General features: G+C 36.2%; 1 protein-coding gene across 1 annotated transcript; it reads left to right on the top strand.

Moving 5' to 3' along the window:
- Positions 1 to 17,794: 17,794 nt before the first annotated feature.
- On the top strand, positions 17,795 to 43,367 carry LOC122399878 (uncharacterized protein C1orf112-like). Its single transcript, XM_043400935.1, has 12 exons — positions 17,795 to 17,896; positions 17,979 to 18,125; positions 18,513 to 18,733; positions 21,628 to 21,785; positions 26,273 to 26,466; positions 29,581 to 29,729; positions 29,829 to 29,955; positions 30,604 to 30,772; positions 32,779 to 33,010; positions 38,798 to 39,125; positions 39,220 to 39,420; positions 42,744 to 43,367. The coding sequence occupies exons 1-12, from the start codon at positions 17,795 to 17,797 to the stop codon at positions 43,365 to 43,367; spliced, it is 2,652 nt and encodes an 883-aa protein (XP_043256870.1).
- The last annotated feature ends 27,125 nt before the right edge of the window (positions 43,368 to 70,492 follow it).

Genomic DNA, 70,492 nt, shown 5'->3' with positions numbered 1-70,492 from the left:
CTCCGCTCTGTTCCGTTCCGCACAATTTTATTGTTGCTGTCGTACAACGACGTAACTCGTGGTGCGGGTTACGCTCGACTCTCTGGTACGATCATCGCCACCGTACCAAGAGGCCTTCGAAAACAAAAGACGGTCAGAGGCGACGACAACGGCTTTTCGGCTCGCGCGGCTCTGGTCGTCTCGTGTGCAACCATACATTGTAGCGGCTTCGAACGACTAAGGCGTATGTGGTGCCTTGGCCGCCACACTACCCCCCTGCCAGTAATTGGCACAATTACGAAAAATTGAACGACTACATTACCACTACCATTTACTCTATTATATAAAATGCGTTATCCTACCTAAGATTTACATTACAGTATTTGAACAGAGTTGATAAAAAAGGAATTTACATGGAGTTTAATATATAATACGTAATGCCTAAAAATACATGAAAGTACATAAAAGTGATGGATACAAATAAATGGTATATGATACTTATTATAATAATGCGCAAGCCTTAAGTACTACCGCGTAATTTGATATCGCTCGGGAAAACGTACGCGTCTACCTGAACGCGTAACACGTTGCTGTATAACCGGCGCATTGTCAGGTACGTTTGTTTGTGTGACCGGCTGATTTTCTATGCTCACGGGATCCGGTCTGTTTTCTGCTAGCATATAAGCAGGCTTTAGCCTTTCAATTGATATATTTATTTCCTTACCTCTAATGTTTATTGCAAATGTTTTTTCGCCTCGGCGCACTACGGCGTATGGACCTTCATAAGCGGGTTGTAAAATGGTTTTGGGTGAATCTGTTCGGATGAAAACATGTGTTGAACTGCTAAGATCTTTGAAAACGAATGTACGATTAACGGAATGGCGTGAAGCATTAGAGGGGCTCAATTTAGAAAAATGGTTGCGTAGTCTATTAGTAAAATCGGAAGCATTTTCTGTGCCTTCCGCTGAATGCGAAGACAAGAACTCTCCCGGTAATCTTAATGGCTCGCCATAAACTAATTCCGCTGAGGTAGCGCCGAGGTCTTCTTTCCAGGCGGAACGAATACCGAGTAGAACCGTCGGAAGTATTTCTGTCCACTTGTCGGATCCGTGGCACCTTATAGCCGACTTGAGCTGTCGGTGAAAACGCTCTACCATCCCATTGGCCGCTGGGTGATACGCCGTTGTGCGAAGGCGTGTGGATCCAATTAAATTGTTCAGCGCAAAAAATAATTTGGATTCGAACTGCCTACCCTGATCGGTGGTAATCCGTACGGGAGCACCAAACCGCGCTACCCAACCGTCATAAAAGGTTCGAGCTACGGTTTGGGCCTCCTGATCGACCATGGGGAAGGCTTCCGGCCACCGCGTGTATCTGTCTACACAGGTCAGACAATACCTGAAACCTTCGGACACCGGTAAAATTACTATGTCTAAATGAATATGTTCGAATCGCGCAGAAGGTTTAACAAATGTAGCCAATGGTGCAGTCACATGACGGGAAATTTTTGATCTTTGGCACGGTATACAGCAACGTGTCCACGTGCGAACATCTCTTTTAATCGACGGCCAAACATAACGTTGCGTTATGAGCTTGATCGTCGCGTTAATACCTGGATGTGATAATACATGTAACATATTAAAAACTGCACGTCGGAAAGGAGGGGTGACATAAGGTCTTACATTCTTAGTCGAAATATCGCAAAAAATTTTGGAAGACGTGCCAGGCAACGAGACTTTGCGTAATTGCAGGCTAGATTCGCTATTCAACAACCGCTGCAACTCCTCATCCTGGGCTTGCGATTTTGCCAATTCTTCGAAATTAATCGAGTGGTTAACCGTTTCCACTCTGGACAGTGCATCGGCAACGACGTTGTCTTTACCGGAAATATGTTGAATATCTGTAGAGAATTGCGCAATGTAATCTAGGTATCGGAATTGTCGAGGAGAGCATTTATTTAATTTCTGTTTGAAAGCGAAAGTTATGGGTTTATGGTCTGTAAAAATCGTGAAATGTCTGCCTTCGAGCATATGTTTGAAATGTTTTATTGCTAAATAGATAGAAAGTAGTTCCCGGTCGTAAGCTGAATACTTCTTTTCGGCAGATCCTAATTTCTTAGAAAAGAATGCTAATGGTTGTCGATCGTTGCCGACGCACTGATGTAAAACAGCTCCTACGGTGTAATCAGAAGCATCGCAGGTAACCGACAACGGAGCGTTGACCGCAGGATGAGAAAGCAGGGTTGCGTTTGCTAAACTATTTTTAGTATTTTCGAAAGCCTGACGCGCTTCCGAAGTCCAGGCTATCGGGGTCTTGCCCTTTAAATTGCCGGCTAGAAGATCGTTCAAGGGTGCTTGAAAGCGAGCGGCATCCAGGATAAAACGGCGGTAAAAATTAAGCATTCCCAAGTACTGCCTCAAATCCTTCGCGTTTTTCGGAAGGGGAAATGACTTTATGGCTTGTACCTTGCCGGGCAAAGGTTGAGTGCCGCTTTCATTTACCCGATAGCCTAGAAATTTAACTTCTTCCTTTCCGAACGTGCATTTATTCGGATTAACAACAATGCCGTAATCTTTTAATCGTTTAAATAATAATTCTAAATGGCGCAGGTGATCGGCTTGGGATTCTGAGGCGACCAAAATGTCGTCTATATACGCGTAACAAAAATCGAAACCGCGTAAAATTCCGTCGATAAAGCGCTGAAATGTTTGCGCGGCATTTCGTAACCCGAACGACATGTACGGGAATTCAAAAAGCCCGAACGGCGTTGTAATGGCCGTTTTTCCGACGTCTTCCGACGCAACCGGAATCTGATTATAAGCTCGGACGAGATCTATTGTGGAAAATACCTTTTTGCCACTCAGTTGTTGCGCAAAATCCTCAATGTGACGCACGGGGTATCGGTCGGGAATTGTCCGTGCGTTTAACGCTCTGTAGTCACCGCAAGGCCTCCAAGCTTCTTCGCCCTTCTTCGGAACCATATGAAGGGGTGATGACCACGCGCTCTTCGAAGGACAAACGATGCCCATCTTCACCATCGCGTCGAACTCCTTCTGGGCAGCCCTGAGCCGGTCCGGTGGAAGCCGCCGCGGCTTGCTGGAAACGGGTGGTCCAGGGGTTGTCTCGATGTAATGCACCGTTTGGTGCGTAGTCCTCATCGGGGTGCCGCTAGGCCGTGTAAGTTCCGGCATCTGCATCAGAAGCTGGTGGTAAACGGTAGTCCCTGCTACTGTCTTCACCGACGGCGTCTCATCCTCGGCTCGTGTTCCGCGGACCGTTAACGACGTTGTCCGATCGACGAGGCGACAATTGCGGATGTCCACCATAAGATCGAAGTGATCGAGAAAGTCTACCCCGATTATGGGTTTTGTAACATCCGCAACCACGAATCGCCACACGAAATCCCGTCGTAGGCCGAGGTGCAGGTTTAACGACACTGTCCCGTAGGTGTTAATTACACTCCCATTCGCCGCCGCCAGCTGGTACTCCGATCTTTCTCGCAATCCGCCTAGCAGGCGGCGCGGAAAAACGCACAAATCGGTCCCAGTATCCACTAAAAATTCCGTCTTCGAGCTGTTGTCTAAGATGAAGAGGCGGCGTGATGCTGGATTTGTGTCGCTGGTCGCCATCAACGACTCCCTAGGTCGTTTCCCTGATCCGTGGCGTTCCAATTGCACGGTGCAACGCATCTCTGCGCGGCCAAACCGAACCGCCAATGGTACCAGCATTTCCCTTGATGGTCCATTTGTTCTCCCGCGGGCCGCTCTCGCGATCGCGATAGAGATCGTCTGCGGTAGTGCGAGTTTGGATGATTTCGGTGGGTCCACCTGCCACGGGAAGATTGCCCCTGGTCCACCAAGGATTCACGGATGGCAGAAATTTCCTGCCTCAAGGAAAGAGCCAATTGAGACATCTTAATGTTTAACATGGCCTCGATGCTCGGGCCCGGCGGGGGTATTTGGCAGGATGCAGATACGCCCGTAGTCGCGGCCTCCGTGACTTGTACCCGCGGTGTCATCGTATCCGCGACAGCGTCTGCCAACTCTGCCACCTTATCCAGCGGGGTGTCCCGCTGCGTGGCTAAAATCACCTGCATATTAGCAGGTAGCCGGCCCATCCAAAGCGTCCGCAATACACCGTCCGAAAAAGCCGTACCGGCCAATCCGCGCAGGTGACGAAGAAATTGGGACGGTTTTCTGTCCCCGATTTCCTCGTGTTCCAATAACCGCCGCGTTTTCTGTTCCTGCGACGCACTAAGCCGGCGAATAAACTCATTTTTGAGCGTCGTGTACGGACCCGTGGCCGGGGGATTCATGATAATGTCTCTTACTTCCGCGGCGTGTCGCGTACTTAACGCGCCGAGAATGTACCCGAATTTCGTGGTCTCCGACGTTACATTGGATACCTCAAAACTTCTCTCTACCATTGAAAACCACATCTCCGGGTCTCCAGGACAAAACTCGGGTATTCGTACAGCGACGCGATCAACCGCCAACGGCACACTCCCGGATGTCCCTGCGTTAACGTTAGGGTCAGTCATTTTACCAGTCTTGGTCACAAAAAAAAATAGTTTCACCGCACACACACACCGCGCTTACTATTTGTCAGACCGTGTCCTTTTCTTATGTCCTTAACGCTATACACTTATTTATCTACACTAACTAATATTGTCCGTACACAAAAAATGTCCAAATTTTCTTAAAAAAAAACTTCTACTTGCGCGGCGAGATCACGTCGGGGTCACCAATGTGGGATCGGGAAGCTAATGACTCCGCTCTGTTCCGTTCCGCACAATTTTATTGTTGCTGTCGTACAACGATGTGACTCGTGGCGCGGGTTACGCTCGACTCTCTGGTACGATCATCGCCACCGTACCAAGAGGCCTTCGAAAACAAAAGACGGTCAGAGGCGACGACAACGGCTTTTTTCGGCTCGCGCGGCTCTGGTCGTCTCGTGTGCAACCATACATTGTAGCGGCTTCGAACGACTAAGGCGTATGTGGTGCCTTGGCCGCCACAAAATAATTCTCATATTAAATCTCGTATTAATAATTCTCGTACAATGATTAAATTAGTTTCATTAGAATTAACAATTGAGGCATTCGATGGGGGAAAAAGCAGGAGACTACGAAGCATGAAAATGTCGAAAATCCAAACAGAATTGTGTTTGTATAATTTTATTAACATCATTCAATACAATATATTCATAATTATTTGTTGTGTGCCCATTGAAAGCAACAAATTTTATTGGATTTTTTGTTCGTAATTAGTCTACATAAAACTAATAATGATTTTGTAATCTATTAAAAAAGATTATTAGAATCATTAAATAGTAGTAAATATGTCCCAAGAGAATCCATATAAGATCGCCATACTGTTTTCCATATTCATTCTTTATGTATCGTTTTAATAAATAACGAATGCAAAATTAAAATTAAACAATGTGAAACTACTTAAATTGTATAAAAGATTTTCAAATAAATATGTGTTTTCTTAAGTAATTATTCAATGTAGTAGAAGAATAATTTTCTTTTATTGGGAGGGATTTTTGTTTATGACTGATATTTTATTTTCTAACGTTCTCACATATTAAACATTTCCCTAGCAACAAGTAATTCACTACATGAAACTATCATATTTTGAAAAAACTGATTCTTTCTATACTCCTTTTATTATATTGTAGATAAAAATTTTAATTGAGTAGATAAAGTATGACTGATATAGCATCTTTTACAATAGCTCGATACAGTATCAATAAAACAATTAAATACTTCACCTTTAATCTTCCGTAATCCCCGCCTTTTTATCTATAAGTTAATAATTGCAGATATAGATATAACATGATTGAAAGAGAATATTGCTGTTTACTCTGATTTAATCTACGAATAGAGTACGATGACTAAAATATTTTTTGTTCAGTTTAGTGATTACCATAAATTTGCAAAATTTATGGGAAATTTTAATTCTCGAAGAACTAGAAAATGTACTTAATATGCAAAAATATAAAAAATATTTAAAGATACGAATTATTGTATTTAGGGGTTGAAACAGCCCTCTACAAAGCTCCAATTTCATTAATTCTTGTAATAAAAATATGAATTTTGTTGATTTGGGGCGAGGGCAAAGCAATGACCACACTTGAACTGGTTATAAAACTATGTATACGTTTACTATTGAATATATTGTGGATAACATTTATTGTGGGAGGAATTTGATAGTCAAATTAAAATGAGCCTCTTTCTGTTTAACAAATTAACGTATATATATTTTTCACAATGTTCTCTCCACGTGTGCATCACACTCTCTCGATACATGGGACTCCGCGCGTTCCTCTCTCGCGCCCCAGCGTTGCCAACATCCACACACATTCATTCCCCACTCACTCACCAGGCATACCACACAATAAAAATAACCCCACATTTATAACATCGCGTGTGAACTTAACATGCGGTTACGCGGACGGGCCGAGAGAGCACCAAGCAGCGCGCGCAGGCCACAAGGGCCCCAACGGATGGAACGTGCCAGAAAGTTCTACAAGCGCGTGCGCACTTTGAATAGACCTTCCAACTTTACATAAAGATCCGCAGTCTAATGATAAATATATGGGATTTGCAATTAGGACATTCGACTATTTAAATATTTTTCGGATATTATTTGAATATTTTCAATATCCATCAATTATTTAGATGTTTGTAATTGAAAAGCGATTTTTACTCGTCATTCATCGTCAGTTTCTGCTCAGCAAGTTTGAGATTCTGGTATTATTGGTTTCCCAAATTGGTAAAAGAGTAAATCTTTTTATCTTTTCTCTCATTTGAAATTATGCAAATTATATTTGTTGGTTTTTCTCTTCTAAAAGAGAAAGTTTTCTTTATGTAACAAAAACCATCGACGCGTATGTTGCGTTTAGAGATACGAGTCAAGAGGGTGCAGCTGTGTCCCTTCCTTGACTTGTTTAGACAAAGTATAGGACCGATTGGGTCTGAGGGTACGGGACGAATTCTTCGTCACTGACCTTTCTCATTCTGTATGTTTCATTCAATGCGTAAAGACGTGCCTTCCAAGTGTTTCAAATAAAGCTTAGTAAAAGTTATATCGTTTAAATTATTTTATTTATTCCACCACCTATTTCCAATAATATTTGCTTCTATTGAAAGCTTCGCATAATTCTTATTTGGTCGAAGAAGGATTATAAAGTTTATTGTATGTTGTATCAGAAATTTTAATGGGGGATTTTAGAGGCCAAAATAAAACGAAAATCAAGAATACCAATTTGTTGATGGAGGCTTCATTAAAAAGTTATTAACAATTAAATTCAAAAATTTCAAATCGTTCTGGAAAAATTATTTTCGGTTGTGGGGGTCAATTACAATCATTTTTGGTCATTACACATACTCCCGAAATCCTACTCACTTTCTAGAAAAAAATTCGAGAAGGTGTGAAATTTTTCGACGGAAAAAGAAAATTTCAAAATTTTGGAAAAATTATTTTCGATTTCGGGGGCCAATTACAATCATTTTTGGTGAATACACATACTTCCGAAATCCCACTTTATAGAAAAAAATTCGAGAATGTGTGAAATTTTTCGACGGAAGAAAAAATTACAAATCGTTTTGGAAAAATTATTTTCGGTTGTAGGGGTCAATTACAATCATTTTTGGTGAATATACATACCTCCGAAATCCTACCCACTTTCTAGAAAAAAATTCGAGAATATGCGACGAAAAAAAAAATTTCAAATCGTTTTGGAAAAATTATTTTCGGTTGCGGGGGTCAATTACAATCATTTTTGGTGAATAGATATACCCCCGAAATCTAGCGCATTTTCGAGAAAAAAAATTCAGTACAGGTGAAACTTTAAATGTTAATAACTATTTAATGATGCTTCCATCAACAAATTGGTATTCTTGATTTTCGTCTTATTTTGGCCTCTAGAATCGCCCATTAAAATTTTTCCCAAGTATGACCGAACACTCTGTATATTTTTGTAACATTTGGCCAATTTTTTATAAAGAAAATTGTAAAGCCTAAATGTTAATAACTATTAAGATTGATACTTGTAAAGATATATTATATGTTAAAATGAAATGGTATTTGTTATTATGCATTAGATTCCTTTTTTCGATATAAATACAATTCTGAATCGAAGATTTATTTTTCTAAGTTTTGGACATATGTTTTAGTAAATATGAGAAATATTCGTCAAATTATAAATATTTACAAAAATATTAAAATGCACAATTTGAATAACACAGATACTATAATATTTATAATAATATTAAAATGCACAATTTGAATAACACGGATACTATAATATTTATAATAATATTAAAATGCACAATTTGAATAACACAGATACTATAATATAGATATTATAATAATATTTAGAGTTATATTTCTAATAATATTTCTAATAATATTAAAATAAACAATTTGGATAATACAGATACTGATGATGTTATCGTTGTGGTGAATGTAATAGATGATTCTTAGAAGATAATCAATAATCTGCATATCAATTTGTACATAAAAGTATACGAATTCATCACAACCAAGAAATGAAAACACATTAGTTTTTCTTTATCAAATTAGAAGTGTCTCATAATTTTTTTGAATCAAAAATTAAAAAAAAAATGTTGAATTCAACACGAAATTCGAATTGGAAGAAGATGTGAAGACTCTTTTAATAAGAAATTTTTTTTTAATACGTTGTAAAACACGTAAAATAGCCAATTGTTAATATTTAATTTGGAAACAATTTGTACATATTTCAAATTGTTTACAATTGTGAGATAAAAACGCATTACTTTTTCGCTACCAGCTTAGAAACGTTGTATAATTTTTTTGTATCAAAAATTTGAAAAAATGTTGAATTGAACATGAAATTCAATTTAGAAGAAGATTTGAAGGCTCCATTAATAAGAAATTTTTTTTACTACGATGTAAAACATATGGAATAATCAAATTATAAAATTTCACTTCGAAGCAATTTAGACATATTTCAAAAATATTAATAAATATATGTGAAATATTTCGATAAAAAAATTTATATAGTTCCCTGCCAAAAGTATTTTTTTTTTTGAACGAATTTCTGTTTATGACTGATATTTAATTTTCCACCTTTCTTCAGTGATAATCGTTCTTACATATTAAACATTTTTGTAACAACAAGTAATTCTTACTTTTAGTATTTTTTAGAAATTTTTTACTAAGTTTTAAAACACGTGGAATAACCAAATATTCGAAACAATTTAGACACATTTCATAAATATCAATAAATATGAGATATTTCGACGAAACAAAAATTTGCATTATGGTATTTTTTCGAATTTAAAAAAAAAATTTTTTTAAATTTAGAGTGATTTCTGTTTATGATTGATATTTAATTTTCTAACGTATTTTATTTATCATCGTTCTTACATATTACACATTTTTCCAACAACAAGTAATTCAGGCTTTTAGTATTTTTTAGAAATTTTTTACTAAGTCTTAAAACACGTGGAATAACCAAATAATAAAATTTGACTTTGAAACAATTCAGACACATTTCGTAAATATCAATAAATTTGAGATATTTCGACGAAACAAAAATTTGCATAGTTTTTTGCCAAAAGTTTTTTTTTTATTGAGAATGATTTCTGTTTATGATTGATATTTAATTTTCCAAAGTTTTTCACTTGTAATCATTCTTACATATTAAACATTTTTGTAACAACGAGTAATTCATACCTTTAGTATTTTTTAGAATTTTTTTTCCAAAATTTTTTTTTTTTTTAAAGAATTTCTGTTTATGACTGATATTTAATTTCCCACCTTTCTTCAGTGATAATCGTTCTTACATATTAAACATTTTTGTAACAACAAGTAATTCTTACTTTTAGTATTTTTTAGAAATTTTTTACTAAGTCTTAAAACACGTGGAATAACCAAATAATAAAATTTGACTTTGAAACAATTCAGACACATTTCGTAAATATCAATAAATATGAGATATTTCGACGAAACAAAAATTTGTAGTTTTTTGCCAAAAGTTTTTTTTTATTGAGAGTAATTTCTATTTATAATTGATATTTAATTTTCTAAAGTTTTTCACTTGTAATCATTCTTACATATTAAACATTTTTGTAACAACGAGTAATTCATACCTTTAGTATTTTTTACAATTTTTTTTCCAAAAGTTTTTTTTTATTGACAGTGATTTCTGTTTATGATTGATATTTAATTTTCCAAAGTTTTTCACTTGTAATCATTCTTACATATTAAACATTTTTGTAACAACAAGTAATTCATACCTTTAGTATTTTTTAGAATTTTTTTTCACAAATTTTTTTTTTATTGAGAGTGATTTCTCTTTATAATTGATATTTAGTTTTCCAAAGTTTTTCACGTGTAATTGTTCTTACATATTACACATTTTTCCAACAATAAGTAATTCATACTTTTAGTATTTTTCGAATTTTGTACACTACGATGCAAAACACGTAGAAAAACCAAGTATAAAACAATAAATTCGAAACAATGTACACATTTCATTAATATCAATAAATACAACATATTTTGACGAAAAAAGAATTTGTATAGTTTCTTGTCAAAAAAATTTTTTTTTTATGATTTTCTATTTATAACTGATATTTAATTCTCTAATTTTCTTCAGTGGTATTCGTTTTTACATATCAAACGTTTTTGTAACAAGTAAGTCATACATTTAGTATTTTTTCGAATTTTTGTTATTATGTCACAAAACACGTATAAAAACCAAGTATAAAACATTAAATTTCACTTCGAAACTATTTAAACACATTTCATAAATATCAATAAATACAACATATTTCGAAGAAAAAAGAATTTGTATATTTTCTTGCCAAAATATTTTTTTTTTGAAGATTTTCTATTTATAACTGATATTTAATTCTCTAATTTTCTTCAGTGGTAATCGTTTTTACATATCAAACGTTTTTGTAACAAGTAAGTCATACTTTTAGTATTTTTTCGAATTTTCTTTACTATGTTGCAAAACACGTATAAAACAATAAATTCGAAACAATGTAGAGACAATTCATTAATATCAATAAATACAACATATTTCGACGAAAAAAAAAATTTGTATGTCATTGCCAAAGAATTACCAAGTACCTAAAAAAATGTGTTTTGAAGTAGAATATTCCCTCGAACATCCCCGTAACCGATCGAGGGTAAAAATCTTTGGTTTTATCGTTTTCATCGGTGTCATTACGAGTCGAATTCGCCTGGCAGTCACCCGGTATTATTGATCAAAACTTTGCCTATCATCTGACAGTTTGTTGTCCGGTGTTACCATGGTATCGGCGATCATTCGAATCAGCTTTTCCCGTTCGTCTCTTTCTTGCTCGTTCCTTCGTCCGCGAAGTCACTCTCTGGCCAGCCGGGTGGGGATTTACCCGAGAAACTTTCGCCCCGGGAACTCGGCCACGTCGAATCCCCGAAAATTAAGAGAGCCCGCCAATTAGCGCTCCGTTGCCTTAATTGTCCCTCTTATCAGCGACTTCGACGTACAGGGATGGCCAAACCGATGGAAAACTTATCCATCAGACTCGCGAGTTTGTTTATTTTATTTTTTATTAAATGTTTATGCATTTGTGAGAAATTTTGAAAAACAACAGAATGCACTTGATATACAGGATGTTCGGCCATCCCTGGTAGATTCTAGAGGCCAAAATAAGACGAAAATTAGAATATCAATTTCTTGACTGAGGCTAAAAGTTTATAAAAAATTAAATTAACAAATTTCAAATCGTTCTGAAAAAATTATTTTTGGCTGCGGAGGTCAATTACAATCATTTTTTATTAATACACGTACCCCCGAAATCCTACCCACTTTCGAGAAAAAAATTCCGGTAGGTGCTGATATTTTTTGGCGAGAAAAACCTTTTTCAAATCGTTCTAAAAAAAATATTTTTGGTCGTAAGGGTCGATTACAATTATTTTTGGTCATTACACATACGCCCGAATTCCTACGCATATTCGAGAAAAAAAATTCCTTACCGAAAGTCTGAAGTGAGGCCAGAAATGCTTCCCTGAAAATGCGAATGTTTAATGTTTCAAAATGCAAAACAACGTGTATTTTGGTGAAGAATATCTGGAAATTCTAAAAATATTCGAAAAGTTATTCTCTGACCCCACAAAATGAGAAAAACCCCCATAAAATTGGTCCAATTTTCAAATAGCCATAACTCCTACAATAGTTAATATATTTCATTGAAATTTTGGGAGGAACTAGAGCTCATGGATACCTGCAAAAAAGTATTAAACAACTTTTCTGTACAGCGCCAACCAAATTTATTAAAAATGAAAAAGGAATTTTTAAGAAAAATCGTAGGTGCCTAAATTCGACGAAAAAAAAAATTTGAAAGCGTTCTGGAAAAATTATTTTTGGTTGCGGAGGTCAATTACAATCATTTTTGGTGAATACACGCACCCCCGAAATCCTACCCACTTTCGAGAAAAAAATTCCGGTAGGTGCTGATATTTTTTGGCGAGAAAAATCTTTTTCAAATCGTTCTAAAAAAAATATTTTTGGTCGTAAGGGTCGATTACAATTATTTTTGGTCATTACACATACGCCCGAATTCCTACGCATATTCGAGAAAAAAAATTCCTTACCGAAAGTCTGAAGTGAGGCCAGAAATGTTTCCCTGAAAATGCGAATGTTTAATGTTTCAAAATGCAAAACAACGTGTATTTTGGTGAAGAATATCTGGAAATTCTAAAAATATTCGAAAAGTTATTCTCTGACCCCACAAAATGAGAAAAACCCCCATAAAATTGGTCCAATTTTCAAATAGCCATAACTCCTACAACAGTTAATATATTTCATTGAAATTTTGGGAGGAACTAGAGCTCATGGATACCTGCAAAAAAGTATTAAACAACTTTTCTGTACAGCGCCAACCAAATTTATTAAAAATGAAAAAGTAATTGTTAAGAAAAATCGTAGGTGTCTAAATTCAACGACAAAAAAAAATTTCAAATTGTTCTGGAAAAATTGTTTTCAGTTGCGGGGGTCAAGTACAATCATTTTTGGTGAGTAGACATACCTCCGAAATCCTACCCACTTTCTAGAAAAAAATTCGAGAATATGCGACGAAAAAAAAAATTTCAAATCGTTTTGGAAAAATTATTTTCGGTTGCGGGGGTCAATTACAATCATTTTTGGTGAATAGATATACCCCCAAAATCTAGCGGATTTTCGAGAAAAAAAATTCAGTACGGGCGGAACTTTAAACGTTAATAACTTTTTAACGAAGTGTCTATAAACAAATTGGTATTCTTGATTTTCGTCTTAATTTGTTCTCTAGAATCCCCCATAAAAATTTTTTCCAAATGTGACCGAACACCATGTATAAAAATATAAGAAATACGTAAAAATCGAATTATTGTATTTAGGAGTTGAAACTACCCTCTAGAGAGCTCCACATTTCATTCACTTTATTATAAAAATATAAATTTGCATAAAGATCCGCAATCTTTTAGTAACGATGGTTTACTTTGTTATTTTTTTTTTAATTTTAAGCATTTATGGAAAGTTTTGAAAAACTGCAGAATGCACTTAATTTTTAAAAATATAAGAAACACGTAAGAATCGAATTATTGTATTTAGGGATTGAAACTACCCTCTAGAGAGCTCCACATTTAATTCACTTCATTAATAAAAATATAAATTTGCATAAAAATCTGCAGTTTTTTAATAACGATGGTTTATTTTGTTATTTTTTTTAAATTTTTACGCATTTATGGAAAATTTTAAAAAATTCCAGAATGCACTTAATATTTAAAAATATAAGAAAAACGTAAGAATCGTATCATTGTATTTAGGGGTTGAAACTACCCTCTAGAGAGCTCCACATTTCATTCACTTTATTAATAAAAATATAAATTTGCATAAAAATTCACAGTCTATTAATAACAATGGAAATTGATTTCTTTTACATGAACTTGATTTTTAATTATCATTCTGTCTTAATGCATATTATTAACGCGTTTATTTGATTAATTTATCCTGCCAAATTCGAAACAAGATCGAAACATTTGCAATATGTAACCGAAATGTTAAAACCGCCAGCAAGTACTAATAAACATAGAAACGAGTAAAATAATATTCTTAATTGAAAACATATTAATATCTAAAAAATTGTTCTCTTGATCTATTTAATTTTAGAAATTGTCGAAACAACCGAAACATTTGTCTTATAAAATTCTCGCTATATTAAAAATTATTTATTTTATTTTCACGTATTCCTGAATGAAATTACTATTGAGGCATACATAGTATACATTGGTTTAGTTGCAAAGATTGTTTTTCGAGTTTCATAATTTGATCGAATAGTTTGCCCATCCCTGCCCCGGTTTCTGGAGGAACGACTGTCTGCTGTGCTCGATCGAGGCAGGAAAGTTTGACTCGCGAGGCTTGCCAAGAAATTTTCGAGGCCCCATTCCGCGATCGGGCCGATTGATAGACGGTCGATTTGCCTGTGACACGAGAAACGGGATTAGAAATTACATTACGAACCGTTTAATACTGATATCCACGATTTCGCTCTTATTGCAGTTAATGAAGTCCAAATAAAAAGAATAAATAGGAAACTTTTGGAAGGGAAGCCAAAGGGAGGAAGGTCAAAAGTAGGTGTATAGGTACCCATGGGCTCTGGTTCAGAAAAAAATTTCAATGAGATACCTTTACTATTGTAGAAGTTATGGACGTTTGAATATTGGGCTATTTTTTTAAGATTTTTTTCACTTTACGATGTTAAGGAACAACTTTTCGAATATTTCTAGAATTTAGGCATATTTTTCACCAAAATATGCGTCGTTTGCATTTCGAAACATTAAAATTTATGAATCCGTTCAGAAGTTATGATGTTTTAAAGATACGCAACATTTCTAACCTCACATTATTTTTTCGGAAAAGCATTTTCTCCTCGAAAGTGCGTAGGATTTTAGGGGTATGTGTATTCACCAAAAATAATTGTAATTGACCCCCGCAATCAAAAATAATTTTTTCAAAATGATCTGAAATTTTTTAATTTCGCCAAAAAATTTTAGTACCCTCTGTCAATTTTTCTTAAAAATTAGTTTTTGATTTTTAGTAATTTTATTTCGTGCCCTACAGAAAAACTGTCTAATACTTTTTTGTATGTATCCATGAACTCTACTTTAGAAATAAGTTTCAATGAGATACGTTCACTATTGTAGGAGTTATGGCCGTTTGAAAATTGCACCATATTTATGGGGGTTTTCCCATTTTGCAGGATCAAGGAACAACTTTTCGAATATTTTTAGAATTTCTACCTAATCTTCCCCAAAATACGCGTTGTTTGCCGTTTGAAACATTAAAATCCTCGAATCCGTTCAGAAGTTATGACGTTTCAAAGATACGCACGAAATTTTGGAGTGACATTTCTGGCCTGAAATTATGTTTTCGGTAAGGAATTTTTTTCTTGAAAATGGTTAGGATTTCGAGGGTATGTGTATTCACCAAAAATAATTGTAATTGACCCCTGCAATCAAAAATAATTTTTCCAACATGATTTGAAACTTTTCTATTTCGCTGAAAAATTTCAGCACCCTGTCGATTTTTCTTAAAAATTCGTTTTTTATTTTTAATTTTGTTCGACGCTGCACGGAAATGACGTTCAATACTTTTCTGTAGGTATTCATAAGCTCTACTTACAAACTGAATTTAAATTTCATTTTCATGGAGTTTTACGCACTTTACGAGGTTAAGGAACAGCGTTTCAAACATTCTTAGAATTTCGAAATATTCTTCACCAAAGTACGCGTTGTTTGCATTTCGAAACATTAAAATCTATGAATCCGTTCAGAAGTTATGATGTTTTAAACTTACGCATGGAATTTTAGGGCAACATTTCTAACCTCACATTATAGTTTTTCGGAAAAGAATTTTTTTATCGAAAGTGCGTAGGATCTCGGGGATATGTGTATTCACCAAAAATAATTGTAATGGACTTCCACAACTAAAAATAATTTTTCCAGAATAAATTTGAAACTTTTCAATTTCGCCGAAAAATTTCAGCACCTGATTTTTTAATAATTTGTTTTTCATTTTCAATAAATTTGTTGGACGTCCTACGGAAATTTTGTCTAATACTTATTCGTAGGTATCCATGAGCTCTATTTCAGAAATAATTTTCTATAAACTCCATTCACTATTGTAGGGGTTATGACCGTTTGAAAAGTGAACAATTTTTATGGGCCTTTTTTTCATTTTACGGTGTTAAGGAATAACTTTTCGAATATTTCTAGAATTTCTGCATATTTTTCACCAAAATATGCGTCGTTTGCATTTCGAAGCATTAAAATCTATGAATCCGTTCAGAAGTTATGATGTTTTAAACTTACGCATGGAATTTTAGGGCAACATTTCTAACCTCACATTATATTTTCGGAAAAGAATTTTTTTATCGAAAGTGCGTAGGATCTCGGGGATATGTGTATTCACCAAAAATAATTGTAATGGACTTCCACAACTAAAAATAATTTTTCCAGAATAAATTTGAAACTTTTCAATTTCGCCGAAAAATTTCAGCACCTGATTTTTTAATAATTTGTTTTTCATTTTCAATAAATTTGTTGGACGTCCTACGGAAATTTTGTCTAATACTTATTCGTAGGTATCCATGAGCTCTATTTCAGAAATAATTTTCTATAAACTCCATTCACTATTGTAGGGGTTATGACCGTTTGAAAAGTGAACAATTTTTATGGGCCTTTTTTTCATTTTACGGTGTTAAGGAACAACTTTTCGAATAATTCTAAAATTTCTGCATATTTTTCACCAAAATATGCGTCGTTTGCATTTCGAAACATTAAAATCCATGAATCCGTTCAGAAGTTATGATGTTTTAAACTTACGCATGGAATTTTAGGGCAACATTTCTAACCTCACATTATAGTTTTTCGGAAAAGAATTTTTTTATCGAAAGTGCGTAGGATCTCGGGGATATGTGTATTCACCAAAAATAATTGTAATGGACTTCCACAACTAAAAATAATTTTTCCAGAATAAATTTGAAACTTTTCAATTTCGCCGAAAAATTTCAGCACCTGATTTTTTAATAATTTGTTTTTCATTTTCAATAAATTTGTTGGACGTCCTACGGAAATTTTGTCTAATACTTATTCGTAGGTATCCATGAGCTCTATTTCAGAAATAATTTTCTATAAACTCCATTCACTATTGTAGGGGTTATGACCGTTTGAAAAGTGAACAATTTTTATGGGCCTTTTTTTCATTTTACGGTGTTAAGGAATAACTTTTCGAATATTTCTAGAATTTCTGCATATTTTTCACCAAAATATGCGTCGTTTGCATTTCGAAACATTAAAATCCATGAATCCGTTCAGAAGTTATGATGTTTTAAACTTACGCATGGAATTTTAGGGCAACATTTCTAACCTCACATTATATTTTCGGAAAAGAATTTTTTTATCGAAAGTGCGTAGGATCTCGAGGGTATGTGTATTCACCAAAAATAATTATAATTGACCGCCGCAACTAAAAATAAATTTTTCAGAATGATTTGAAATTTTTCAATATCGCCGAATAATTTTCTGGTCCATATGGAACCTTAAACGTTAATAACCTTTTAACAAAGCCTCAATCAACAAATTGGTATCCTGAATTTTCGTCTTATTTTAGCCTCTAGAATCTCCCATTCAAATTTTTTCCAGGGATGGCCGAACATCCTGTATATGCTTCCGTAAAACATTGTCGAAATGGGGCATTAAAAATCGAAAATTGAATTGTGTGGTTACAGGAGATGGAGAAAGACGATTCGTTTACATCGTTGCTCAACGATTCTTCTTCCGATGGCGCTGAAGTCCTCGAAGATTGCTCCGATGATTACTTATTTACATTAAAAATATCCTTTACGATACTTACTGATTATGTTGCAACGATATAATATTGATATTAAATAATTTCCTTAATGCTACGATGCTCACAATGCCTTGGACAATTTGGTCGAAAAGTTCGAAGCAGAATACTTCCAGCAGACTCTGCAAAACTGTTTGTCCGCTTTTCCAGTCAACTTATTGGACGAGAAAGTTTTCAGCGAAATTCTTCCCGTCGCGCATCGCTATTTAATCGAGGTATAATATGAAATGTAACGTGCCTTTGAAGGTCAGTATTAACACGTTCATAGTCCACGTGAATGCAACTTGAATGTCCAGAGAGACGAGAAGCTTTCAATGGCAATAAACATTCTGTCTTTTTTTTCTAATCATTTTATCGCCACTTCAGCGTACATTACAGGCAACGTACAGTATTGGACAAAAGTAGTATTGCTTAACAGAAAGAATTAAAGTTTTATAATTCACAATGAGCGAAGATTAGAGTGACGTATGTTATTTTATACGTGATTCAACAAGCTGTGAACGTATTAATCCGAAGTCTCACGGAAATGCAACTATGTCAAAGATAAACGTTATCGTCTTTAAGTAAATATTTTATTTTTTTATTTCATACACGTTCGTAAGGTCATGAATCGAATTAGCAAAATAATAAGCACGAGCGTTGAACGAGATACTTTGGAAAATGTGAAACGACAATTGTTTGTTTGCCATGAATTGTTGAATGTATGGGAGAAATCTGTAGACCGAGTATCCAAACTTCACAAAACGTCTGCCGTTAGTCTTAAATCTCTGTCAGAAAACGTACCTATCACGATTAAATTGGTATTCGAACACTGCAGAGGAAGGTAAAGTATATCGAATACTTATCACGTTTTTTGTTAATCGTTTCCGAAGAGTGTAACACCGAGTAAATGAGCAAAATGAAATTACTAATACGTTGACTGCCACGCCAGTTTTTCATGTCTAAAGATGTGTTCAACATATATTAAAATCATAGTGTGAAACAATATTAGATAAGTGTACCGGCTATTTTACAGCATTTATAATTAAAGTAGGGTTATTTATAATTTTCCTTTACAAATATTAGATTTCTTACATTGTAAACAATATTGCAACACGTTGTATATTTAAAGGACCGGTTGGTCACCAAGAATGTTCGATTCGGAATCGATTTTCTGGAAAATCGATTATTCTAATACTAGATTCGATTTTTTTTAATCGATCTTTTTCATACGATTTCCGATTTCTTTGAATTGATCATTTTAATACGATTTTCGATTTCTTTGAATTGAACATTTTTATATGATTATCAATTTTTTTGAATCGACCATTTTGATACGATTTTCGGTTTTTTTTGAATCGATCATTTTAATACGATTTTCGGTTATTTTGAATCGAACATTTTAATACGATTATCGATTTCTTTGAATCGATCATTTTAATACGATTTTCGGTTATTTTGAATTGAACATTTTAATACGATTACCGATTTTTTTCAATCGATCATTATCATACGATGTTCGGTTATTTTGAATCGAACATTTTAATACGATTTACGATTTCTTTGAATTGATCATTTTAATACGGTTTTCGATTTTTTTGAATCGATCATTTTAATATGATTTTTAGTTCTTTTAAATCAATCACTTTTATACGATTTTCGATTTTTTTGAATCGATCGTTTTAATACAATTTTCGATTTTTTAAGTCGATTCTTGGATATCCGATTTTGGTGCGAATCAATTTTTTTTTATGGGCGAAATTGCAGTTTTTTTCATTTTATTTACGGTATGATGTATGAGACTTTTCTTTTTGCCCTTAAATCTACATTATAAAAACTTTCAAACAACAAATAAGAAAAGAAAAATTAATATTAACTTTAAAATAAATATTACAGATTATTCACACAATTTCTAGTTTGAGGACCATTTCTTAAATTACAAATTTTTATATTAGTTGTTGAAGACTGTTTCGTTTATCAGATTACAAAAATTTAATGATCACGTGATTACATTAAGGTCATTTCATGACAAATTGATCAATTTTTCTCTCAATGTTCGGGATTTTGTTTAAAATTGAATATGATGTAGATCGTATGATGTTAGAGGTAGTTTAAGTCATCATTTCGCTGGTTTCGAATTTGTTTAAAAAGTACAAACCTCTAAAATTAACGACTTTTGTAAAAATCGGTTCTACTTAGTAATTTTTATCTCGCAAACTATTTATCATATTGAAATGTTTTTTTTTCAGTATTATTAGGAAAGGATAGCTCTTTCGAAATAAATTTTGTTCCAAATAAAAAATCAATTTTGCAATATCGGATATTATAAATAAATTTTTGTTTTATTGATTTATCATTGTGGACAAAATTTATTTAGAAAAGCCAATCCCTTCCAAATAAAACTGAAAAAAATACATTTTAACACGATAAATAGTTTTCGAGATAAAAATTCCCATTTACGATCCATTTTTACAAAAATCGTAAACTTCAGAAGCCTGTATTTTTTAAACAAATTCGAAACCAGCAAAATGATGACTTAAACTGCCCTTAATATCGTAGAGTCTACATAATATTCAATTTTAAACAAAATCCCAGACATCCAGGGAAAAAAGTGATCGATTTGACGTGGAATGAACCATTATTAGTTTGCTTTAATAATTTTGTAAACAATTTGCATTCCTAGTGTCTCGCAAAGCAAAGAGTACTGTTTGAAAATGTTTCATCCGCATTGGTGCTGGTGGCAAATGCAAACTTTGTTAATTATTAATTGTTTTATTTCTCATATCTTAAATATAAATTATAAATATGCAAATTTGATTTAAAAATTTCGAAGTTTGTATATAACACAATCACCCATTAATATTTCGATAGTAATTGTTAGTATACTGAAGTGGTTCCTTGAACGATTTCGTAAATCGATTTTCGATAGATCGATTCTTCCGTGTTCGATTTCACGCTGCATCGATTCTAGTCGCTTCGATTTAGAATTGATTCAAGAATCGATTCTTATTGCAAGAATCGAACATCCTTAGTTACCAGTGACCACCAAGGCAGCCAACGTATTAATCACATTTCTTATGTGAAAATGAAGAAAGGATAAATTATACTGTATGGTAAATGGTCTCACATAAATGATAATAGAACATTCTAGATATTACTTTTTACCTACATTATTAACATAATATGAAAAGATAGTGAAATTTATGGTGTACGAATAACATATTTATTTTTTTAAATTTCTTAAGAAACAAGAATGTTCAAATATTCAAAGTACCCAATCTTATTACATTATTTTGCATAATAAAAAAAAACACACTAATTATTGTTTTCAACGCAGTTAAAATATTTATTTTCACATAAACTCGGTAACATTTATTTACAAAATTAAAATAAACGTTCATGATTTTTCGAAAACACATTCATTAAGATCACTAGGTTAATCACAGAATAAAACTTATCAGTTTTATTCGTTTAGTATCCAAAATGATGGTTACATCATTACTAATGTAAATAAATGTAAAATATACAATATAATAAAAATAAAAAAAAAAAATTAATGCTTTTATCAAACTGTTAATGAGTGAGTTAAGGAAATAAATCGTGTAAAATTCGGTGCACTTATTTTAAATGATTCCAATTACATGCAGTATGATTTTGCAAAAGAATTTTTCTTATAATTCGACGACGAATCGACGTATTTCCACGTGACAGACAGACAGAGAAGAATTTTCTTTGCAGCACAAAGTTATACAGTACTTTGTTCGAGGGCGTATCGGAAAATTTAACAAATCTCTTTCGCAAGGCGAAAACGATCTTGAGCCTATTCCTGGCCACTTTGGAGAGTGTAATCGTTTTCGACACGGATACGGAATTGGAAATGGAACTGTTGGTAAAAGGTGAGCGATCCTATTACGTCTTAACGATTCTTTAATCCAAGCCATTTTTATCCCTATCGAGAATGTCGGATACAAAGATATCGTTGTCTCAACAATTCTTCATTCGTGTCCTCAAGAAGGCTACTTTCGATTTTACATCTGCTGGGTTTCGATGTATTCATCTGTTCAGATGCCTATTTTTATATATTAAAATAAATTTCGCAAAAACTCTCAAATTTCTATGACTTATTTCACACTTATTCAACACAACATGAAAGCAATTCTATCAAATTGCAAAGTTACTGGTGATTCCCCTCATTGTATGGTGAAAAGCTAACAATGTTCCCAACTGTCCAAGTTTTAGTTTGAGGTTAGTTTCTATTGCTTCTGGAACTTTGATTTTTTAAGGCATAATGTAGATAAATTTTGCTTTCGTTTTTAATCAGTTTGATTAAGTTTGAACAGAGCTTAATAAAAATAACTTTAGTTTCTGTTAAAATTTGCAGATGATCTGCAATTCTTTATACGTCTCCTCAAGAAGTCCAATTTCGATTTTACATCTGCTGGGTTTCGATGTATTCATCTGTCCAGATGCCCATTTTTATATATTAAAATAAATTTCGCAAAAACTCTCAAATTTCTATGACTTTTTTCACACTTATTCAACACAACATGAAAGCAATTCTATCAAATTGCAAAGTTACTGGTGATTCCCCTCATTGTATGGTGAAAAGCTAACAATGTTCCCAACTGTCCAAGTTTTAGTTTGAGGTTAGTTTCTATTGCTTCTGGAACTTTGATTTTTTAAGGCATAATGTAGATAAATTTTGCTTTCGTTTTTAATCAGTTTGATTAAGTTTGAACAGAGCTTAATAAAAATAACTTTAGTTTCTGTTAAAATTTGCAGATGATCTGCAATTCTTTATACGTCTCCTCAAGAAGTCCAATTTCGATTTTACATCTGCTGGGTTTCGATGTATTCATCTGTCCAGATGCCCATTTTTATATATTAAAATAAATTTCGCAAAAACTCTCAAATTTCTATGACTTTTTTCACACTTATTCAACATAAAATGAAAGCAATTCTATCAAATTGCAAAGTTACTGGTGATTCCCCTCATTCTATGGTGAAAGCTAACAATGTTTCCAACTGTCCAAGTTTTAGTTTGAGGTTAGTTTCCATTACTTCTGGAACTTTGATTTTTTAAGGCTTTATGTAGATCAATTTTGCTTTCGTTTTTTATCAGTTTGATCAAGTTTGAACGGAGCTTAATAAAAATAACTTTAGTTTCTGTTAAAATTTGCAGAGGATCTGCAATCCTTTATATGTCTCCTCAAGAAGTCTAATTTCGATTTTACATCTGCTGGGTTTCGATGTATTCATCTGTTCAGATGCCCAGTTTTATATATTAAAATAAATTTCGCAAAAACTCTCAAATTTCTATGACTTTTTTCACACTTATTCAACATAAAATGAAAGCAATTCTATCAAATTGCAAAGTTACTGGTGATTCCCCTCATTCTATGGTGAAAAGCTAACAATGTTCCCAACTGTCCAAGTTTTAGTTTGAGGTTAGTTTCCATTACTTCTGGAACTTTGATTTTTTAAGGCTTTATGTAGATCAATTTTGCTTTCGTTTTTTATCAGTTTGATCAAGTTTGAACGGAGCTTAATAAAAATAACTTTAGTTTCTGTTAAAATTTGCAGAGGATCTGCAATCCTTTATATGTCTCCTCAAGAAGTCTAATTTCGATTTTACATCTGCTGGGTTTCGATGTATTCATCTGTTCAGATGCCCAGTTTTATATATTAAAATAAATTTCGCAAAAACTCTCAAATTTCTATGACTTTTTTCACACTTATTCAACATAAAATGAAAGCAATTCTATCAAATTGCAAAGTTACTGGTGATTCCCCTCATTCTATGGTGAAAAGCTAACAATGTTCCCAACTGTCCGAGTTTTAGTTTGAGGTTAGTTTCCATTACTTCTGGAACTTTGATTTATTAAGGCTTAATGTAGATAAATTTTGCTTTCGTTTTTTATCAGTTTGATTAAGTTTGAACAGAGCTTAATAAAAATAACTTTAGTTTCTGTTAAAATTTGCAGATGATCTGCAATTCTTTATTAGTCTCCTCAAGAAGTCTAATTTCGATTTTACATCTGCTGGGTTTCGATGTATTCATCTGTTCAGAAGCCCATTTTTATATATTAAAATAAATTTCGCAAAAACTCTCAAATTTCTATGACTTTTTTCACACTTATTCAACATAAAATGAAAGCAATTCTATCAAATTGCAAAGTTACTGGTGATTCCCCTCATTCTATGGTGAAAAGCTAACAATGTTCCCAACTGTCCAAGTTTTAGTTTGAGGTTAGTTTCCATTACTTCTGGAACTTTGATTTTTTAAGGCTTTATGTAGATCAATTTTGCTTTCGTTTTTTATCAGTTTGATCAAGTTTGAACGGAGCTTAATAAAAATAACTTTAGTTTCTGTTAAAATTTGCAGAGGATCTGCAATCCTTTATATGTCTCCTCAAGAAGTCTAATTTCGATTTTACATCTGCTGGGTTTCGATGTATTCATCTGTTCAGATGCCCAGTTTTATATATTAAAATAAATTTCGCAAAAACTCTCAAATTTCTATGACTTTTTTCACACTTATTCAACATAAAATGAAAGCAATTCTATCAAATTGCAAAGTTACTGGTGATTCCCCTCATTCTATGGTGAAAAGCTAACAATGTTCCCAACTGTCCGAGTTTTAGTTTGAGGTTAGTTTCCATTACTTCTGGAACTTTGATTTATTAAGGCTTAATGTAGATAAATTTTGCTTTCGTTTTTTATCAGTTTGATTAAGTTTGAACAGAGCTTAATAAAAATAACTTTAGTTTCTGTTAAAATTTGCAGATGATCTGCAATTCTTTATTAGTCTCCTCAAGAAGTCTAATTTCGATTTTACATCTGCTGGGTTTCGATGTATTCATCTGTTCAGAAGCCCATTTTTATATATTAAAATAAATTTCGCAAAAACTCTCAAATTTCTATGACTTTTTTCACACTTATTCAACATAAAATGAAAGCAATTCTATCAAATTGCAAAGTTACTGGTGATTCCCCTCATTCTATGGTGAAAAGCTAACAATGTTCCCAACTGTCCAAGTTTTAGTTTGAGGTTAGTTTCCATTACTTCTGGAACTTTGATTTATTAAGGCTTAATCTAGATAAATTTTGCTTTCGTTTTTAATCCGTTTGATTAAGTTTGAACAGAGCTTAATAAAAATAACTTTAGTTTCTGTTAAAATTTGCAGATGATCTGCAATTCTTTATTAGTCTCCTCAAGAAGTCTAATTTCGATTTTACATCTGCTGGGTTTCGATGTATTCATCTGTTCAGAAGCCCATTTTTATATATTAAAATAAATTTCGCAAAAACTCTCAAATTTCTATGACTTTTTTCACACTTATTCAACATAAAATGAAAGCAATTCTATCAAATTGCAAAGTTACTGGTGATTCCCCTCATTCTATGGTGAAAAGCTAACAATGTTCCCAACTGTCCAAGTTTTAGTTTGAGGTTAGTTTCCATTACTTCTGGAACTTTGATTTATTAAGGCTTAATCTAGATAAATTTTGCTTTCGTTTTTAATCCGTTTGATTAAGTTTGAACAGAGCTTAATAAAAATAACTTTAGTTTCTGTTAAAATTTGCAGATGATCTGCAATTCTTTATACGTCTCCTCAAGATGATCAATTTCGATTTTACATTTGATGGGATTCGATTTATTTTCCACAGTATTTCGTTTTCTAAAGTGTATAATTGTATCGTACACTGTAGAATGACTTCGTTTGACTATGTTGACAATATTTCTTACCGATGATCCATCTTTAAAATGACTTATAATTAGCTCCTGACTTTCTAAAGATGTCTGTTCAGATGCCTATTTTTATATATTAAAATAAATTTCGCAAAAACTCTCAAATTTCTATGACTTATTTCACACTTATTCAACATAAAATGAAAGCAATTCTATCAAATTGCAAAGTTACTGGTGATTCCCCTCATTCTATGGTGAAAAGCTAACAATGTTCCCAACTGTCCGAGTTTTAGTTTGAGGTTAGTTTCCATTACTTCTGGTACTTTGATTTTGTAAGGCTTACTGTAGATAAATTTTGCTTTTGTTTTTAATAAATTTGATTAACCTTGAACAGAACATAAGGAAAATAAATTCATGTTCTGCTAATGTTTTATAATCTGTAAGTCTACTTTCATATACATAAATGGCCAGTAGAATTTTTTCTGCAATTTTTAGATACACTCGACAATAGTATCACTTCGTTGACCTAAACGAATAATTAAATAACTAGTGTATCATTATTTTTGTTCCTATAAATAAGTATTTTTTATTTATATTCCTTTTGTTCTTACACAGTAACAATGAAATTAAAGTACCCCCGGTGTGTGTATAATTTTTATTGTGTTAATCTCATGTTCTCCGTTGAATACAGTGATTGATGGAATTGGATCATTGGTTACCATCGCGCACGAACTGGATTTGAAGACGTTCGTAGAAACGTCGAAAATGTTCGGTAAATTGTCGATAATGCATCAGCATAATATAATACGAGTTAAATCGATCTGCGTCACTCTGCATTTTGACGAAATGATTAAAAATGTATCTTGGATGATTTCGTTGCTTCAGGTATGTTCTGGAAACAGGTCACTGTACAGGGTGTTCACTAGTACCCTAGTTACTTTTGATCAAAAAATTTTTCTCAGATTTTTGATCGTACAACCCCTTCAATTTATTCCATTTTGGGAAAAAATTAAGTAGATTGTGTTATGGTATTTATTGTTTAATATGAATGTAATCATAACCTTCCACATCCACCACTTATTGTAGCCATCACAGTCACAAGATACGCAGCAACGGCTGCCTCTGACACACGTGTTCTCCGCGTTCCCGTCTCGTATCCGACCGACGCGCTGTCCTCTCTATATCCGCTCACACCCATGCTCCATCCGCCTATACCTTATTCATCATAGCTCTCACGATCACTCTTAGGCTACATCCACTCTTAACACTTTACCGACCGGTAACGGTTGATAAATCGGCTATCGGTCGGTAAGCGTTGGCCGGTAAAACAGTTGATTGATAGGCCCTCAGCCGGTAAGCGTTGGTGGGTAAAACAGTCGATTAATAGGCTATCGGTCGGTAATGTGTTAACAATTGGGTAACAGAAAGACGTGCTACAACGATTTCGTTTATGTAAAAAAAATTAAATTCCATTAAAGAGGGGAAAATACCGATTTTATCACGTCATTTGTCTACTACACGTCAATTTAGACTAAAATCTACATAATTATAATCTCTTGTTGCAAAAAAAAGTTATTTATCAAAAATTTTTTAAATTTGTTTAAACAATGAATGGAACATTTAGTGTTGTATGTGATTTCTTATAAAAATAATACAGTCTCGGAGAACATAAAAATAAAATATATCAATATTTTTTTTCATGTTTAATTTAGTTGTTAGGGTGACTTATCCTTATTGACAATCGCTTGTATTATCTTAAATTTCGATTAAAATTAAAAGAAAAGAGGTACAAGACACTAGGAATAACTTTGCAAATATTCATATTTATTACAAATTTTGACTTAGTATAACACATACTTTCATATGACCCCAAAAAAATATATTCATTTAAAAAGTGTAAGGTCAGCTTCATTTGTCACAAAATAATGTAAATATGCAAAATTGAAATACACTGTCCAATTGATCACAAAAAACTATAAAACTTTCTCCTTTCTCATTTTTTTTATAATCACAATAATTTTCGTAAAAATTGCTGGCTAGAAAACACCCTGTACAGTGACTAAACAAAGCAATTGCATGTTACTGTTAGCAAATAAAATTCTTTTGTTGTAAGACTTCTTTTAAACGATAAAAAAAAAATATATATATATATATGACATTAAAGAGAAAAATTATTTCTACTGTTTATTTATGGGTATTTCTGATCAAATCAGAGATTGATTTTGCCTATTTCTTACATTAAAAAAAAATTAGTGATTATGACTGTAATCAATAAATAATCTTTATTTGTATAATGGGATCTTCAATGTCATAGAATGTAAAAGCTAAAAATAATTAAAGTATACAAACGTAGATGTACAATTCGTAATAAGAAGAAATGAATAACGTAGAAATGTTGAAAGAATTATTGTTGAAGAAAAGAAGTTAAATTAACACCAATAAATATCAAAATAAATTCAATTATTAATCATTTTTTATTTAATTTTAAACTTGTAAAAATTGGATATCAATAAATAAATTTTGCAATAATAGAAAACTCTGCTCCTATAGATAAAGCATAATGAAAATGAGCTACTACATAGTATGTAGGTGTTACAGTGAAACACCGAAATCTGGAGAATGTCGACTTTCACCGGTGAATGTCAACATTCACATAGTCGCTTAGTGTATGACCGAAATATTTGCTAAACACCCTCATTTCTGACTTACACCGGTAAATGTTGACATTCACCATGCACTAATGGTGAGTGTTGAACATGTTGGAGATTTATATTTTCTTCTCCGTAATTCAGTCGCTATAAAACGTCACAAGGGTGACGTAACTTTTTCGCCTCTCTTTCTGAAAGGATCTAACCTAGACCTAACCCAGACCTAACCCAGACCTAACCCAGACTTATTCCAGACCTAACCCAGACCTAACCCAGACCTAACCCAGACCTAACCCAGACCTAACTCAGATCTAATCCAGACCTAACCCAGACCTAACTCAAATCTAATCCAGACCTAACCCAGACCTAACCCAGACCTAACTCAGATCTAATCCAGACCTAACCCAGACCTAACCGAAATCTAATCCAGACCTAACCCAGACCTAACCCAAATCTAGGGTCTGGGTCAGGTCTGGGTTAGGTCTGGATTAGATTTCGGTTAGGTCTGGGTTAGGTCTGGATTAGATTTCGGTTAGGTCTGGATTAGATTTGAGTTAGGTCTGGGTTAGGTCTGGATTAGATCTGAGTTAGGTCTGGGTTAGGTCTGGGTTAGGTCTGGGTTAGGTCTGGGTTAGGTCTGGGTTAGGTCTGGAATAAGTCTGAATTAAGTCTGGGTTAGGTCTGGATTAGGTCTGGGTTAGGTCTGGGTTAGGTCTGGGTTAGGTCTGGGTTAGAAAAAGATCACGATTTACTGCAGTATCCATTTAGTATAAATTAGGGTATCGGAAAAAAAATTAAGAAAACGTTGCTCGCGTTATCAAAGCTTGCATAAGACTGACAAAGCTGATTGACTCCGAGCAGAACAAAGGATTTGGCAGGAGAGAGCCAGTCGCTTGTTTTTTGACTCTTCTGTTTTGGACCTCCACCAGAGCATATCTGTGATTGTCGACACACACCGGAGAGGGTCCGAATGTACAACAATGTAATGAAATATTCGATCTTTCACCGACGTATTTGGTATCTGTTGACATTCACCGGTGAAAGTTGACATTCTCCAATTTCGGTCATTCACGGTAACATAGGTACTCATGTAAATCATGTGTGAAAAAATAGTCATTATGTACTGCAATTTTTGGCTCCTCTATGGAGTACATTTTATTATTATACAATTATTTGTACAAGAACCTCCAAAGTTTACATAGTTTAAAAAAAAATAAAAATTAGAAAATATACTAGACTATATTCACCAGAAACGTAACTAAATTAGTTTCTAATAGAATATATTTCAGAGAGGACTCAAAAGGTTGGAAAATAAATTAATATTACAATCATCGTAATATAATTATTCTAGGAGTCCCATGATAGAAGCGTCGACGAGAAAAAGATAAGAGTTATCGGTCATTCGTTGAAAATTTTGGACAGATTATTCATTGCCTATTGTTCCTGCATAAACACAGAAACCCTCTCGTCTGTGATTGAACTTCTCTTGCAAATGCACAGGTATTCAATAATATAAATTTCTCTTGTTCGGTTATATCTATATTGTATGCATTCTCTTTTCCATTGATTTACAATTCTCACAGTGTTCTCTGTAATTAGGTGTTCCCCTTCCTGTTTACAAAAATTGCAGATCGACGATAAAGCAGTCGAATTAATAAACATTCACATTTCGAAAGGAACCGAACCATTCCTCAATACTGTCTTCAAAATCTTTGCTTTCAAGCAGGTTTGTATTCTATTTGACCCTTTCGGTGCCCACGAGTACTTACAAACACTCGCAAGAAATATTACTCGATCGATAATCTTTCGAAAATGTAAGAAATACACTTTACCGACTGGTAACTATTGAACATTAACATATACGCGTTTTCTCATAACTGTAGGAACGTAAAATGAAACTTTGTGGAAGTGCTTACTATATTGTTCGTTTCCTGTTATTATAGGGCAATTAAATCTAATAACATTTTTTATTTTCGTGGTAACCGATTAATAGGACACCAGTCGGTAAACGTTGGACGAGTCGGTAACAGTTGGCGGGTAAAAACTGATACCAGTGGTTCCAGTCGGTAAAGTTGAACCACTGTTATCAAAATATCGACAGATGATTAACAAAAATAGCTTGCATCATTACATCAGAGATGTTTTGATCAAACTGAAACTCAATGTCTCGAATCGTTCCTGTGTCACAATGACGCAAGTGAAATCGAATTTGACGATTTCATTTATTAATTCACTAGTAAAGAATCTGTTTGAAAAATTTAATGGTTCTTATTTTTCCATATAAAATTTCGAACTCGTGCAACGAAAGGGTTAATTTATTTACAAATATACATTTTCCAACGAGAATTCAGCGTTCGTTCCTGGCAAATTTTAGGCGTTCTTCGATTATGAAGACAGGTGTGCAAACGTCGATAAATTGGGCTATCATTTGTTGACAGTCAGTATTTTGAGAAAATTGATCGGCACACCGTTCGAACAACACTGTATATGGACCCTAGGCGCAGAGTCGATTATCGATGTCGCGTTAACAAACATTAACTATAGTAAGTATTTTATGTATCGAGTCGTGTAAATCTTTTAATCTTTTTATTATTAATAGAACACAACAACAAAGTTATATATATGATACAGGAGGGATCAAATATACATATATGTATACGAATTAAATTACAAAAATATTATTATAACAGAGACATAATAGAGACAATGAAAATGTTATATTATTCTGTTGGCAACACTGCCAAGAATCTGGCAACGCCTGGGGAGAGTAGATCCCAGCAGTATGATATATGGCAGTTAGCATCCAACTGTTTTAGGTTATGTCTTGTCGGTTGTAAATTGAATGATTAATTGTGTTTTGAGTTTAAATATACCTTTATATTCATATTATAAAAGTGCGTATTTTGTGGCTATCTCATCCAGAAAACACAACATATTCAAATCGAGATCAAATAATTGGGTTGATACAACGCTTCCAAAATAAAGCAGAAACAATGTCGGTGGTTTCATGATACGTTAGTAACAAAATTCCACGATCACTTGGATCTTTGAGTGCGTTATTGTGTACCATGGTATCCCTTGAGACGGTTCTTTTCTGTTCCTATAAAGACTTAACCCCTAAATATAGTAAATTCGTATTTCACGTTAAAAATATTTCTTATAATAGGTTTTGTATATCAAGTGCATTCTGTAATTTTCTGAAAATTAAAATTTCCCATAAATGGGTAAGGCATTCTAGTTGAGAAGCGTATATGTAGGAATATGTAGGAGATTCGAGAGCGTAGCCCTCTGATGGCGAATACGGGAGATGTCGTCACAGATTCAATTTAAAAATGGTAGAATATTTAACGACAGATTTTATAAATTAGAATGTCAATTACCAGAATTACAAGTTCATGAAATTCATTTAGTAACAAAATTCCACGATCACTTCAATCTTTGAGTGCGTTATTGTGTGTCGTGGTATCCCTTGAGACGGTTCTTTTCTGTTCCTATAAAGACTTAACCCCTAAATATAGTAAATTCGTATTTCACGTTAAAAATATTTCTTATAATAGGTTTTGTATATCAAGTGCATTCTGTAATTTTCTGAAAATTAAAATTTCCCATAAATGGGTAAGGCATTCTAGTTGAGAAGCGTATATGTAGGAATATGTAGGAGATTCGAGAGCGTAGCCCTCTGATGGCGAATACGGGAGATGTCGTCACAGATTCAATTTAAAAATGGTAGAATATTTAACGACAGATTTTATAAATTAGAATGTCGATTACCAGAATTACAAGTTCATGATTTTATTTTTAAAAATTAGGGTAGCTATTTGAAATTTGCAAAAGAAAGTTTAGAAACTCATGAGTTTGTCGTCGGAGATTTGTTAGAAAATTATAATTACTCCATTTTAAATTTACGTTACGGCGACTTCGACAGCAAGAATTAAATTAATATTCACTAATAACTTTACACAAAATTTCAAACTTATTTAAGGTTTCGTTAGATGTCCTTTAAAGCGTCGAGGCAGGTTTCCAATTATTATTTTTTTCAATAATTTGCATATATGTTGTCCCATTCTTCTTTTAATCTTTATCTTAAGTATACTTTTGACAATATCGAAGTTTTTTTAATTCTCCATTCCTGTTCATTTCACAGATTCTCCATAGGATCTAGATCTAGGGACTAATTTTTTTTTAGGTTGGTATTCTTGCACAATTCGTACTTTATGTTTGAGATCATTGCCTTGGGGTAATATTTGAATGTAAGTTTGAATTCTGATTTTTGTTGCACTTTTTAATAAATTATATTTCAGAATATTCAAATACGTATTACAACAATTTTGGTATTAATTAAGGACTGATAATTACGATTAGGTCTCTGCTTAAAACAAATGTTGGGAATTGTAATGAAGTAAGGGTGGCTGAAGAATCAGTATATAACTTTGTTGTTGTAGGCTGAATGACCCAAAAGTAAACAAATTTAGTGAGAGTCAAAATCGACGTTGATTAGAAAGATTGATAGATATTTTAGGAAGACTGATTATTTCGTGTGTTTAAAAAGTACAAGAAGAAATTTGCACGGGTGAAACAAGATTGCCAGGGGCACACGACGTCGGTGAGAAACCGCGAGAAGCCATGTTGTACGAAGCCACCTTGGTACCAATTTGTGCTCTGATCAGTGAAACACCTCCGGATGGATTCTATGCAGTGGAATTGATCCTGCTGAAGCATTTGTTAAGCGGACGACTTTGGAGTTCCTTGCTCAGCTCGGACATTTGGTGCTTTATAAGCCGGTTTGTACATTACGTTGGATTTACACTATTCGTCTACGGTTCGTTGAAACGTTCTGCGATGGAGTTTTACATTAACCCCTTAACGCTCATATTTTTCGGGTCAACCAACAATGATCAGTTTTCTTTATTGGATTTGTTTCTAAAAATACGATATTTGTTAATTACAATGTTGTATCTACCGTATAATTTGAAGGATAACAAATATTATCATCCCTCAGTGTGGCCAGATCTGGCATAATTGAGTGCATCGAAATCGACAACAGTGACGACGAACTTCCTTAGCGTCTACGTGTACGTGAGCTCGGCGCTTGCGCACAACTTCGGGAAATCGATAAAGAACGTTAGTGTGAGCCTTTCCTTCTTGCTCTTGTAAATGACAAAACAACTGAAATACGACCTCGCGATAAGTGGCATACGATTCCAAGCCTCGACTGTCCCAGCATTTTTACTTTCCGACCTATGTAAGGTATAAGGAAATTTATAAAGTATCATAATGGAAAAAAAATTTCGAAATTTTTTTTTAGCGGAAATACACGTTTTAGGACCCCCTCATCATATTGTGACTACTACAAAAAAACATATTTTTTTTTGTTCCTATGCTATTGACATGATTGCATCTAAACGGCTGAACGAATTTCAATGAAACTTAACATTTAAGTTTTATGTTCTCGTTTCAAGGTCTCATTAGATTTTGAGCGTGATCAGCTCCCATATAATGATGATTATACGTTTTTAGTTTTATAATTATTTCGATACATATACATCATTTGTAACAAATTTTTAAAGCGATTTATATAAATCTTAAGAAGGATTAAGATCAAATATACTTTTCTCCTATCTTTTCTAGAAAGGAAAAATTAAACGAAATCTTATGCATTGCATACCTACCTAAACCACATAAAAAACGTATTCCACAAATATTTTAGAATAATGTTGTTCAAAGCAGTCTTACTCGTAAAGGGTTAATTAAGGGTTAATTAAAATGAAAAACCACTCTTAGCCAGTACCGTGCACGCTACAGAAATAGATTACTACTGACTTTTCCCACTATGTTTTTTAATAACCGTATCAAATTGTTACACACAATCAAATGTTATATATTTGACTTAACTTTACATAACAAAATAATTGTAACGATAGGTAAAAGAATAACGTGCACGCTACCGTTCAATGGAAACCACGGGAAGGTGGTGGTCACTTCCATCAGGAGGGAAATGTAAAAAATTGTTATTTCTTTGTAACATTATCACATGCCGTATATTAAAATGTTTTTATTAATGTAATGAAATTACAATATAATGAAAAACTAACTCGTGAATGCATTAATTTTTATTAATATACACACGAGCCATAAAAATGGAAAAATGATATAATTGTTTACATTTCCAAAGGATGGGATGTCGGGATAGGACGTTTGCGATTAAGCTGGCACGTTATGTCGTGCATTGTTGCTCTTACGGTACCGTGACGTAAGTGTAACAAGGCGCGACATTCTACGTCATAGCCACACTATCTACAGCAAGCAATTTCACTAACTAAAAATATACGGCAAAATATAAGCAAATAAATGAAGAAAAAAAATGATAGTTAGAGCAAGCAGAATAGTATTTACAGCAAGCGAAATACGTAAAAAAGTAACAACGCGAGACAAATTGAACGACTATTTACATATTAGCGATGTCCAAAAAAAAATATTTTGGACATCACTAACAAGACTGCGGTTGCAGTGTAAGCGCTTTCGCGTGACGTTATGGCACATACATGCATCACACCTTGTTGCGCCTACGTCGCGGTACCGTTGACGTAACAAGACCAGTCTACCGCGACGTCGCATGAAAACGTTTATACTGTCATTGCAGCCTAATAGTACGAATTTACTAAAGAGCTTTTCTCTGGAGAGAAAAATCTCTCTAGAGAAAAGCTCTGTAGTAAATCGGTACCTTAATTTTCGTCATATGACGTAGCGGGAAAATTCTCAAAGTTATTGTCATATGTTGCGTTTAATCTTAAATTACACTTTTGCTTCTTAGCAAATCTATGATATAAATTTTTGGAATACAATAGAGCTAGATGATCGTCATCTACCTCCATGGGTTGAGAGTTTTCCCTCTGCGCCTTTAACGAAGATTTCACAACGCAAATAGAGTTGACGCTGGCCGAAGAAAGTTTATTCCGTTTCTTTGTTTTTATGTCAGGTAACATGGAAAACAATCTTTCTGCATCGGCATTGGAATTTGGAAGTGATCTAATTGTATTTACTAATTTCATCAATTCAGGAAATTTAATTTTATAGTCCAAATTTCGCGTTAATAAAATTGTTTTCCAGAAACCATCGAATTTCATCTCGATAAGCGTCTGTCTACCTTTCGTTGTAAATTCCAAAGGCAATACTGACCATTCTGTTTGCAGTCCTTCTTCGTCGAAACCGCCGAATTTCTTAGCGATTAAGAGAACATTTCTGAAGGAAATGTCTCTATTTGTATCATTTAATATAAAAGTGGGTTCAAAAACATACAACTTGCTAAGAAATTCGTCATCGATTGCCAATCGATGACGAATTTCATTTGCAGCTGTAATATAAAACATTAAACAATTTTTCCTTACGGTTTCTACGATGTCGGACTTGCCTTCTGCATTCAGTTGATGCAGAAAATTAAGACACTCTGTTCCTAAATTTATACTATTAAATGGGAGTTGATTTTCGACTACAGAAAAATTCATCATTCTTACTAAATCCATGTGTTTCAAAAGCTGCGGTTTCAGAAAATTGCGTAATATATCGCATAAAAGTTCTGCCGCAGTCTTTTGAAGCAAATGAATTCTTGTCTCTTGAGTTTGAAAGAAAATGCTAAATTTATAAAAAAACTCAAGAGCGTAATTTAGAAAATAAAGATATGCTTTGGCCTCTGGATTTTGCATCGAGATTAACAGACGTTCCCCGGACTCTGATTTCTCGCTTATTGTCAATTCTTGCAAAAAAAGCAATACAGAGTCCCAATTCTCTAAAAGTGTAACTACGGATGTATAATGCGATAACCATCGCGTAGAACACAATTTTAAAATTTTTCTGTCGGTTGTTTGAAAACATTGCTGAAATTCGCGGAATATAGCCGAACGTTTGGGACTACTGTATATGAAAGTTGCTACTTTTCGTAACAACTCCTCGCATATGTCTGGAATGGTATTGCACGCTTCGCGCACTACCATTGCAGACAGATGACACGGACAGCGGACAGTCAAAAATTTGTCCCTGCATTTTGTTGCAAGCTTTGTCATAAAGGACGAGTGTCGCCCTGTCATGACAGCAGCGTTGTCACATGACAACGCGACAATATTTTCGAACGGAATTTCTCTTTCTATCATGGCAATTTCAAATGTTTTAAATAAATTATTTGCGCCACAATTTCTGGCATCAAGATGTAATAATTCTACCAATTCCGTTCGAACATCCAAAGTCTCGGGTGCAACATAACGAACAAGAAACGTCATCCATTTCTCGTTGGTCGAGTCGGATGTTTCGTCAATATAAATAGAAAATTTAGTGTTTTGTAAAACACTAGAAATACGTTTTGTTTCTAAAGGATACAAAACGTTTGATATAATATTTGAACACTTTGTTCGACCGAACGACATATGTTTCAAGACATCAGGATCTTGCCCAATGTCTTTGAAAACTTCAAGAATCGTCTCTGCGGTTCGATACGAAATATTTTTTTCGGCTATTAATTTGGCAAATTTGATTTCCGCGGATTTTATCCATTCATCCAACGACATAGGCGATTCTTCGGATTGCATCGAAAAATTATTATTCAAATTGTCTGCGTTATCGTTACTCTTTTTATAATTCTCAATGTGACAGTGAGAGAATCTGCATGATTATAAATCATCGATAATCAACACGAGAATTGTTTGTTGCAAACCGAACAGAACCATGAATAAGGGTCGCCGTCGACTTTATGCAACCATGGCTTGAAATAATCATTCTCAATATATATATCCGCGATAATGCAATTCTCTCGCGAGAAAGCGCTCGAGAAGCTTCGCCACCAGGCGGTAACATCGCAGTACTGCTACCTAGGGGCGAGGTATCGCGCGGGCTGAATATGCGCATGCGCGCGCAAGTAAACTGTCGTATACAGGGGTCACGTGGTCTGCCAAACAGTCGTACACATGAAATCTTTGCATATAAATTACATGTTAATAACGCGCTTCTGAGACATGCTACATAGCCTATGTCTGTCCTAGAGTATGCAGGAATAACGTGTCAAAATTTGAGAAAAATCGGTTCAATAGGTCTTGAGTTTTGCGCGAACATAAAAATCGGCTCTCTCTTTATATAATAGTATAGATACATATCCTGCTCCTGTTAATATCCCGTCTATAAAGTGTAAATTGCCAACACCATTTGCAGAAAAACACCCCCCAAACGCATACTGATCTCCCACCGTGCTTTACCGTAGGCGTTATCACTGTTGATTTAAAGCATTCACCTTGCTTTCTCCACACATATTTCCTTCTACTACTTAAAAACTTACAAACAGCAACAAATAAGAAAAGAAAAATTAATATTAACATTAAAGGATAATTTTGTATTTTTAAAATTATTCATAGTATTGAAATGTTTTTTTTCAGTTTTATTAAGAAAGAATTGGCCGTTCGAAATAAATTCTTTTCTGAATGAAAAATCAATTTTGCAATATCGGGAATTATAAATAAATTTTTATTTGATTGATTTATCATTATGAACAAAATTTATTTAGAAAAGCCAATCCTTTCCAAATAAAACTGAAGAAATACATTTTAACACGATAAATAGTTTCTGAGATTAAAATTCCCAAGTACAATCTATTTTCACAAAAGTCGTAAACTTCAGAGGCCTGTATTTTAAAAAACAAATTCGAAACCAGCGAAATGATGACTTAAACTACCCTTAATACCGTAAGGTCCACATAATATTCAATTTTGAACAAAATTCCAGACATCGAGGGAAAAAAGTGATCGATTTGACGTGGAATGACCCATTAGTTAGTTTGCTTTAATAATTTTGTTAATTAATGTAACAAAATTTCGCGTAATTTCGACTGAGGGGTCGGTCGAGCGCTTGTGAGAGCGCAACCCCTCTGGTGGCGAGCACGGGAGGCGACGCCACAAGTACTGTTTGAAAATATTTCATCCGCACTAGCACTGGCGGAAAATGCAAACTTTGTTAATTAATAATTGTTTTATTTGTCGTGTTTTAAATATAAATTATAAATAGGCAAATACGATTTAAAGATTTCGAAGTTTATATAAAATACGATAACCCATTAATATTTCGATAGTAATCAATAGTACACTGAGGTGGTATCTTGAACGATTTCATAAATCGATTTTCAATAGATCTATTCTTCCTAAGATTGGTTTCATGCTGCATCCATTCTAGTCGCTTCAATTTAGAATTTATTCAAGAATTTGATTCAATCAATAGCTTAAATAAGATTCATTGACAGTCAACAAACGGTTCTCTGACGGATAGTGCGAATTCAACCGTATGCGTCTCAAACAGTGCACGTACTGTGATTAGATATCGCGTTTTAGTCGGAAATAATTCATATTTTTTCATAACCTGACATGTTCTCGAAACGTCTAGTAAAGGTCGTTCAAATGATTTAGCAACTTATTTAATAAATCATTTATTCGAAAATTTAATATTATCTACAACTTATCGATTTCGAAATGTGCTCTTTCTACACGAACATATGTATTAAATCGTTTTTTCCAATTTTGCAAGATAACCTCACTTTTCAGCATTGGTTCTTCGGAGCTTTGCGTTAGCCACGTGAAGTATCTATTGAAAGTTTATACTGCTTTGATGAAGCGGCACAACGACCTTGAAACCGTTATACTGGAGAATTTAATCGGAAGGTTGTACAGCTTGCTTTCCGAGGAGACAAAGCACACTCTTGTGACGGAACTCGACGATCTCGAGAATCCATCTTGGATCACTTTCGCGCGGTTCTTTCCATCGAAAACGAAATCGTTTTTACAGAATCGATTAGCTTGCGTGCTCAATGAAATACCTGGCACGTTTGCGGAATTGCAGCAGCAACCTACACTAAAAAGTTGGAATCAAATCGTAAGTGATGTTTGTCGATGTTATCGTCGACGTTATTATATTTTTAAAAAATCGTAATGTCTGTCCTTTTTGTTTGATTTGCCGTTCCGTCAAGACAACGCTGATGCCCGTGATTGGAAAGCTCAATTACGCGGGCGAGAAAACCACCGTCGACATTTTGTCTCAAATATGGAGTTCGATCGCGGACACGATCGAGATTTTCGAGGGCAGACAATTTGATATACTGTCAGAATTTTTGTGGAAACTATTCAGCGCTACGCAACCTGAGAAAATACAAGACGATACGTTTTTTACGGTACAGACGAAAAATACGATCGCGAGGGGACCTTACAGTCGTGGAAATTGCTTTTGAAAAGATAGGAGGTGCAGATTATAGTATATAACTAGTATCAAAAAACCCTAATAGGATTCTTCACAATGGGTCTTTGTTTTTGAGATTTTTTTATTTAAAGTTTGGTATGTATACAATAAAAGAATTATTTAAGTATAGTTTAAATAATAGGATTTGGTTAAATCGGTAAAGCGATTAGCTACGAATCTTTTGGTAGGGGGTTCAAATCTCCGGCGAGTTACTTTTTTTCTTTTATTATTTTGAAATGCAAAAATATATTTTATTTTTTATTTATGTATGACATGAATATTGAAACAAAAAATCCTTCAATTTTTAATACAAAATACATCAAGTAAATATAGTAGTAAAATAGCATTATTTTACTTTATCAAGAAAATTCTGTATTAGACATTCGTGTCGTCAATATCGACGCTTATAATTTTCGGACATATTTCACATACAGAATTTCTAATGCTACACAATTTATTTAATACTAGTAGTAGTATGGATTTATTGTTTCCCCTTAGGGTTACATAGTCTCTCCTCCTTTCCCTCACAATTCTTCCTTAAACTAACTTAACTTCTACCCTCCACCCCTCCTCCTTCTTTCGCTTTCCTCCCCTCTCCTTCCCTCCGCTTAACCTACTCTTAACCTAACCTTAACCTACACGCTTTGTACGCTCGCATCTCTCGCTTTGCCTCGCTTCTTTTTCTATTTCCTATCCTTACATCTACGCCTCCGTATTTCCACGCACGCCTCCTCCGCCTTTGACTTCCATTTCCATACTTTCATTCCATTCCTTCTTTCACTCCTTCCTCCTTTCCTACCTCCCTCCTTCCTAAACTCTCTCCCCCCTTTCCTCCTCTCTCTCTCCATCTTCCATCTTTCTCTCTCCCTTCCCCTTCCATCCCCTCTCTTCCTCCCCCCTTCTTCCTTCCTTCCTTTCCTCCTAGTTTTTTGCTCCCCCTCTTTCTTCACTCCTTCTTTCTCCCTGTCCCTCCATTCTCCTCCCTCCCTCCCTACTCCCCTCCCTTACTTCCCCCTCTACCCCTCCTTTCTCTCTCCCCCTCCAGTCTCTGAGTACTTCCCTCCGCTCGTCCCAAAACCACATCGTCCCATCCACCATAATCTTTCCGTAAAACACCCTCACTCTCCTTCCCTTCACCTCCTCCTCCTCTCCTATCCTCCTAAGTTGCCACTGCATCCTCCTCTCCCTCCACGTCATATCGTCCTCCACTCTCTCTTTCCTTCCCCTCAACCTCCCTTTGTTCCTCATCACCTCCCTCTTTGCCTCCGTTGATTCCAACTTCACCTCCAGCATCACCTCCTTCCTCTCCTGCATTCTTCCTCCTACCTCCCTTGCCCCCACAATTCCCCCTTGTACACCTACAATTGCCAATATTTCTCTAGCCCTTTGCATAGCCGTTCCCTCCCTCCCTACCCTCTTTATTATAACGTTCCTCCTTCTCTCTTCCCTCTCTTTCATTTCTAATTTTCTCTCCAGCTCCTGTACCCTTGTTTCCCACTCTTCCCCCTCCCTCTCCCAGCCCGCCTTATCTCCTCGCCCCTCCCATGCCCTTCCTGTCCCCATCGCCTCTATCCTCTCCTCTACTCTCTTTAACCTACCTTCCTTCAACTCCACCCCCCCCCCCCATCTTTCTCTCTAAACTCTCCATTCTATCCTCCATCTCCTCTCTTTCCCTTCTCCATCTCTCCTCCCATTCCTCCATCATCTCCCTAGTTCTTTCTATCTCCTCCCTTGTCTCCCTCCCCTGTACCTTCATCTCCTCCCTCATTTCCCTCATTTCTCTGATCAGCCTCTCTAGCTTCCCCTCCTCGCTCGCCCTTCCCTCCTCCGGCGACCTCTGCACCATTTTTTCCTCACCCTTTTCTCTATCCCTTATACCACCGCTCTCTACCTTATCTCCCGCTTCTCCTTTCCTTTCAATCCTTACCGGCCGATGTCGCCACTGCCCCTCTACCTCAGCGCCTTGCCTGCTCTTCTCTCTCTCTTTTCTCTCTTTCCTTGCCCTAACTTCCAAACTACACGTTCCCTATCCACCTTTCCCTACCTCCCTGCACACCGCCCTTTTCCTCGCCCTTACTCACCCTTCACTACCTTCTCCCCCTCTACCTACTCTCCCACTTTCCACTCCCTACTCCACCTATAACCACCTTTTTAACTTCTCTTACACACAGCACTCACTCAACCGTCTCTACTCAACCACACCGGAAATGGAAGTCCATTTATTTAATACTAATTAATACGATTGACTAATATAGAAAAATATATACGTTATATAATGCTATATTACTACTGTACTTACTACTGTTTTTCGTATTGAATAGTTAATAATTTTTGTCTTAATATTTAATTAATAAAATATATATTTGCATTTCAAAATAATAAAAGAAAAAAGTAGTAACTTGGCCGGGATTCGATCCCACTACCAAAGCTTCGTAAGCTAATCTTTCTTTCTTTCTAAACATTTTTATTTACATAACAATTATACACAAAAAATATAAACATACTAATATGAAAATATTTAATACTTTTGCCTGCAGTCTTCAGTAGTGCCTACTTACTGGAAGCTTACCTACTATTATGTCTAATTTTATTCCCTATGGTGTATCCTGTTAAGAGTATACAGATTGCGGTATCTTAATTTCTATCAGGTACGATACACTTAAGACTAATTTTGGTCCGTATGTAGGAAAATAACATAAAAACCTACTTTCTAAAATTCAGGTACCATTTATGAACCTGCATGTCTGACTTATATCTACATTTAGAATATGTATGTCTATACCTATCTTAATCATATGTTTGCACTTAAGTCTAAATTTACAAATGGGAATTTGTGTTTTATTCTTGATTCCCTATGTCTGAGTATATAATTGTTAACAATATCACCAGTTAATCGATTTACTTTCAGTTGTGTATTATAAAATTTGATTGCACATTCAGTTATGTACTCATTGACATACTCAACATTTGCTTCTTCATGAAGTAAGCTAATCGTTCTACTGTCCTACCCAAAACCTGTTCGAAAAAAATATTTAAATAATATTTTCATTATGTGCATACCAAACTTTAAATAAAAATATTTCCAAAACGAAGACCCATTGTGAAAATCCCTATTAGAATTTTTTAACACTAGGTATATACAGATATTATAACTTGCACCTCCTAATTTTTCAAAAGCAATGTCCACGGCTGTAAGGTCTCCTTATAATTAACATCTAAGGGCCAAAAAGAGTTTTTTTGTTCTTTTACTAATTTTAGATCCTGGAAGCAGTCATGACGTCACTTTTGTGTTTCCCATCGCACGTGAGGGTGATCGCGACGCATTATTTAAGGAATAATGTCGATTCCTTCGACGCATGCGGTCTTAAGACTGCAAATGCGTTGGCTGAGTTGAATTGTCGGCTTCTGGAGGACGAAAACCCGTGGGTGCGACAAGAAGCGTACGAGTCTTTCGATCAGATGGCTCACACGTGTCCAAACGAAGAACTCGTTACCAAAATGGTCGCCGCTGTCACGAGGAGACCCGTACTGAGCGATTCTATACCCGCGTATCTTTCTGTCACACCTTACTACGAGCTCTCCGACTTCTCGGACGTTCGGTTTTATTTGCAACACGCGATCGAGGATTCTCAAAATGTCTGCCACGTTTGCTATCATTACGAGGAATCGCAAAGGGAAGAGAAGCTCGCTAGGTTAGAAACTCAATCGAGCGAGATTTCTATCGAAAGTTCAGGATCAAATGATCTAAACGAGCACGTGAGCAAAATATGCGACGAATTGAACGACATCGCGAGGAAAACTAGCGATATCGATGATCGTACTTTACGCAGATTACGTTTGGTTTGTACGAAAATCTTGAATTTATCCGAATCATCGAAATGAACTTAAATTATCATTTAATGTCCTTGATACAGTATTCTTTTTTACGATAAATTTTTATAAAATATTTAAGTATTATTCCTAGTTATTTCACTGTATGCAGTGTAATCAATTTTCTATCTAATCGTTAGTTATTTGTTCTTTAATAATTATGTTAGTACAAAGAATGGTTGTAAATAAAAGTGGTTGTTTGTACGTAGAATTTTTTTGTACATTTTTCTTGCCTAGGGTATCTTAGAACAAGAATAATGTCACTATTCTTTAGAATGGTTGCGTTTAAAACTATTTTCAAAATTCGTTATAAGACGCTGGTTATTGTACAGTATTCAATTAAAATAGTTTTAATTCAGATGTCTCACAATGGAAGAACTCCAATTGTCCGACTTTGATTTTAACTGGTCTTGGCAAGGTGATAGTATTCGAAAGAAATGTTGGAATCACCTGAAATTTGATACATAATTGTTATCGAGGTCGCTGATTACAAATCAAATGTCATAATTAGAAAAGCTGCTCCTCTAAATAATGAATAATAGCCCTCAATGATTTTTTTAATTAACCTTTCACCGTGGAATTAGTGCCTTTTCTACTAAAATGTATTTTGCTATCGGAAGATCCTGTAAATAAATGGACACGTCTAAGGCAACAACCTCTACACATCCCAACATCTCCGCGGACGGATTCATCCAACCCCGAGCAAAATGGACATCAAAGGAAGCATCCGCCGACAATTCCGGAGCACCGACGCGCCCTGCCACCCAGCCAACGCCCATCACACAGATTCGCCGTCCTGGCGGACATCTTTGATATAAGCAACGACGCCAACTCACAACCCAGTCCCACGGAGAAGGTAACGCCCCCTAACGACCCAACTACAACTGCAGCCCAAGGTAAGCCGCCACCAATCTTCATTCATAAGCATATCAAAGACCACAACGGGCTTTGCAATTTAATCAAATCCACCATCGACAGCTAATTTGAGGTGAAATACCTCTCCAATCAAGCTAAAGTCACCCTGGCCTCTACACCCGACTACCTAGCCACCAAAAACCTCCTAAACACTAACAATATCCAATACCATACATACTCCCTGACAGCGGAAAAAACGATTGCAGTAGTTCTTAAAGAACTCCCCAGACTCCCGACGGACGAAATACTAACGGAATTACAGGCGAAGGGCCTAAACGCCGTAACCTGCTCTGAACTAAAACGAAAAACACCCAGCTACCTCGCGACGTACAAAATAGTTTTCGCTAAAGGCACCACCCTGCAGCAAATCAACCACGTTAGGAACGTAGCATATACCCGAGCATACTGGGAGAAATATAACAGCTCCCGCCCGTACATTCAGTGCTACCGATGCCAGGCATTTGGACACTGCTCCTCAAACTGCACCAAAATTCACAATTGCCTAAAGTGTGCGGGCAAACACAGCACCAAGGAGTGCACCAAACCCCATACAACCCCAGCCACATGCTGCAACTGCGGAGGCTCCCACCCGGCCAACTATATCCAGTGCCCCTCCCTCTTAGCATTTCTCAAGAAACGTACCGTTACACAGAACCCCCCACCACCAGCAAACAAAGTGCCACTAACAGCTAACCTCACTCCCTGCAGCGTGCCCCCACCAACAATACCCACACCCCCCCAGCAAAGCCAACCCGCAGTAACCCCTAGAAGAACATACGCCAGTATTACCTCCCAAAACAAACAGACCTCACAACCGGACCTCTCAAACTTATTCGCCAAGGCTCAAGCTATCAATGAAATTTTGGACATAAATAGCATGGCCGCAGCTCTCGACTTCCTGTATACAAAACTTAGCTCATGTCACTCTAAAGTTCAGAAACTTCAAGCGTTCCTTGAAGCCGCCGAACTCATAAATGGCTAACTTACCCCCCAAGATACTTCTCTGGAATGCAACCAGCATCATCAACAAAACCTCTGAGCTCCAAATATTCCTTGAACAACAGCAAATTCAATTAGCCTTAATCACAGAAACCTGGCTCAAACCCACCGATGTCATCCGCTTCCCCAGATACAACATAATTAGGAAAGACCGACACACACCACATGGAGGAGTAGCAATCATCATCCACCAGAACCTCAAGTTCGACACCCTCCCCCAACCCTTCCTGGACAGAGTAGAGGGCATCTTCATCAAACTCACCACCAACCCTAAAATCATTCTCGGAGCAGCTTACCTCCCCCCAGACAAACGTTTTTCCCAGCATGACCTGGACACCCTAACCTCCCACAACCAAAAATTCATCATCGGGGGTGACTTCAACGCCAAGCACCCATGCTGGAACAACATCACCACCAACAGTAACGGCAAAGCACTGTACACCCACATGACCAAAAATTCCTACCACATCCTCAACAGTGATACCTACTCCCACAAACAGCCTCACGCTAGACCATCCAACATAGACATCTTCCTAACCAACTCCACCCACTACTCCGAATGCCACACAATTCACGACCTCCCCTCCAACCACCTCCCAATAATCCTACAGCACACGAACAATCACACCCAATTCACAAACTGCACCCTCTCCATCACTGACTGGCACCTATTCCGCTCCCAGGGGAACAACTACCCCATAAACCTGCACCTAAACTCTACCCTGGAAATAGACAGAGAGATCACCAAAATTCAAACCACAATAAGGAAAAACTTCAACAGAGCAACCACCACCACGCATGCCTACCACAAAACAATCAAACCAGACACCGAGCTACTGAACCTCATAAAACTACGCAACAGATACAGGCGCAAATACCAACACACAGCCAACCCACTACACAGACATCTCCGAAACACTCTCACCAGCCAAATCCAATCCAAGATCCGCGAACTAAAGAACACAGCATGGCAGCACAAAATCTCCCAAATAGCAAACAATCCCAACAGGCTCTGGACGACATACAAATCCCTAAAACAAACCAAAACTACAATTCCACCACTCAACGACGGCAACACCATAGCATACACCAACGCAGACAAAACGGAATCACTCGCCAGAGCTTTCCACCTCCCACCCAGCACACTCAACAACTCTTCCATCGAACAGGAAACTGAGCATTTCATCTACAAGTTAAACAACACCAACACCCTCCCTTCAAACACCACATCCATCACCCCCCAACTAATCCTCAGACTGATCATGAACTTAAAAAACAAAAAATCCCCTGGCCCAGACAAAATCACAGCCATCCAACTAAAACACCTTCCTCCCAGAATGACCCTCCAACTCTACTACATCTTCAGGCAGTCATACCACCTAGCTTATTTCCCCACTGCCTGGAAAACAGCTCGCATAATACCTTTTCCCAAACCCAAGAAATCCGGACTAAACCCAAACAACTACAGGCCAATTAGCTTGCTGAGCCTACTCGGCAAAATCGTGGAAAAAATAATTCTCATCCAAGTCAACGCACACCTCTCCTCCAACAACATCCTAATACAAGAACAATTCGGTTTCAGAGCCAAACACTCCACTATCCAGCAAGCCCTAAGGCTACAGGAGGACATTGCTCTGGAGGTGAACAAGAACCGGACGGTGGTTCTAGTTCTACTAGACCTCCAGAAGGCCTTCGACACTGTCTGGCACAATGGCCTCCTCCTCAAACTGCACCATATCAACCTCCATATCCACCTAATCAAAATAATTCAAAATTACCTCACGGACAGGCTCACCACAGTCTCCTACAATGGTTCCATCTCCTCACCCAGACTCCTGCACACCGAGGTACCTCAGGGATCAGTTCTGGGACCCATCCTATTCAACATCTACATCAACGACATTCCCAAAAGCACCAACACAAAACTAGCCCTGTACGCAGACGACACAGCCATCTACTCCTCCTCGTGGCAAATCAAACAGGCAACCAAACACACACAAAACCACCTCGACAACATCCTCCGATTCACCACCACATGGAAACTAACACTAAATCCAACCAAAACCGAAGCAATAATATTCACCCCAAAAAGGCTAAAGAACCCAGATAAGCTAATAGTAAGCAACCACCCTATCAACTGGTCCTTCAAAGTTAAATATCTAGGAATATGGTTTGACAACAATTTAAAATGGCAACATAATACCAAAGACAGAGCCTGCAAAAGCTTAGGGATCCTTCGCATTCTCTATCCGTTCCTAGCTCGAAACAGCCCGCTTCCTATCTCATTAAAAATCCAACTTTACAAAACTTGCATCCGCCCCAACCTAACTAACGGCGCACCAGTATGGTGCATCGCCGCAAGGACACACATAGCTACACTACAAAAAATCCAAAACAAATACCTCAAGATTATACTCAACAAACCCCGATCCTATTCCACAGCACTACTCCACAGAGAAGCAAAAACGGAACTCCTGCACGACTACATCATGACATTAGCCACTAAAGCCCAGGAAAACAACACACAGCACCCAAACCCCCTAGTATCCTCTCTAGGAAACTACAACCGCGCAGAATTCCCACTAAAGATCCGTATGAAAACACCCAAACTCATCCCAAATAGCTAACACCCAATCTCCACTGTCGCACGACATACCAATGTTATCGAGGTTTTTGAAACTTTTCCCTCGATCCTAACACATGAAATTAACACAATAAAACCACCCCACCAAAATATCACACAGACATTAACTAAACATTTCTAAGTGCAGGTTATAGGGCGCAGCCCAAGGTACTGCAGTCACACACGAGAAAAGGACCAAAAAAAAAAAAAAAAAAAAAATAAAAAAACTGGTCATAAATTGCTTTTACACAAGGTCGGACGAAGCCGTGACGGGGCATGCTAGTATGCAATAAAAGCATAAATGATAACAATAAATCTTAAAACTTTCTTATAATGTGGGCAATTTTTATACGTTTTAGTTGTTTTTAAAATACATTAATTGTATTTTTTTGTAAATCGTTACTTTAAATATTGAATAAGATACATGTATTTTCATTATCGTACGTCAATCGATAGAGAATGTTATTTAGAATATGTGTACCTAATTTCATTACATTCGATTAAACGGTTTTTGAGTTATCTCAAACTCATCAGTTACGTGGTTCGGAGTAACGCCATTTTCTCTGTAATAAAAAAATGTACACATTTAAAAAGAATTATTTCCAAAAGTTCAAGAAATGATTTATGCGTGGTAAACAGAACATTTCGACTGAACATGCACATATTTCCTGTAAAAAATTCGTAAATATACCTCTCGTTTTAGACTCAGCAAAATGGTGTGACCTCTTAAGTAAAACAGATCGCGTTGCAATCATTAATAATTCATTAATCGTCTGTTTTAACACGAATGTTGCATTTTTAAACTTCTATTTTTCCGACGATTTTTTAAGGAAACTGATTGTGATTTTAATGAAAGATTGAAGTTGTTATTTTGAACTAAAATTGATAAAATAAAAATTTATTTATTATTTTTATGTCATAAATGTAATTATAAGGTTTAGAAAACAGTTTTTCAAAGAATATCGATCCTTCTTGATTCAATTGAGATAAGGAATGTTGCGTAATGTTAACAGCTTTGAAAATCAATGGCGGAATAAATCGGTGTATAAATATCTTTAGTATGGAATCACCTTTACCGAGCCACTGACGAAAGTAGGTACAGTTAATGTTGCACGTCACGATATGGCAACGTTGCGGTGCAGTTTTACAGTGTTGTTGGGTCTCTACACGATTTCGCCGCTGCCTACTGCCCACCTCTCGTAGCTCAACTAAAGCAAGAATGTTCGATCCTTGCAAGAAGAATCGATTCTTGATCGATTCAAAATTGAATCAAAATGGTCGATTAAAAAAAATCGAAAATCGTATTAAAATGATCGATTCAAGATAATCGAAAATCGTATTAAAATGTCTTGAGATAGAACGGATAAATAATAACACACTCGCACTGGCCTAACATTAAATTTTCGGCAAGAAATTTTTGTTTCGAAAGTGCGTAGGATTTCGGGGGTATGTGTATTCACCTAAAATGTTTGTAATTGACCCCCGCAACTAAAATTAATTTTTTCAGGATGATTTGAAATATTTTAATTTAATTTTTAATTTTTAACTTTTTAACGAAGCCTCAATCAAGAAAATGGTATTCTTGATTTTCGTCTTATTTTGACCTGTATAATCTTCCATTAAAATTGTTCCCAGGGGTGGTCGAACATCCTGTATACCGTCTCGTTCAGTTTGCTATTGAAATAGGGTCATTCCATGCAAAGTCGGACACCTTTCGGAATACCATGTCGGATTCTGTTCTACTTTGAATATGTTGTAGTCTTTAGTGATATATAAACGTATCTCGAAGGATTTTAAAAAATTTAAAAAATTGTTGGTTTTACATCTGTTTGAAATATAGAGCTCACTTTTTTTCAATAAATAATAGCTGCTAATGTAAGGAAGTTATAAAAATGAAATTTTAGGTACTTGTAGCAGACCCATGGGAGTATCAAATAAAAATTATTTCAATTAAAAAAAAAATTTGTTTAACTATTTATTTTGCAATTGTTTACAACAAATGTCATTTTTTTATAGCGGGGAAAATATTTAAAAATCTGAAAAAAATGGGCATATAGTCCTGTTTGTCCCCTTCACGGACCAAGTTTTAAAAATACGGACACTTTAAAATTGGCCTTATAAAAATTAATTGAATGGAACGCTGCGTCGCGTCGTGGCATGCTGGCTCGACCGGCCAAGTCGCGCGTTGCCTGCAACCGCCAAGCGGCTATACCTGCTATTGTTATACATAGGGTGTTGGACTGCAGGAAAATGTAACAGTTATTGGACACTCACTCTTTGTCAATGACACTTAGCATTATACACATTTAAGTTGTCAATATTCAATGGGATAGGATGTTCAATGTTCTAGTGGGATAGGATATGATGGGATGTGATGGGATTAGGTTCTGGTTAAGAAATAATGGTTGGATTGTACCAATGATCATCTACCGGATTAAATTGTTTGTTATAAAATTACTTACCTCATAACAGCTACAACTGTTGATATTTCACTGTCTGAATAAATTCGGGCAGTTAAATGTGTTACTTCTTTTGTTGGAGTAAATGAATGAAAATTACGTGTTCCACAGATTGTTGTAGCCAGTTCACGTCTTTCCAGCAAGAATGGTGATTTCAGCGTTGAAGACAAGCCTCGCTCTGGACAACCAAAAAAATTCGAAGACACAGAATTGGAGGCATTAGTCGATGAAGATCCGAGTCAAACGCAAGAGGAGCTTGCAGAATCATTGGGAGTTACGCAACAAGCAGTTTCCGTACGATTGAAATCCATGGGAATGATTCACAAGCAAGGCAATTGGGTGCCATATGCATTGAAACAGAGAGACGTTGAAAGGCGACTTTTCACCTGCGAGCAGCTAATTCAGAGGCAACAAAGAAAGAGTTTTCTCCATCGAATTGTGACTGGGGATGAGAAATGGATATTTTATGATAATCCCAAGAGGAAAAAATATTACGCCATGCCCGGTCAATCGTTGTCATCGACCTCGACATCAACACCAAAACCGCATATTCATGGTTCGAAAGTCATGCTGTGTATTTGGTGGGACCAAAAGGGTGTTATATACAAAGAGCTGCTACAACCTGGCGATTCCATTACGGGCCAACGGTATAGGCTACAATTAATTCGTTTGAGCCGTGCATTACGAGAAAAACGGCCGGAATACGAGCAAAGGCATGACAAAGTTATCCTTCTTCATGATAACGCTCGGCCTCATGTCGCAGCAGTCGTTAAAAAATATTTGGAAACACTCAATTGGGATGTTTTACCGCACCCGCCGTATTCGCCGGACATTGCTCCTTCGGATTACTGGTTATTCCGACGGATGCAACACGATTTGGCAGGTCACCGATTCACTTCTTTCACAGAAATCGAAAATTGGCTCTTAACTTGGATCGCATCAAAAGACGAGACATTTTTTCGAGATGGAATTCGAAAATTGCCTGAGAGATGGGGAAAAGTAGTAGCCAGCGATGGGCAATACTTTGATTAATCTGTTCATTCATTTTGTTATAGAATAAATGCATTCTTTACCACAAAAAAAACGGACCGAACTAATTTGTACTCCCAATATATTGCCACATCTCGATCTCGTTGCCCGGTTTCTTCGTCTTGCTCTTCTCTTCTTGCTCACCAGTGACTTAATATAGGTCTTATTTCCTTATTGCCGTCATCATCACTTCGTTGTTTTTGACTATTATTTTTGCGTCGTCCTTTCCGAACACAGTTCTGTACCCTTGATTGGTAATTTTTGCGACTGAAAGTAAATTCCCAGGTCAGTAACATGATATACATTATCTAAATTTACCTTAAGTGGTTGACGGTGATTCCTGATGGCCGTTTTCACATTTCCCCGACTCCCGTTGTTTTAGTTCTCTTATTATTTGCCAGATTTTGCGATTTTTCAACTGGAGTCAATTCTTTAAATAAACTTTTGTCAGTGAACATGTGTGATGAGCACCCCCTATTCTAAGAAATAGTGTATGCGTGTGCGCGCGCGCATGCATGAGCGGCGAGCGAGCGGAAACGTCCGAAGGCTGGCGACAATAGCCGAGGGGAGAACGAACAACGAGCGAGAAAACTAAAGGAAGAACGTGAAGAATGTAAAAGGATCGGAAGAAAGCGTGCAAGAATGGAGAGAAAGATATAGTTCGATAAGCAAATGAATAAAAATATTAGTGACCGTGTTTGTATGTTAATTGGAGTTCGTAATTTTATTAGCCATCCTGTATAAAAAATTACACTATCTAGGCATGTTGGTTATATTCCTATTTCTTCTGCGCTTAGCAGAATTTTCTTCCATCGGTTCTGTTTGGTTATAATTTCCATCCTCACGTTGTGACGCGCAGTGTCGCGGTATCTTCCAATTTTGTAGTCGTCGACGTTCATAATTGGGATTCCTGTTCGGGCTTCTCGAGTACCCTGGCTCCTGATTCGTCTGTAATGCTTGCCTCGACTCTAGATTTTCCCTCGCCTCGTGATATTCCATTATTTTATTTCTTAGTTCGTCTGGTTTCGGTAGATCATCCCGAATAATAATTCCTCGTCGAAACATTTCAAAGGTAGGCGGCAGACTGTCTAACAATAGCATCGAGAGTAACTGTTCATTTATTCCGATTCCGATCTGGGCCAATTTATCGTTAGTAACAAAAAAATCGGACAAGTGATTTCTCAAGTCTTCTCCTTCGGCCATTTTGTGCGACAGTATCCTCATCATTAGCAAAGCTTTTCGCGTCGGTACTCTCGATTGATATATGGTCTCTAATTTCAGCCATGCCTCTCTCGACGTCTGGATACCCCTTAAGTGTATTAACTCAGACGATTCAACCGATAATACAATGTATGCCAAAGCCTTCTCATCTTGTATTTTCCAGTCATTTTCTGCCGAAAAAGTTTCGGGTTTTGTCACGGTGCCGTTTACGTAACCCCAAAGATTACTCCTTATCAACGACGCTCGCATCTGCATACTCCACGTATCGTAATTATTATTGTTTAATTTATCAAAATTAGTCGTGCTTTCGCTCATTTTTATTATATGAACTCTTCTATTGAACTGTATAATAACTCTTTGGTCTTCCCAAAAACTTTCGTATTGTTCGCCACGTGGTTGCGTGAAAACGTGGCCGTGAACTGCGTCGTTCGTATTACAATTTTTCGCCAATACCTGGGCCCATAACCTCTTGAGATAGAACGGATAAATAATTAGACACACGCACTTCTAAACAAATTTTTGATACACTTCACGCGCGTGTATATAACCTAGCAGTTGACATTTAATCTCGTAAATGGAGCGCTAATATTAATTGTTTTTTGCCGTACTAATTGAAATTCATTCAAGAAATACAAGAATTCGCGTGCGGACCGTCGGAGAGTACAGACGTGTATACATAGCGATCCTTGAGTGTAAATATATATAAGCGAACGGTTAAGATATTGCAAAATGCAGCAAGGAAGTGGAGGGGCATTTCCCTCACCGATATTCACTTGCGCAAGTGATACAGTAACCACAACTTCGTACTCTACATATCCATATTACGGACAATCCATATTTGGAAGAGCACCTATTATGGCTACAAAAATCACAACAAATAAGCAGACCCACACACACACAGCCAACGCCGGCACCTCGGAACAACACAACGTACAGAAACGGCGAGTAATACACATAGATACCCCACTACAGGAACAGGAGGAATTTAGACAACACATCGATACGAATATATCAGATCAAGAACTGACGTGGCAACAAGTAAATCCCCGAAGGAATAAAAGAAATGGAGATACAGTTCAATCAGATAACTACACAAGAAAGAAACAAGCCTTGCAGGATATCAGCAAACAAAACTTCAATAGATTTTCAGAGCTGAATAATAATGAACCAATGCAAGAAGATGAAATTACCGAGAATGTCAATGAAAACACTAATAAAATACAAAAACCTCCCCCAATATTTATGAACGATACAGCAAACTTCCCACTAATGTTAGAAAGCTTTAAAACTGTCCTAACAAGTGAAGATTTTTCCTGCAAATCAATGTCTGCGTACTCGGTTAAAGTAAACACCAACACACCAGACGCCTACCGAAAACTAGTCCATTTCCTAAAAAGAAATAACATAGCATTTCACACGTATCAACCGCGTCAGGAAAGATCTTTCAGAGTTGTTATCAAAAATCTACATAGCTCAATTCCAACAACGGATATTAAAGATGAACTAGAAAAAAAAGGTTTTGAAATCAGAAGTGTCACTAATATACGTAGCTGGAAAACGAAAGAATCACGCCCTTTATTCTTTGTGGACCAAGTACCAGGTGAGAAAAATAAAGAAATCTATAAATTAAAACACCTTCTTAACACTATAATAGAAGTCGTACCACCGCGTAAAAAGAACGTGATACCTCAGTGTCATCGCTGTCAAAAATATGGGCATACCAAGGGTTATTGCACCAAGCCATTTAACTGCGTGAAATGTGCTGAAAATCATCCTACAAATACTTGCACCAAGGAGAAAAACACTCCTGCAAAATGTGTATTGTGCGACGGCCCGCGTCCTGCAAATTACAAAGGATGCAGTGTATATCGAGAATTACAGGAAATAAGAGGTAAGCCAGATAAAAATACAATTGTAAATAGAAATTATAGTATACGTGAAAACATAAGTTACGCTCAAGCCACAGAAGGTAATACTATCCAACATGACCATAATGATGCTACTAACACAATGTCAAATCAACTCCTTCAGAAATTCGAGTCTCTTTTCAAACAATTAATGGACCAAAACAGCATGATTATAAATCTGCTTACCGCCTTCATCAACAGAAAATAACAATGCCTGATAATATAAGAATAGCCTTATGGAATGCAAACGGTTTGCAGCAACGCAAACAGGAAATAGAATTATTTCTAAATCAAAATAAAATAGATATTCTCCTAATTTCTGAAACTCATTTTACTGACAGAAGCTATTTTAATATTTACAAGTACAAAACATATAGCACCAATCATCCAGACGGAACAGCTCACGGAGGTACAGCTCACTGCTATTATTATAAACGAAAAGATATCGCACTCTGAATCATCAAAATTCGAAGAAGCTTGTCTACAGTCAACTAGTGTCGAAATCAAAGATGCATACAGTACAATCGTCATTGCGGCAGTCTACTGTCCACCCAGACATGCAATAAGCAAAGAAAAATTTGATCAATTCTTTAACACGCTAGGTGTGAGATTTATCTCAGGTGGAGACTACAATGCAAAACACCCCCAATGGGGTTCAAGACTCAGCAACCCAAAAGGTAAAGAACTCCAGAAAACAATGACATCAAAAGGGTATAATCACATCAGCACCGGTGAACCGACTTACTGGCCAACCGACCCCAGGAAAACACCAGACTTACTTGACTTCTTTATAGCCAAAGGTATCTCGCTAAGCCAGGTTGAGGTAAATACAAGCTTGGACTTGTCGTCTGATCATTCGCCAATTATACTCACGTTGAGCTCTACACTGGTAGACAACGAAAAACGGCCGTATTGGACAAACTCGAAAACAGACTGGTCTCTTTACAGAACACTTATAAATAATAATATAGATCTAAATATCCCATTAAAAACTGCAAACAACTTAGATCAGGCGGTAGAACTCGTAACTAAGACGCTGCAAGATGCAGCATATAAATCGACGCCTGAAACCAAAGCTGAAAATAAACACGCAATGAACCATCCGTTATCCGTGAGAATTAAAATTGCAGAAAAGAGGAAAGCTAGGAAAAAATGGCAGTTATCTAGACACCCTGATGATAAGAGAACGCTAAATAAGTTAACCAGGGAACTCACAAAGCTGCTGCACCAAATTACAAACGAGCGCATCCAAGATTACCTTCAATGCTTGTCTCCACGTCAGGAAGATAATTACTCCTTGTGGAAAATCACAAAAAAATTGAAAAGGCCAACTGAACACATCTCTCCTATAAAAATGGGAAACAACCGATGGGCCAGGAACGATCAAGAAAAAGACGATACTTTTGCAAATCATTTATCTACAATCTTCACACCGAATGACATACCAACGCTCGACAGCGACTACAGAGACATCACGAACTTCCTTAATGCTCCCTCGCAACCTTGCGAACCCATCATACATTTCTCTCCCGGAGAAATAGCACAAGAAATAAAGAAACTTAATGACCGAAAAGCACCTGGATATGATCTCATTACCGCTAAAATGTTAAAAGAATTACCAAAAAAGAAAGGTGTAGTAGCTATCATGCAAATATATAATGCGATACTGAGAGTTCAGTATTTTCCCATCCAATGGAAATTTGCGACAATCATTCTGATTCAAAAGACTGGCATACCACCCACAGAAGTGACCTCTTACAGGCCTATCTCACTGTTACCAATCTTGTCAAAATTATTTGAAAAATTACTGCTAAATAGGCTAACACCAATATTAACGGAGAAATGCATAATCCCACAACATCAATTCGGTTTTCGGAAGCAACACTCTACTATCGAACAAGTACATCGTATAGTCAATGTGATAGAAGAATGTTTCGAGAAACGCATGGTATGCTCCGCTGCGTTTATTGACATTAACCAAGCTTTTGATAGAGTGTGGCACATGGGCTTGTTATATAAAATTAGGCAAAACCTTCCATATAACTACTATGTTCTGCTAAAATCATACTTAAATGACAGGTTCTTCCAGGTCAATCAAAACGACAAATACTCGAAAATCTACCCTATACTCGCGGGTGTTCCTCAAGGTAGCGTCCTAGGTCCCATATTATATCAAATCTATACAGCAGATCTTCCTGCAGATGAAAACGTACTCGTGGCCACTTTCGCGGACGACACTGCGTTCTTATCTTCCCATGAAAACCCTGCGGAGGCGTCACGATTCTTGCAGGGAGTTCTTGATAAGACTACAGAATGGGCCAAAAAATGGAAAATTAAGATCAACGTAAACAAATCGGCACATATTACATTTACTACCAGACATATTACGTCCCCTGCAGTCAAACTGAACAGCGAATTCCTCGAGATCAAGGACTGTGTCAGATATCTTGGTCTGCACATGGATAAAAGACTCACATGGAAAGACCACATAAAAAAGAAAAAAATGCAACTAAACCACAAAATGAGAACCATGTATTGGGTGCTTGGTCGAAAATCGAAACTTACACTACACAATAAACTACTCCTGTATAAGGTCGCTATCATTCCAATTTGGACATATGGAATACAACTCTGGGGATGTGCCAAGAGAAGTAACATAGACATCATCCAAAGGTTTCAGAACAAAACACTGAGAACTATTGCTGCCGCCCCATGGTACATTACCTCAGACTCTCTTCATAATGATTTGAGCATACATAATATCAAACAACACATAGAAAAATTTGCGACAGCACACAAGAAACGAATATTAAATCACCCCAACGACAATGTCAAGGATCTAAATCAGGCACCACAACACAGAAGACTAAAAAGGAACAAACCGACCGATTTGCAGAGTTAAGTAAAGAAGGAACATCACATGTAATGGAAGCGGCAACGCTACGGAGCGTTTACTGCACGCATGCCACGTCTCTAGTTCATCAAATTTGCTGGTTAGCTCAATGAAGCTAGTTGTAAATGTAATTTAATACCAATAAAAAAAAAAAACTTCTAAACAATACACTTATATTTTATGTGCGTACATAAATATTTAAACAAACGAATAGTGAGATATAACAGAGTATGAATACAATGGCGACGCGACAGACAATCTCCGCTCTAGTTATATTAAAATTTGGGTTTATGTATTGTCCGATCCATCAATCGTTTTATCAATCAAATTGATAAGATAGTTACCTTATACTACGAGTGTTAGCTTGAGTTACTTTCCTAACAAAATTATCGATTAAAAAAAATCGAAATCGTATTAAAATGATCGATATTCCAGAAAATCGATTCCGAATCGAACATTCTTGATGACCAACCGGTCTTTTAAATTTACAACGTGTTGCAATATTGTTTACAATCTAGTAAATCTAGTATTTATAAAGGAAAATTATAAATAACGCTACTTTAATTACACATGCTGTAAAATAGCCGGTACACTTATCTAATATTGTATCACACTATGATTTTAATAAATGTTGTATACATCTTTAGGTATGAAAAACTGGCTTGACAGTCGACGTATTAGTAATTTCATTTTGCTCATTTATCCGGTGTTACACTCTTCAGAAACGATTAACAGAAAAGGGTGATAAGTATTCGATATACTTTATCTTCCTCTGCAGTGTTCGAATACCAATTTAATCGTGATAGATATGTTTTCTGCCAGAGATTTAAGACTAACGGCAGACGTTTTGTGAAGTTTGGATACTCGATCTACAGATTTCTCCCATACATTCAACAATTCATGGCAAACAAACAATTGTCGTTTCACATTTTCCAAAGTATCTCGTTCAACGCTCGTGCTTATTATTTTGCTAATTCGATTCATGACCTTACGAACGTGTATGAAATAAAAAAATAAAATACTTACTTAAAGACGATAACGTTTATCTTTGACATAGTTGCATTTCCGTGTAACTTCGGATTAATACGTTCACAGCTTGTTGAATCACGTATAAAATAACATACGTCACTAATCTTCGCTCAATATGAATTATAAAATTTTAATTCTTTCTGTTAAACAATACTACCTTTGTCCAGTACTGTACGTTGCCTGTAATGTACGCTGAAGTGGCGATAGAATGATTAGCAAAAAAAGACAGAATGTTTATTGCCCTTGAAAGCTTCTTGTCTGTCTGAACGTCCAAGTGGCATTCACGTGGACTATGAACGTGTTAATACTGATATTTCTATAACTTTTTAACGATGCCTCAATCAACAAATTAGTATTCTTGATTTTCGTATTATTCCAACCCCCAGAATCTCCCATTCAACTTTCTCCCATGGGTGGTCGAACACCCTGTATATGCTTCCGTAAGAAATTGTCGAAACTGGGCACTAAACATCGAAAATTGAGTTATGTAGTTACAGGAGATGGAGAAAGCCGATTCGTTCGCATCCTTGCTCAACGATTCTTCTCCCAATGGCGTCGAAGTCCTCGAAGATTGCTCCGAAGATTACTTATTTACATTAAAAATATCCTTTACGATACTTGCTGATTATGTTGCAACGATATAATATTCATATTAAATAATTTCCTTAATGCTACGACGTTCACAATGTCTTGGACAATATGGTCGAAAAGTTCGAAGTAGAATACTTCCAGCAGACTCTGCAAAAGTGTTTGTCCGCTTTTCCAGTCAACTTATTGGGCGAGAAAGTTTTCAGCGAAATTCTTCCCGTCGCGCATCGCTATTTAATCGAGGTATAATATGAAATGTAACGTGCCTTTGAAGGTCAGTATTGACACGTTCATAGTCCACGTGAATGCCACTTGGACGTCCAGAGAGATGAGAAGCTTTCAATGGCAATAAACATTCTGTCTTTTTCTTCTAATCATCTATTGCCACTTCAGCGTACATTACAGGCAACGTACGGTATTAGATAAAAATAATATTGTTTAACAGAAAGAATTAAAGTTTTATAATTCATAATAAACGAAGATTAGAGTGGCGTATGTTATTTTATACGTGATTCAACAAGCTGTGAACGTATTAATCCGAAGTTACACGGAAATGCAATTATGTCAAAGATAAACGTTATCGTCTTTAAGTAAATATTTTATTTTTTTATTTCATACACGTTCGTAAGGTCATGAATCGAATTAGCAAAATAATAAGCACGAGCGTTGAACGAGATACTATGGAAAATGTGAAACGACAATTGTTTGTTTGCCATGAATTGTTAAATGTATGAGCGAAATCTGTAGAACGAGTATTCAAACTTCACATAACGTCTGCCGTTAATCTTTGATCTCTGGCAGAAAACATATCTATCACGATTAAATTGGTATTCGAACACTGCAGAGGAAGGTAAAGTATATCGAATACTTATCACCCTTTTCTGTTAATCGTTTCTGAAGAGTGTAACACCGGATAAATGAGCAAAATGAAATTACTAATACGTCGACTGTCAAGCCAGCTTTTCATATCTAAGATGTATACAACATTTATTAAAATCATAGTGTGATACAATATTAGATAAGTGTACCGGCTATTTTACAGCATGTGTAATTAAAGTAGCGTTATTTATAATTTTCCTTTATAAATACTAGATTTACTAGATTGTAAACAATATTGCAACACGTTGTAAATTTAAAAGACCGGTTGGTCATCAAGAATGTTCGATTCGGAATCGATTTTCTGGAATATCGATCATTTTAATACGATTTCGATTTTTTTTAATCGATAATTTTGTTAGGAAAGTAACTCAAGCTAACACTCGTAGTATAAGGTAACTATCTTATCAATTTGATTGATAAGACGTTTGATGGATCGGACAATAAACCCAAATTTTAATATAACTAGAGTGGAGATTGTCTGTCGCGTCGCCATTGTATTCATACTCTGTTATATCTCACTATTCGTTTGTTTAAATATTTATGTACGCACATAAAATATAAGTGTATTGTTTAGAAGTGCGTGTGTCTAATTATTTATCCGTTCTATCTCAAGAGGTTATGGGCCCAGGTATTGGCGAAAAATTGTAATACGAACGACGTAGTTCACGGCCACGTTTTCACGCAACCACGTTACGAACAAAACAAACGTTTTTGGGAAGACCAGAGAGTTATTATACAGTTCAATAGAAGAGTTCATATAATAAAAATGAGCGACAGCACGACTAATTTTGATAAATTAAACAATAATAATTACGATACGTGGAGTATGCAGATGCGAGCGTCGTTGATAAGGAGTAATCTTTGGGGTTACGTAAACGGCACCATGATCAAACACGAAACTTCTTCGGCAGAAAATGACTGGAAAATACAAGATGAGAAGGCTTTGGCAGACATTGTATTATCAGTTGAATCGTCTGAGTTAATAAACTTAAGGGGTATCCAGACGTCGAGAGAGGCATGGCTGAAATTAGAGACCATATATCAATCGAGAGTACCGACGCGAAAAGCTTCGCTAATGATGAGGATACTGTCGCACAAAATGGCCGAAGGAGAAGACTTGAGAAATCACTTGTCCGATTTTTTTGTTACTAACGATAAATTGGCCCAGATCGGAATCGGAATAAATGAACAGTTACTCTCGATGCTATTGTTAGACAGTCTGCCGCCTACCTTTGAAATGTTTCGACGAGGATATATTATTCGGGATGATTTACCGAAACCAGACGAACTAAGAAGAAAAATAATGGAATATCACGAGGCGAGGGAAAATCTAGAGTCGAGGCAAGCATTACAGACGAATCAGGAACGAAGGTACTCGAGAAGCCCGAACATGAATCCCAATTATGAACGTCGACGACCACAAAATTCGAAGATACCGCGACACTGCGCGTCACATCGTGAAGATGGAAATTATAACCAAACAGAACCGATGGAAGAAAATTCTGCTAAGCGCAGAAGAAATAGGGATACAACCAACATGCCTAGATAGTGTAATTTTTGATACAGGATGGCTAATAAAATTACGAGCTCCAATTAACATACGAACACTGTCACTAATATTTTTATTCATTTGCTTATCGAACTATATCTTTCTCTCCACGCGTGCACGCTTCCTTCCGATCCTTTTACATTCTTCACGTTCTTCCTTTATTTTTCCCGCTCGTCGTTCGTTCTCCTCTCGGCTATTGTCGCCAGCCTTCGGACGTTTCCGCTCGCTCGCCACTCGCGCACGCGCGCGCGCGCATACATACACTATTTCTTAGAATAGGGGGTGCTCATCGTACATGGTCGCTGACAAAAGTTTATTTAAAGAATTGACTCCAGTTGAAAAATCGCAAAATCTGACAAATAATAAGAGAACTAAAACAACGGGAGTCGAGGAAATGTGAAAATGGCCATCAGGAATCACCGTCAACCACTTAAGGTAAATTTAAATAATGTATATCATGTTACTTACCTGGGAATTTACTTTCAGTCGCAAAAATTGCCAGTCAAGGGTACAGAACTGTGTTCGGAAAGGACGACGCAAAAATAATAGACAAAAACAACGAAGTGATGATGACGGCAATAAGGAAATAAGACCTATATTATGTCACTGGTGAGCAAGAAGAGAAGGGCAAGACGAAGAAACCGAGCAACGAGATCGAGATGTGGCAATATACACTCGGTCACATAAATGAACGAGATTTGAAGCAAGTGGTAAGAGATCAAAAGGTACATGGACTAAAAAGATAGACAAATTACTCCAATGTGAGATTTGTGCAAGAGAAAAAGCGAGTAAATTACCATTTGCAAAAACTGAACTTCGAAGAACAAAAGATGTACTTGAGACTGTATACCTTGTGATCAAAAACTATCCGAAATTTGTCAATAGAACGAAAACGGTTCAATTATTCGTGGATATGTATTTCATTCCCTTCAATGTAATCTCCAACCCAAACAATACACATATTTCAACGCTTCTGTCAATCCTCAAAACGCTTTTTATAGGCCGATTATGAAATCGCCTTCAGCTCCTTCTGCGAATTCTCCTTTATCGCCTCAATCGTTTGAAAACGATTTCCATTCCGATGATTGTTGGTTCGTTTTGATATCATGTTGATAGACCCATGTCTCATCACCAGTAATAATGCATTGAATAACATTTTGGACCGAAAAGAACATTTCTTTGGCGACAGGAATGCGATGCTCTTTCTGCAAAACATTCAGCACTCTTTGTACAAGCCGCGCTTCAACTCGTTTCATACCTAACACATCGTGCATAACACGACGATTTTAGAGCACTATTTTCTTAATTTTTTTCAATGTTTTCGTCAGTTACATAGGTAGATTGAATCACACCGATGGAAATAAACTGCAATTTTCCATGCATAGAACGAAACAATGGCAAGGATGAACGCTTTCCATATCGACGGTTAATCGGATGTCTCCTGCACCTTGCATTATTATCTACGAGGGCAGATATTTCATTTGCTACCTAAGTCAATTTAATGCGTGTTACCAGGAAATAGAATTGGAAAGCGGCCAGACGGGCCCTATGATATTTGAAGGGTACGTCAAAGTACGGTATCGTGTACAGAAAGTCCAGTAAAAGCGTGACTGGTGTGGTGGATGCTGACTGGGGAGACAATTTCATTGATCGACGATCTACCACTGGATATGTGTTCATATTGGCTAATGCACCAATATGATGGGAGACGAAGAAATATCGAACGATGACGTTATCAAGCACTGAAGCCGAGTACATGGCAATGTCGGATGCCACGAGAGGAGCCATCTATTTATAAGGACTACTCAAGGAAATGAGATTTGATCGTGAACACACAATAATCCAGAATGATAGCCAAAGTGCTAAAAATTTAATTTACAGCCAGGTAACACAACCAAGATCGAAACAAATTGATATTACGTACCACTTTGTGAGACACGCTACAGAGAATGAACCGATCCATTTTGAATACGCGCCAACAGATCAGATGTCAGCTGATGTGCTCACAAAAGGTCTCGGTGGATCTAAACATCGAAATTGTTTAATTGGAATGAGTATGAGACACTGTAATTAATGATGTTGTGCTATATATGCTTTCTGTTCTAGAGATATAACTTTGAGGGGCGGTGTTAGGAAAGTAATCCAAGGTTACACTCCTATAGAAGGAAATTGTCTTATCAATCTGATTGATAAGACGATTGATGGATGGTGCAATAAATCCATACGTTGATATAAATAGAGCGGGCAACGATGAACTAATGCTCTTCGCCTCCAGCTGTGTCCTTTGCACGAAGTCCTGTAAACATAGTTTTTCTGTCGCGTTGCCATTTGTATTCATATTCTGTTATATCTCACTATTCGTTTGTTTAAATATTTATGTGAGCACATAAAATATTAGTGTGTTGTTTACAAGTGCGTGTGACATTCTAATACGATTTTCGAATTTTTTGAATCGATCATTTTAATACGATTTTTCGTTCTTTTAAATCAATCACTCTTATACAATTTTCGATTTTTTAAATCGATTCTTGGTATTCCGATTTTGGTGCGAATCAATTTTTTTTTAATGGGCGAAATTGCAGTTTTTTTTTCATTTTACTTACAGTGTGATGTATGAGACTTTTCTTTTTGCCCTTAAATCTACATTATAGAAACTTTCAAACAACAACAAATAAGAAAAGAAAAATTGATATTAACTTTAAAATAAATATTACAGACTATCCACACAATTTCTAGTTTGAGGACCATTCCTTAAATTACAAATTTTTATATTAGTTGTGGAAGACTGTTTCGTTTATCAGATTACAAAAATTTAATGATCACGTGATTACGTTAAGGGGGTAGGCACGGGTAATGCAGCGCGCTGTAAACCGACACAATTTGGCCCGAAATAGGGGGTTTCGAAATAAGAGATTTTGCCCTTATATGAGCAGCTTTTGGGTCGAATGAGGTCTCATTCGAAAGAGGAAGGTCCAATGCAGTGCGCTCTGGTCAGAATCGAACGAGATTGTGTTCATATTTATTAATATCAACGTCGAAAGTCGAGAAAAAAATGAATGAAATACAGCCACAGAATCGAGGTCTTTTTAGGTTACTAAAAGAGTTGTACGATTCCAATACTGACCAGAGCGCGCTGCATTGGACCTTCCTCTTTCGAATGAGACGTCATCCGACTCAAAAGCTGCTCATATAAGGACAAAATCTCTTATTTCGGAATTGCATTCCCACAAGCGAGTTACGCCATTACATGGGTAATAGCAGAGCAAGTCACGTGACAAATTTAGTTCAGGCAGTCGCTACGAGATGGCGCCTAATCAAGAAGGCTGTGAAGGTGAAACCATACCAAAGTGAAGCGTTAGCTTCGATACATAGGCCCGTCGCCCCCCACCCCGAGAAAGCCAGATGCTGACAACCTAACCCATACTTCGATTCTGCGGCTGTATTTCGTTCATTTTTTCCTCGACTTTCGACGTTTATATTAATAAATGTTAACAGAATCACGTCCGATTTTGACCAGAGCGCACTGCATTGGACCTTCCTCTTTCGAATGAGACTTCATCCGACCCAAAAGCTGCTCATATAAGGGCAAAATCTCTTATTTCGACATAATTGAGTACATCGAAATCGACAGTAATGACGGCGAACTTCCTTAGCGTCTAACGTAGTGAAATAAAGAACGCTAGTGTGAGCCTTTCCTTCTTGCTCTTGTAAAAGAGAAACAACTGAAACACGACCTCGCGATAAGCGGCATACGATTCCAAGCCTCGACTGCCCCAGCATTTTTACTTTCCGACCTATGTAAGGTATAAGGAAATTTATGAAGTATCATAATGTAAAAAAAATGTCGAAATTTTTTTTAGCGGAAATACACGTTTTAGGACCCCCTGATCATATTGTGACTATTAAAAAAAAAGACTTTTTTTTTGTTCCTATTACATATAAACGGCTGAATGAATTTCAATGAAACTTTACATTTCAGTTTTATGTTCTCGTTTCAAGGTCTGATTAGATTTTGAGCGTGATCAGCCCCCGGATAATGATGATTATACGACTTTTAGTTTTATAATTATTTCGATACATATACATTATTTGTAACAAATTTTGGGATTATTTAGACAAGGGGGAGGTCTCACCTATTTTGATGATTTTTGAATATGTTGTAAAAATCAACATTTTGAACAACTTTTTCCTATACATATAACCACCGCTTGGCCTTATTTTTCGAGATTTTTCTTCAAAAAGATTGCTGCTACTGCAATGAATTTTGTCTATATGTACATGTCCGTGACTCTGTATGCGTCAGTCCACGATCGCCGATTTTTTCTCTTGTTTGTGACAAGAAATAATGCACAATGTGTGAAGCTAAATCTAGTTCTGTATTGCTGTCAATGGTTCGAATATTCCGAAGTATGGAACTCGCCAAATACATTATGTAGGCTATTTAGCTGAATTCTTCTTCCATCGACAATATGATTTTAATGATCGAATAATGAAATGTTTCCCACTTCTGATAATATCAATAGAGAAAATTGAAATAGAAAATGAATACGTGGCCGACCGCCTTACGGCGGCCGGTATAAGAAAATCTAACCCAGACCTAATCCATTATATTAGTTACTAGGTAGAATAATTAGGTTTATAAGGGTTAGATGTTTTTATGCCGGCTGCCGTTAGGCACACCCATTGTCGGCCGCCTCGATGCATCTATAGAAACAATGAACAATCGGCGATTGAACGCTTACACACACGCTGCCACAGCATGTACTTACTTACGTATACAATAGAATTCATTGCAGTAGCAGCGATCTTTTTGAAGAGAAATCTCTGAAACTAAGGCTGAGCGGCGGTTATATGTATAGGAAAAAGTTGTTCAAAATGTTGATTTCTATAACATATTCAAAAATCACCGAAATCGGTGTTACCGTCCGTAATCTAAATAATTACCCACATTTAATATTTAATAATCGTCAAGCACAAATTACTACAGAAAGTTATCGATTCCATATGGATCTCGGAATCGATCAAGTTTTGAATCGGCCAATAGTTTTGCGAGTTTGGAGTCTGACAATACTTTCCAGGTTTTCAAATGTTTCCAATCCGGCTAGAGCGCGCACGCGTTACCTCTCTACTTGAGCGAATATTCAAAGTAAGTATTGCAGCCTTTCGCTACATTATTGTCTACAATTTCATACCCTACATTATTCACGAAAATAAATGTTACTTTATTTTGTACAGTAAAATTTTCAAATGAATGCATAGTAATCAAGTTTTTTTGGAAACATTATTGTGGAAGATTTTAGAGTGGGGTTGCATGTTGATTAAAATAAAATATTGCCGCGAAAGTCTTCTTCATTTATATACACGCTTCGTGGGAGAGTATGTGTTGGATTTACTGTAAATAATAAATGAGCAAAAATGAATCGACGATTGAAAGACACCGAAGGAGGTAGGCACGAGCAATGCAGCGTGCGGTATACCGACACAATTCGGCCCGAAATATGGGTTCTCGAAACAAGAAATTTTGTCCTTATATGAGCAGCTTTTCGGTCGAATGAGGTCTCATTCGAAAGAGGAAGGTCCAATGCAGTGCGCTCTGGTCAAAATCGAACGAGATTCTGTTCACATTTATTAATATAAACGTCGAAAGTCGAGGAAAAAATGATCGAAATACAGCCGCAGAATCGAGGTATGGGTTAGGCTACTAAAAGAGTTGTACGATTCCAATACTGAATCACCTGCATAGATCCCGCTTCGTGGGAGACTCTATATTGGATTTATTGTTAATAATAAATGAGCAAAAATGAATCGATGATTGAAAGACACCGAAGGAGGTAGGCACGAGCAATGCAGCGCGCGGTATACCGACACAATTTGGCCCGAAATAGGGGGTTTCGAAATAAGAAATTTTGCCCTTATATGAGCAGCTTTTGGGTCGAATGAGGTCTCATTCGAAAGAGGAAGGTCCAATGCAGTGCGCTCTGGTCAAAATCGAACGAGATTCTGTTCACATTTATTAATATAAACGTCGAAAGTCGAGGAAAAAAGTCGTGGACTGACGCATACAGAGTCACGGACATGTACATATAGACAAAATTCATTGCAGTAGCAGCAATCTTTTTGAAGAAAAATCTCGAAAAATAAGGCCAGCGGTGGTTATATGTATAGGAAAAAGTTGTTCAAAATGTTGATTTTTACAACATATTCAAAAATCATCAAAATCGGTGAGACCTCCCCCTTTTCTAAATAATTGCCAAAATTTGTTACAAATAATGTATATGTATCGAAATAATTATAAAACTAAAAGTCGTATAATCATCATTATCCGGGGGCTGATCACGCTCAAAATCTAATCAGACCTTGAAACGAGAACATAAAACTGAAATGTAAAGTTTCATTGAAATTCATTCAGCCGTTTATATGTAATAGGAACAAAAAAAAAAGTCTTTTTTTTAATAGTCACAATATGATCAGGGGGTCCTAAAACGTGTATTTCCGCTAAAAAAAAATTTCGACATTTTTTTTACATTATGATACTTCATAAATTTCCTTATTGTACCTTACATAGGTCGGAAAGTAAAAATGCTGGGGCAGTCGAGGCTTGGAATCGTATGCCGCTTATCGCGAGGTCGTATTTCAGTTGTTTCTCTTTTACAAGAGCAAGAAGGAAAGGCTCACACTAGCGTTCTTTATTTCACTACGTTAGACGCTAAGGAAGTTCGCCGTCATTACTGTCGATTTCGATGTACTCAATTATGTCGAAATAAGAGATTTTGCCCTTATATGAGCAGCTTTTGGGTCGGATGAGGTCTCATTCGAAAGAGGAAGGTCCAATGCAGTGCGCTCTGGTCAAAATCGAACGAGATTCTGTTCACATTTATTAATATAAACGTCGAAAGTCGAGGAAAAAATGAACGAAATACAGCCGTAGAATCGAGGGCTGGGTTAGTAGTATGTATATGTATACCTGCTATCCCCACCACTCTGTTAGACGCTAAGGAAGTTCGCCGTTACTATTGTCGATTGGTCACACTGTTCGGAATGGTATATGGCAATAGCAAGCAGCTGCCTCTGATTTCTTTAGGCGGCAGCGTATCTGATGGTATTACCATTTCTGTGCAGAGAATATCTGCTGTAATACCGACCTGCCGAATCGGCGAAGTCACGTCACAGACGAGATATATGAATAGACGTTTCACCTTATGGACTTTCGCGGCCGAATCTGACTGCCATACCGACCTGAAAATTCGGAGCTGATTTTAGTGGCCTCTTCTCATGGATGGCGGTTAGTTGAGAAACTAGGCACTGAATTAGTATTGATGGGCAGCCAGCTGAGTGGGTACGTAAATACATGTGAGTTGATTATGGGAGGGATTGGAAAAAACAGTGGAGTATTATCAGACGGCAGACCCGTGCCCAAAGGGAACTGCCCCACCACTCACACACACTAATGCCAACCACCTTGTATATGAGTTCTGGCGTTTCGTATAGCTTCGTAGATTCGAGAAAGGCGGCGAATGTCAGTCTATCCTTCTTGCTCTCACAACAGCTGAAATTCGATCTCGCATATTCTCGAGCCGAGATTCTCGACTGCCTAGGCATTTTTGACTTTCTGACCTGTGTAGGCATATACAATGTATAAGCAATATACCATAATGAAGAAAAAATTACAAAAATTTGTTTTTACGGAAATACACGTTTTAAAACGATAATATTTTATGAACATATTTTAACCCTTTGCACTCGGTCGTCCCCTCTGAGGGGACATGAAAGTTTATTAGTGATTAAGGAGAATGAACTGATTTCACCGCAATTTTTTAAGAAACACATGTTTTCCTGTACTTTCCTATTAAAATGGGAAATATTCTATTAAAATGAGAAATATATCAGCCGTTTTTACGTTGGAAGTGGAAGGATTGTCGATGATGGTCAGAGGCGTATGGTCGGATTCAAACACGTGGACAATAAACGTAACTATATAAACTATATTATTTAATGTTTACTGAAATTATTTAACATAAAGAACATAAAACGTAAACGTAAAAAACTATAAACGTAAAATCGAAACTTCATTCAAAGTCGAACCATTCCTATTGCTATCTTCGTTATAATCTAAATAAATTAACGTTCTTTGTCGGACAATAGAATGAATAATAAGCTACATATTCCAAATGTAGGCCAAAGAAACCGGGACTGCATTATTTGTTCCGACAGGAAAACACCAGGAGAAAGACGTCAAACAACATTTTATTGTGAAACATGTATAAATCAACCTGCTATGTATATTGGGAATTGTTTCAGAATTTACCATACCATAGAAAATTATGAGAAATAAATTTTTATTTTTTATTTTCTATAGATACATCGAGGCGGCCGGCAATGAATGCGTATAACAGCTGTGCTTAAAAACACGATTTGTGTAGCCGGCCGCCAAACGGCGGCCACGCATTCATTTTCTAATTCAATTTTCTTTATTGATATTATCAGAAGTGGGAAAGATTTCAGCCATTATTTCGACAAATTTAATTATTAGATCATTAGCATGATATTGTCGACGGAAGAAGAATTCAACTAAATACCCTACATAATGTATTTGGCGAGTTCCATACGTCAGAATATTCGAACCTTTGACAACAATGCAGAACTAGATTTAGCTCGACACATTATACATTATTTGTCGTCGGTTGTCATGCCGACTAATACAAACAAGAGAAAAAAGCAACGATCGTGGACTGATGCAATACAGAGCCACAGATATGTACATATGTATAGACAGAATTCATTGTAGTAGTAGCGATCTTTTTGAAGAAAAATCTCGGAAACTAAGGCCGAGCGACGGTTATATGTATAGGAAAAAGTTGCTCAAAATGTTGATTTCTACAACATATTCAAAAATCATCGAAATCGGTGAGACCCGGCCTTTTCTAAATAATTACCTCATTTTCTTTCAATAATTCTCCATTGCAAAAATTCTACAGTATTCTTACATTTTTTTATATTTTAAAATTTTCCCATGTTATTAGAAAGTAGATATACAACGAAAGTTATA

This window comes from Colletes gigas, unplaced genomic scaffold (assembly GCF_013123115.1).
Source record: "Colletes gigas isolate AHSC1104 unplaced genomic scaffold, ASM1312311v1 Colletes_gigas_Sc00015, whole genome shotgun sequence".
Classification (NCBI taxonomy): Eukaryota; Metazoa; Arthropoda; class Insecta; order Hymenoptera; family Colletidae; genus Colletes; species Colletes gigas.
This window is presented reverse-complemented; position numbering and strand designations above follow the sequence as displayed.

What these genes read in the sequence shown, in the direction of transcription:
- LOC122399878 (XM_043400935.1), top strand. Translation starts at nt 17,795, where the DNA reads ATGGAGAAAGACGATTCGTTTACATCGTTGCTCAACGATTCTTCTTCC. An exon ending in AATGGAACTGTTGGTAAAAG is followed by an intron (nt 21,786 to 26,272) that starts GTGAGCGATCCT and finishes CGTTGAATACAG; the next exon opens with TGATTGATGGAATTGGATCA. An exon ending in AAGACGATACGTTTTTTACG is followed by an intron (nt 39,421 to 42,743) that starts GTACAGACGAAA and finishes TACTAATTTTAG; the next exon opens with ATCCTGGAAGCAGTCATGAC.